The following is a 72089-nucleotide window of genomic DNA, read 5'->3' as shown; positions in this document are numbered from 1 at the left end:
ATTTCTTAAGAATTTCAATGGCATGAGATATTTAAAAGGGGAATGAGAGTTTCATAGATAACAAGACACCTAAGAAATACAGTATTGTATCTTGTTGGGGTGTCATTTCAAGTAAATTATAAGCAATCAATTATGAGATAATCAGAAAATTTGAACAAGTAATGGAGACCTGCTGGGTACTGGATGTTAGTACAGAACTGGTATCACTGTGGGTGTGGTATAGGCCTAGTGGTTGTTTTTTAGTATTATTTATTGGCAATGCATCTTGAAGTATTTACTAGTGGAATAAAATGATGAACCAACGTGTTTAAAGTGTTCCATGTGGTGGGAGAGGAGAGGAGACAGCTGAAGGGGCCGTCCACAGGTCCCGGCTGAGGCTGAGGGCTGGATCCTGGTCCTCGTCGTGCACTAGGCTGCTGGCTCTGAATGCACGCTTCACATTTTCCATCATGAGCACCAAAAGGCTCAGAGCCACGTTCTGACCCTGGGAAATGAAGGGGATCGCAGCTCACTTGGGCCTGCTGGCACCTGGCAGAAGAGCTTGGAGCTAAACAGAAGCTCCCAGAGAGTGAGTGGTCAGAGGAGCCTGAGGACCAAAGTGATAGGAAGCCACCACACCACCACCTCCAGCCTCTGAGTACACCCGCAACAGTCACCGATACTCGGGATTCCCTAATTTATAGTGTATTTTAAATTTTTTGATCAACACAAAACGTTTGTACACATTTATGAGTTGTGACTAATGTACACATTAAGTATTGATACAGAGTAATTAGCATTTGTGTCACATGAAGTTTTGGGGGTTTTTGTTTTTTGTTTTGGGGTTTTTTGTTTGTTTGTTTACTGTTCTTGTTTGTTGTGGTCCCAGAAATGCAACTCAGGGCCTCTCAGAGCCAGACCAGCAGGTCCAACACGGGGCCTTCCCCAGCTCTAACTTACCATTTCTTCATGGTGAGTTCATTGTTTGTGACATGGATGGTGTAAGGTCAGACAATGGCAGCATCCAAAACGGAGGCAGATTTAAAAGGTCACTGAACTAGGCTCTATTGAGCCTCCACTCCCAGGCAGAACTCTGTCAGACCCACAGAGCAGATAAGAAGAGGGTCTGAGTAGAAACCATGTGGGGGCTGCACCAGGCTGGAATTTTGTGGGGCTTAGGGCAGGAAGGGAGGGCTTGGGGCAGGAAAAGGGGTTTTTAGAGTCCCTTGTCCCACTGGAGTTGGTCGGAAGAACTGGCTGAGACCCAGGATTGGCCAGGAGACCCTGCTGATTGACAGGGGGTTTCCTTGGTGCCTGATTGATGTTTCTTTCAGCTGCATGTGCGCTTGGTGCTTTGGTCCTAAGTTACCGCCATGGACCTGACAGATGGACCTGGAGGACATCATGTGAAGTAAAATTAGTCAGACACAGAACCACAAGCACTGCAGGATCTCACTCGCAAGGGAATCTGAAACAACAACAACAACAACAACAACAAAACAGTGGTTTTAAAACAGGAAAACAGAGCCTGTGGGTCTAGGGAGCTGTTTCAACTTCCTCTGTGTGGGAGGGGTGGTTCCTGTCTCCCCCACAGAGTCAGGAACATGACTGGCCCAGAGAGCTCTCCAGGCTTCTCCTTCAAATTCCCCTCCCTCCTGTGCACAGAGCACACCTTGCCTCACACTCATCCAGGCTCTTTCTGAAGCCTCCCAGGCTCCAGGTGCAGACAGGCTGCTGGACCGGGTCCCAGCTGGGAGTCGCGCGGGTGAGAGGTACACTGTGGGCAGGCAGCTCCCCAGAGCACTGGCCAGCCCTGCAGAGCCCCTTGTGCTCCTTGGATGCCCTGTGGTCCACAGCAGGCCTGAGCAGCATCTCACACAGCAGGAGGACCAGCAGGAGCACATGCAGGTTGAAGGAGCTGAGGGTTGATGGGACATAGGACCTGGATTTCAGGTCAGTGGGAAGCAGAGGAAGCACAGGAAATGGCCTTTCTCCAAGGGAAAGTCTGCAGGTCCTGGGGGAGTCCTGGGAGCAGCCATTATCACTGGGCTCTGGGCTCAGAGAGGATCTCTGTGGGCACCTCTTCCAGGGAATTCACTGTGGGCCCCAGGGAATCTTACCTCCTCTCCCTCCCTCTTCAGTAAACAGAGTTGGGACAACTAGATTGCCACATGGCAAAGGACAGTTGAATGTTACCCAACACCACCATAAAGACAACGCTGAATGGACTGAAGTGTCAAATGTGAGGCATTCAGCTCTCTTAACAAACAAGGGGAAGCTCTTTGGCAATGATTGTATAGCAATGACTCTAAAAGCACAGGCCACAAAATCCAAATGAAAGTTAGGAGACTACATCACATGAAAAATTCCTTCTATCAAAGAGAACAACCAAGATTCTGAAAAGACAGCCACAGAGTGGGATAAAGTGTGTGCAGACCGTATAGTGGGCTAACACCAAAGCCGGGAAAGGAGCTGCACTCAACTGCACAGAAAGCAGATAACACCATTTAAAAATGGGCAAAGTTCCTGGTAGATAGCTTTTCAAAGAAGACATGCAGATGACCAAAATAATGTGGAAATGTTCGTTCTTTAAGAGACAGTTTGGAAAATATTTTAGCAAATAATCTTCATAGCAATGTGATGGAAGATGATATAAATGAAAAAAGCATTTAAATTTTTGAGAAATGAAAAGAATCCAATTACCCCCTTAACTGTACAGAGGTTTCGATACCAGCACCTATGTGACCTGTACTCTACCGTCATATGAATATGAAATATCCAACCAATTGGGAAAGCAGGTGGTCCACGGGCACCAGAGAGTCTGTACCTCTCAAGAATTACTGATGGCTTCCTCCCTCTGCCCCTGCCCTCCTGCTCTCCTCCCCGCCCCTCCTCTTCCCCTTCTGCTCTGTGTATTTCCACCTCCCTCTCTTTGCATATTTACAACCTTATTAGATCCATGTTCTAAGTGATGACTTCCACTTAAATGCTAAGACCTGGCTGAAACCAGGAGCCTCCTAAGGAGTCTGTTAAATAGAAGGAGAGAAGTAACTAGATGGGGTACAACGGAGGAGTATCTGGGAAATTTGTGACATTTGAAAAAATCAACACTATAAATGCAAAAAAAAAAAAAAAAACCTCACAGGAAAAAAGAGAAGCCCAACAAGCAAGGTCAATAAAGGCCCATGAGTGAGGGAAGAGGTCAGAGGTGGTGAGGGGCACTGAGGGACGTGGGACCCAGAGATCAGGAGAACCCCAGGGGGGACGTCTGGACTCCCCAGCTAGACAGTGAGGAGGGTGGATTCTCACCAGGTGCTGCTGCCACGGCTTACCTGTGTCACAGGGTACTACACCTGCAGGCCTGAGTGGCTCAGGGGGGTCCTGGTAGGTTGCAGACCAGTCTCTGCAGGGATGAGGAAAGCCCAGCAGAAGGCTGTGCCCAGGTGCTCAGGCAGCCACCTGTGCAAGGGGCACTGCCAGGGTGTCCTGTGTGCCACAGGGGAGTCCTGCCAGGCCTCAGGCCTCCGAGCACCAGAGCCTCTGGTGAGTCCCGCAGCTGCCAGGGTCCCCCTAGGTGTCTGGGAGTCCAGGTCAGGAAGACCCTGGGGTCTGAGCAGAGCAGAGCTCAAGGTCCACCGGGTGCTGCTGGGTCCAGAATGCCCAGGTGGAACGTCAAAGGGAAAAACCCTGCCCCCTGCTCCCACCCTACACGGGCTGAGCGGCTGGATTCTGATTTCTCCCCAAACGCCTTGCTACCACCTCAAGAAACAGCTCCCTATCAAGAGGATGATGCAGGAGGAGGGAGGCAGAGAGCTTTCAGCTCCATTTGTTTCACCAGCAGAAGGACAGTGTGCAGAGGGAGGACCGTGCAGGGGCCTGACTTGAGGATGAGAGGGAATCCTGCAGCCTGCGGAAAGAAGTGCTATTGACACTGAAGAAGAGATGGGAAAGGAGGGGGTCCTAGGCGGAGCAAGGGCTGAGCAGGGGGGGGGAGGCCAGCATCCTTGGAGGAGTAGCAAGGAGTCCAAGTGTCCATGCTGGCACGTAGTGTCCATGTATTGTCCATGTAGTGTCCGCTAAGTGGCTTAGGGATGGTTTTATTGATAAACATTGTCTAGAGTTTTCAAAACAAAGCAGCTGAAAGAACATTATAACACCAAGGACATGTTGTTAACATTTCACTGCACTTTATCATTTGATATATCTTGATTTATATATTTGTAAATATAAATATAAATAGGTGCATATATATATGTGCATATCTTTATCTCTATATGTGTGAATAATATTTATCGCTCTCATCCTTCCTGTCTTGCTTTCTCTGGAGCTTTGAAGATCCACTGCTAGCAGCTTATCCTAAATCTAATTGTCTTGGTGCTCAAATGTCTCAGGTCTTGTCATTGGCAGCACCTGCAAGCTGGATCTGTGTGTCCCAGAGACGTGTCCTGTTGCATCTGTGGTGTTTGCTTATGTTTTGTTTAGCACTTCCTTACCCTGCGGAAGGTACCTAGTGCTTTTCTTCCTCACTGTGGAATCAGCCCGTTTTCCTGAGGAGTGCGGGCCTCATGCTGAGGTCTGTTTTCAGACTGATCTGGGTGTTAGGTACACTCATTGTGCCCAGGCGCCTTTACTACCTGACCATTTAGGCAAACCAATCTCATAGATGTGCCTTCTTTGTACATGTGTACTCAGATCCCTGTGTGCATACACATAGGTGCTCACCTTCACCTGCTCTAGACCAGGGCCTCACCTCCCTGCCTCTGCTTACAACCTGCCCTGCAGTGTCCTCTCTTCTCTCCCCATTGCATGTTTCTCATTTTTCCTTTCCTACTCAGTACCCCAGCTCCTCAAAGTTGAATTGCTTTATACATACCATTATTAAAAAAACTATTTACTGAATAAATTGTAGGTGATTCTCCCATCACTTGCCTTATTTTGACAATATACACCAAAAACTCCTGTTGATAAATTATTTTCTTTCTTATGGATCTTTAAACTTTTCTCTTTGAAAAAAAGTTATCAAGAATAAAAATAATAATAAGTGTTGGTAATTATATGGTTAAAAGGTGACCTCCTACATTGCTGGTGGGACTGCAAATTAATGCAACCACTCTGGAAAGCAGTAGGGAGATCCCTCAAAGAACTAGGAATGAGCCACCATATGTCCCATCTATCTCACTCCTGGGTATTTTGCAAAGAATCTAAAATCATCCTACTCTACCATACAGGCACAGCAATGTTTACAGCAGGCAGTTCACAGGAGCCAGGCTACAGGACAGGTTCGGAAACCTGCCCACAGACCAAGGGTGCACAGGCCCAATGGAGATTTACTCAGCCACGAAGAAGAGTGAGATCATGGCCCTGTGGACAAATGGACGGAACTAGAGAACGTCAGGCAGGCCAAGTGAGATAAGCCAGACCCAGAAAGTCAAGAGCCAAAGGTTTCCTTTCCTATATGGAAGCTAGAGCAGAATTAGGGGAAATAATGGGAGTAGGAAATCCCAGCAAAATAGGAAAGATCAGTGGAGCAGAGCAAGGGGCTGAGGGGGAGAGAGGACAGACAGGGAAGAAACAGAGGAGGAATCTGACCGGCCATTTTATGCACATGTGTGAATACACCACAGTAATCCTCGCCTTGATGACCATCTATAGTGACCAATCCAAGCCAGATCTATGAATAAACAGCAGAGTCCAGAAGAAGGGGAAATAGGGAGGGAGGAGAGAAGGAAAGGGGAACACGGGGGACAGAAGTGGAGAAAACATAGTCCACAATCCCCTGATTCTGGCAGAAGGACCCCAAGGTCCTATGCCACCCCAGCAGCCACAGCCCTCTGTAGCATTTCTCAGGGTTGTAACCAAAGGCCGCTGACTTCTCTGTACTAGTTTTTCGGTGCTGAGTTTGCAGATTTAAGGATTTGCATAGCAGTTGGGTCATTGTAATGGTCCAAACTTATGCTAATTAGAGTTTGAAAGAAGAACTAATGCTATTGGCTCAAGCATATGCTAATCAGGGTGGAAACATAGGAAGGCCATTGGTCTGCTCTCAAGTTCTGAATTCCACTCAGTCTGGCTCACTTCCATCTTCTCTCTGCAGGTCAGGTGCTGGGGGTTGAGAAGGGTGGATTTGGTTACAGTTTGTGCCACAACCTTCTACAGGAGGTTTTCACAATGGGCCCAGGCCTGGCCGAGAGGGGTGACATGTCCCTGCACCTTGGCTCCTAGAACCTCAGGCCCTCCACGATTGGTTGGCAGGATCCATACAGCACTGTTTGGCGTTGTGTGATCCTGGCCACCAGCAATACAAACCGCTCTGCTGCCAGAGCTCCACCTGCAGGTCTGTCCTTCCTCCACCTGCAGGTCCCTCCTTCCTCCACCTGCAGGTCCCTCCTTCCTCCACCTGCAGGTCCCTCCTTCCTCCACCTGCAGGTCTGTATTTCCTCCATCTGCAGGTCCATCCTTCCTCCACCTGCAGGTAGCTCCTTCCTCCACCTGAGAGCTGTCCTAACTCCTCCTGCAGGTCCATACTAGCTCCATGTACATGCCTGTCCTTTCTCTACCTGCAGGTCAAGCTTCCTCCACCTGCAGGTCTGTCCTTTCTCCACCTGAGGTCTATCCTCCCTCCAACTGCAGGTCCGTACTCCCTCCACTTGTGGGTCCTTTCTCCCTCTACCTGCTGTTCGTCCTTCCTCCATCTGCGGGTCTGTCCTCCCTCCACTTGCGGGTCCGTCCTCCCTCCACCTACAGGTCCGCGCTTCCTCCACCTGCAGGTCCGTCCTTCCTCCACCTGAGGTCCATCCTTCCTCCACCTGCAGGTCCGTCCTTCCTCCACCTGAGGTCCGACCTCCCTCCACCTGCAGGTCTGTCCTTCCTCAAGCTTCAGGTCTGTCCTTCCTCCACCTGAAAGTCTGTCCTTCTTCCACCTGCAGGTGTGGCCTCCCTCCACCTGCGGGTCCGTCCTCTCTCCACCTGCGGGTCCATCCTTCCTCCACTTGCAGGTTGGTCCTTCCTCCACCTGCAGGTCCATCCTCACTCCACCTGCAGGTCATTCCTCCCTCCACTTGTGGGCTCATCCTCCCTCCACCTAAGGGTCCGTCCTCCCTTCAACTGCGGTTCCATCCATCCTCCACCTGCAGGTCCATCCATCCTCAACCTGCAGGTCTGTCTTTCCTCCACCTGCAGGTCTGTCCTTCCTCCAACTGAGGTCTGTCCTTCCTCCACCTGCACGTGTGTCTTTCCTCCACCTACAGGTCTGTCCTTCCTCCATCTGAGGTCTGTCCTTTCTCTACCTGAAATTCCGTCCTTCCTCCATCTGCAGGTGTGTCCTTCCTCCACCTTCAGGTCTGTCCTTCCTCCTCCTGCAGGTCTGTCCTTCCTCCAACAGAGGTCTGTCCTTTCTCTACCTGAAATTCCGTCCTTCCTCCACCTGCAGGTGTGTCCTTCCTCCACCTTCAGGTCTGTCTTTCCTCCACCTGAACGTTTGTCCTTCTGCCACCTGCAGGTCTGACCATCCCCCACCTGCAGGTTCATCCTCCCTGCACCTTCGGGTCCACCCTTCCTCCACCTGCGGGTCGGTCCTCCCTCCACCTACGGGTCTGTCCTTCCTCCACCTGCAAGTTTGTCCTTCCTTCACCTGCAGGTCTGCCCTCCCTCCACCTGCAGGTTCTTCCTCCCTCCACCTGGGGGTCCATCCTCCCTCCACCTGCAGGTCCTTCCTCTCTCCACCTGCAAGTTCATCCATCCTCCACCGGCAGGTCCATTCTTCCTCCATCTGCAGGTCTGTCCTTCCTCCAACTGAGGTCTCTCCTTTCTCCACCTGAAACTTTGTCCTTCCTCCACCTGCAGGTGTGTCCTTCTTCCACCTGCAGGTCTGTCTCTCCTCCACCTGAACGTTTGTCCTTCCACCACCTGCAGGTCCTACCTTCCTCCACCTGCAGGTCCTTCCTCCCTGCACCTGCAGGTCTGTCCTTCCTCCACCTGCGGGTCCATACTTCCTCCACCTGCAAGTCTGTCATTCCTCCACCTGCAGGTCCATGCTTCCTCCACCTGCAGGTCTGTCCTTCCTCCACCTGCGGGTCCATACTTCCTCCACCTGCAAGTCTGTCATTCTTCCACCTGCAGGTCCATGCTTCCTCCACCTGCAGGTCTGTGTTCCTCCACCTGCAGGTCTGTGTTCCTCCACCTGCAGGTCCCTCCTCCCTCCAACTGCAGGTCTGTCCTCCCTCCACCTGCAGGTCGATCCTCTCTCCACCTGCAAGTCCGTCATCCCTCCACCTGTGGGTCTGTCCTACCTCCACCTGCAGGTCTGTTTTTCCTTCACCTGAAAGTCTGTCCTCCCTCCACCTTCAGATCCATCCTTCCTCCACCTGCAGGTCCATCCTTCCTCCTCCCGCAGGTTCATCCATCCTCCTCCTGCAAGTCTGTCCTTCCTCCACCTGAAGGTCTGTCCTTACTCCACCTGCAGCTCTGTTTTTCCTCCGGGGATCTGGGGAGCCTGTCACCACACTTAACAGCTTTCAGTTCATTGATGATGGCATTAAACTCTGCAGTCCCTCCATGGCTGTTGTGTTGGTTTTTGTGCATGACTTTCCTAGATACAGGCAGTTTTTGTGTGATAATTTCAGCCATAGTCACAATGGGACAAAAGGGGAAGATATGCAATTATGGAAAATCATGTAGGTTTTTTGATCCATAGTTGCTGACATTCATAAGTTAATATTTATGTGGAGTCCTGTTATGTGCCTAATTGTGAAACTGTTTCCAAAACAGAGGAAATGAATATAGATAGGGAGACATATATAATCACCCAATAATTAAAAAAGGGATTTTTTGACAATTCTCTTAAATATCTGTAGTCAACATACTTTGCCCGGTATTTACTAAAAGTGATTCAGAAATTCCATGCAATCTCTATTAACTGGGAATAACCTTTTTCACTGGGGAAAAAACAAACAGGTCTGAGGTTGTGGCTCAGTGGTAGAGTGCTGAGGGCCATTGCCAAGTAGGAATGACGCATTGAAATTTCCTTGCCAGCGTACCCCATGTTGCTTAGAGGAAGGACTCGTGGAAATGGACTTTCCTTGGACATTCGCTGTGACGTTGCGTGTATGTTTGAGAAAGGTGACCCTGCTCAAGGACCAGGGTGGATCCGGATTTAGGGAGGATCCTACTGGATTTGGGCAGATCCAAGTTTAGGGTATATCCTGCAGGTTTTAGGGAGTATCCCGCTCCTTGGGTTTAGGGCGTTCCTGGTTTAGGACAATCTGGGTTTAGGGCGGTTCCAAATGACCCCGTCCAGAGAGTGGAGAGTCCATGGAACATGGAGATGAAGAATTTTCTGAATGAGATCCTGCACTGGACAAGGTGTGCACTTAGCCTCATCATCACTGGGATTATTGCCCTGGTGACCGCCATCACCAGAACAACCACTGCTGCTTCTTCACTTACTCAGGGCGTCCAGACGGCTCAGACTGTAAATGATTTGTCCACTGCCATGGCAGAAGACTTTGCCATCCAAAATGACTTAAATAATCTGTCCTGAGCTGATATTTTACTCATTTAGCAGGACCTAGACCTCCACCAGGAACAACTCGATATTCCGTATATGTTGCAGAGGCTCACTTTTGACCCTGAATTCCATAGTATTTGTGTCACCCAATATGCTGTATCTGAAAATGTAACCCTTCACTTCTCCAGTTTTTCTCAGTATATTAAGGGCACGTGGGATGCTAACTATGTTAAGACTGTGCATGACCTCACCAAGGCAATTGTCAAGATCAGTGAGATGAAGGTGTCGACCTTGGCAACCTCTTCTTTCTTCCAGGGATTGACTGAACATTGGAAAACCTCATAGCCAAATTAACCAATCCTTATAATGCTATTACCCGACTCATATTGTTTATAATGGTGATAATATTTTCTAGTGTTGTGAGATGCTTATGTAACCATGTAAAGGCCACCAAACAAATACTGCAATGCTGGGTGAAGTCCTTGCAGCACAGTCGGAGGGGGGAGATGTGGGGACAGGTGCATGGAGTACTGCACACATGGCATACATGGCCACTCCCCTTGTGCTAGGCTAGGCGTGTGAGCACCTGTAGGCACACCCTGGGCATGAGGCCACTGTTGCAGTCCCTGTACTTGTTCCATGGCCCACTCCTCCATCTGTCACTGCAAGGATAATTAGCAGAAATTGCACTGGTGGGTGCCTGTAATCTTCTTAGCTATTGCCTGAGTATAAATACGTGGCAACTGCATGTAAAATCAGACCTGCTTCCTGCTTGGTTTCTGGAGGTCTTGATGAGTGACTCCGCAGCCACCCGTACCTCTACCTGTTCCATGGACATCCTCACTGGACCAGAAAAAGCCCCCGCAGACGTGCATCAAGTTGAGTGTATTCTCATGGCAGCCATTATACACTTTGAAAGCTTTTGATGGTTTCTCCCATTAATGAGCTTATTTTCCGTCCTTCTCCTATCAGTTGGATATGTGACCAGTGCTTTTGTGCTCTCTCTGTAGACCCACGGTTCCATCTGTGGAGAAGATCAAAGTAATCTTTGGTTATCTTCAACTTTCATCAGTTTCAGAGAAGATTGAGTGGGTTCAGGGGGTTGGCCATGGACCTTTTAAGCTGCTTTAAATAAGGAAGTACACCCTAGCATCTAATAATATAAGAGGTGGTATAACTAGTGATATGAGTCACATTGATTAATTCTGACAGCTTTCTTTCACAGAGGTCTTTGTTAATTTGACACTAATTTACATATATTTATAGGAACCTTGAGATGTTCTGTGCATATAAACATTTAATAATATTCAAATCAGGAACACACACACACACACCTCAAATGTATATCGTTTTTATGCTGAAAACATGGAAACTTTCTTCCTCCAGATTGCTGAAATATACATTGCCTTGCCATTTTCTATGCTCATGCTGCTGAAGCATAGTCCACCAGACGAGCTTGCTCCTGTCCACCTCTAATCTAATATCATTTTTCCACATTCCCATTCTTTCCTTTCTCTATTCCTCAAATTCTATGAGATCCACAGTTTCTAGTCTCCACTCTACTCTCAAATTCTATGAGATCCACAGTTTCTAGTCTCCACTCTACTCTCAAATTCTATGAGATCCACAGTTTCTAGTCTCCACTCTACTCTCAAATTCTATGAGATGCACAGTTTTCTCGTCCACCTATGAGTGAGATCTTGTGGTACTTGTCTCTGTGCCTGAATTACTTCACTTAATGTGATACCTCCAGCTCAATCCATGGTCCCCCAGTGTCAGGATTTCATCTTACTCTATGGATGGCGCTTTTCCATCATGTATGTGTCACCATGTGTTTTTTATCCATACTTCATTTGGTAGTAACTAAAATTGGCTGTAGCTTTGGCTATTTTTGTTGCAATGTGCAAAGGATTGTGGGTGTCTCTTGGACATGCTGATTTAATGTCCTTTAGATTTAAACTCAAGGTGGGATTATGAGATCATGTGGTAGTTTTATTGTTAATATTTTAAAATCCCCCACAGTTTTCACAATGTCTGTATTTATTTACCTTCCCCACTACAGTGTGTGAGGGTTTCTTTCTCCCCACATCCCTACACTAACCTTTCACTTTTGACTTTTCAACAGTGGCTATTCTAGTGGCATTGATGCTTGGGTTTGCATTACCTTTATATTTACTGAGGTTGAACATTTGTAATTTGTCCTCTGGGAAACGTGTCCATAGGCTGATTTCCCCTATATAATCAGGGTGTCTTGTTGTTGTTGTTGACTTTGTTTGTGTGCTTTGTTATTGATTTTTCTTTTGCATGTTGACTGCATTTTGTGGTATGCAACCCAAGGCATTGTCTGTACTGACAAAGGTCTATCACTAAGCTACACCAACAGATCTTGCTATTGCGTGTTTAAGTTTCTTTGATATATTCTGAATATAAACTCCCTGTGAGACATAGACTTTCCAAATGCATCAACTACCAGGTAGTTAGTCTCTTCCCTCTGGTTTATTCTTTTCTTTTTTGGTGCAGAACTATTTTTAGTTCAACAGAATCTCATTTGATGCTTTTTCTTGTGTTTCCTGTCCTTTTGGTGACTTGTCCCAAAATTCTTTTTTATTATAACACCCTAAGGTTTTCCTCTTATTTTCTTCTACTTTTTTGTTGATTCAGGTCTTACATTTAAGTCTTTAATCCATTTTAATGTATTCTGTAGCTTGGACATCCTTCTTCACATGGATATGCAGTTTTTCCAAGACCACTTCATTGAGAAGACTGTTAGAACAAACAGAGAACACTCATGCACCTTCAGAGCACCTTTGTTGAAAATCAATTTGCTGTAGATGCATGAGCTACTTCTATGCTCTTGAGTCTTTACCATTGGTGCAAATGTATGTTTTTATGCCAATACCATTCTGTTGGGAGCAGTAATTTAATTAGGGCCCTTGAGCTGTCCTTCAACAGAGGCAATACCTTTACTGGGGACTTTCACTGTGAAGGTGAGGATTACAGATGCCCATGGCTATGATGTCACCCTGTTCAATAGGAGGTTCTGTGGCAGCCTCAGAGCTATTTAGTTCTTGACTTTGAGGTTTAGACACCAGCTGCCCAGGGGTAGAAAGTTATCGGTGCACGGTGAAAATCACACTTGGACTGCTCATACCTATGGCCTTGGTTCTGCTTGTTTTGAAGAATTTTCTCACAATAACCCTTTTGATGATTATCCTTATAATGCACAAATGCTGAACTTGTTCTGTGTCGCTATCTGCCTACCAGGGACTTCAGTGAACCATGAACACCAGCTTTCTCTCTATTTGTGGGTTTGTCTTTTCTCCATACCCTCCTCACCAGGTGCAGTTACCTTAAATAATGGCTCTGCAGGTCCCAACACCAGGCTTCTTTATTCCTGCAGCCTTGTAGTACATTTTGCGTTTTGAAGTAGTGTAATGCCTGCGATTTCATTCTTTTTGCTTAAGATTGATTGGGGAGGGCTTTTAATTCTCTGAGCAATATCCATATACTTCCCACAATTTAAAAGGAACAATGATCTCAACCATAGTACACACTGGTCTCCAGGTCACTTTATTATAAGCAAAATTGTTTTTAGCCAGGTCCTTGCTAACACTTGTTATGTCTTCTCACCTAGCTAGGACCCAATCTTAATGGATGTAAAGTTGTGTCTTCTGAATTTGATTCACAGTTTCCTGATGGTTAGTAATGTTGAGCACCTGCTCATATACTTTGTGGACATTTGTGTATCTTCTTTGCAAACGTATTTTTCAAGTCCCTTGCCAATGATAACATGCCTAGTCTTGCGTTTTTGACTATCCACCAATATTAGAAGGAATTTACGTGGTTTCTCATCAATATAGTTTTCTAGGGGACCAAACTCCCTTGTGTGAAATCCACTATTGATTAGGAATCGATAATGACTCTTACTTGACGTATTCTTATGGTTGCTTTCAACAATTTTTTTGCTTTAGTTTACCAATTGCAGGTCTGCATGTAAACATTGCTGTGTAAATTCCAGATACCATGCTCTTCTGAGTTTCTGAAAATGGAGATTTGTTCACAAAATTCAGGGGTATATTTAGTCATCTCTATTATGTAAACTTTGTAAGGCACAACTGTTGAGGGGTTCATATCACTATTTATATTTTACTGCTTTAACACACCCACAGATATTTAGAAATAAAAGAAACTCGATGTGCTACCAGTCATGTCAGAGTGTTCCCGGGCTAGTGTTTCCCATTTCTCTCTCCTCCCTCCCACTCCACATGTTTGGGACAATGTCAGTCATGGGCTTCATTCTTTTCAGTTTTTTTTTCTAATTATGATTTCTGATTGATTTTGCTTTCTCAACTCAATTTTCACATTCTAGAGTGAAACAGAATCACACTTAATTAGGGGAAATAAAATCCAGGCAAACCTTGACAGATTGTTCCCGACAGTCATGAGCCATCTCCTTGTTCATCTAGATATTTGGATGTTGTTAGTGTCAGTCGTCTCTTCCTCATGGTCCCACTTTGACATGTCACTCATTCCTGACTGCACTTCCGGGATCTGAACTCCTGCCCTTTAGTCCTAGGGCAAGGACGTGTTCAGGGTGACTCACTCTGTCTTATTTCTCTATTTGAGGTTTTAGAAAACAGCTGTCACAGGAGAACTGAGGCACTAAGACACTTAGTACATGTTATGACTTCAGGGACACCTTCATTATGTCAAGCACATAAACACCTAATTTTGGAGTATGGCATAATAACATTAATAAATTACTTTACATCTGTGTTAATATGGTTTGAACAAACCACAAACAGGGTCATAAGGAAGATACAGAGGACAACTTGGCTGTGTAGGAAGGGCCTCTAACTCAACACTGATGTCTTGGGGGAAATATGATCAATACATCAATAGCATCATTAATATTTCAAAGTGGTTTAATAAAATATCTATGGCAAGATCTGTGCATTCTATATGAATATATGTTTTGTTTCCAGTTTACAAACAAGGAAATTAAGTTCATTTCACTACAAATCAGAATACGATGTGTATTTCTGAAGACAGGGACAATATCACGCAGTATACAGGCTCTAACTAGTACGCTCTTGAAACAAGCCATGATTGTTACCCACACAACTTCTCATTTATTGGAGAAAAATACATTCAAATTGTAAGTTTGAAAATCAGAAAACATGAAAGGAAAAAAGTAAGTTATTTTTATTATGCCTCCACTTTTCTTCATTATAAATGACACAACTACGCTTTAAGTCTCTTTATTCTTGCAGATTTATTAATGCAGATGACATCCAATAAAGTGTATTATTCTATTCTATGTTTAAATGCTATTACTCTGGAAATATTTTATATTAATTGTAAATAAATATACCTTAGATATCAATAAAGTTTTTGAGGTTCACAAGGAAAAAAACCATCAAAAATATATAGGGCCATAGACAGAGACAGAAGGAGCACCCTTAGCCACATTCCTATGAAGTTGGTCATAGGATTGTCTCCAGCTTTGTGGTATAGAAATGTCCCTCTATATGACTCAGCTACACTTACGTGACTTTCACGACTCATACAGAAACACAAGACTAAGGAGAGTTTTAAACTTACTTACTAGAAGATAAATGTTACACACATGGTCTCAATGTTTGTCTCTCTAGTGACCAGGCCAACACTCAGCCAGGTGTCCATCCCTGTGCATCAGCACAAATGGGCTGAGGACAGCATAGCCAAGGTTCACAAGTTCTAGAACACTTACTTCTATGAAACGCTTCTCTAAGGAGAGAGTTACATATAAAGCCATGAAACAATCTGCCCAATAGAAGAAGAGAAAGCAGAGCATCAGAACGAGGACACTCTTTGCAGCCTTCACTTCAGGGGGGGTTCTGTGGAGGAGCTTGGAGGTCTGAAGGTGGAGCACGTGCTGGTGGTGCTTGTGGAGGAGGAAGACCATGTGGCCACTGGCCCAGCCCATGACACCCTGGAACACAGCATCTCGAAGGACCATGAGAACAATAAAAATCCATCTGATTGTTGAGTTTTGCTGTAGAAAATAACAGCAGTTCTCATTTATTCTAATTTCTGAACTGTTCATGCTGCTGGCTTTTTTAATGTAAAGTGGTAAGTTCATGCTTATCAAGGAATTGAGTATCCACAGGAAGACTAACAAGGGAAGCAGGTGCCATGCAGACCTGGGCTGCAGCCTCCCCCACCTGGAGGCTCTGGGACTGATGGTGATGGCCTGGACCACTGTGAGGAGACTTGTGGTGCAGATGGACAGGCCCCGGCCCACCCTCTCCAGATAAATCGCAGTCTTACAGCCTATGTCACCTAGGAGGTCTCTGAACCCCAAACTGGATATTGTTCTTGGCATTCCTCCTGTAATAAGTGTTATGCTATTTGTAAAAGCCAAATGGATGAGAAGGAGGTGACTAGATTTCCTCTTGACTCCTCTAAACAAGCACATATAGTTCACAAACACATAGATATTCCCCATAATCCCAAGTCCTATTAGAAACATGAACGTTATTCCCTTGAAAAGAGGCAAAACCATTTCTTACTTCATAGGCAGAAAATCTCAGATATAGCAGACACTTTTTGAAGAAGGCAATTGTATGATGATATATATCTGCAAAGAAGTATTTCACAACAGCCTTTCCTGGGGTGTAGGAACAATTAGGATACATGTAACGATGCAGATTTTGTCCAAAGGACTATTTTTCTTAGGGGGTTAAGGATCATTCTACATGCTTTTAAAAGTCATCCTGATGCCATTATTCAAAAATCTAAGTTTTTAACCCTGATTTTTTTCTAAGCTCTATGCAATCAATACCAAGTTTCTTGATCAAATCCCTGATATCCCACCTATATTCAACCTCACCTTGGATACATTAAAGCTACACTCCCCCAGTCAGACTCTTCCCTGTCTTTTTGGTTTCATTCTCTATGTTTTTATCATTGGGATGTAAAAGTCGAGGATCACACTTGGCCTTTCTTCTTTCCAATACCCCATGCACAAGCATCTATAAAATCCAGTTCCCTGAATGTCTTTAACAAATATAAATTCAGCCATAGTTCAGTTTCTCAACATCTTTTGCTGCACCACGTTTGAGGCTGGATTTTGCTTTAGAGTTTTCCTCCTTTGACGACAACAGCTTCCCTTTTGTGTTCTCTGCACACCAGTAGGACTCGGTGGTTTCACGGCTTACTAACACCAGAGTCTCTGTAGTGCTCAGAGTGACATCCAGCTCCAACCTGCACAGAGGGAATCCAACAACTCAGTCAGAGGTATGCAGGAATGAGTTTCTAGCCTGAGAGAATGGGGTTACAGACAGCGTGGAGCCAGCGAGGCTGCCCTGGAAGAGCCAGGAAATGCTGCTGCAGGGTCATCAGCAGAGGGCTGACTTCCCACTGATGCCCTCGGGGGCTCTAAGGAGCCTGGGCCAGTTCTGCATGTGGTGGTGTTTGTCAGAGTGTTAGGATGAGAGGAAAGACCCTGCTAGGAGCTGTCAGGAGATGAAGGCAGTGTGTGAACCAGGAATCCCCAACAAAACCTCCTGTAGAAGAGTAGGCTGGGAGACATTTGGCATGAACCAATTCACCTGAGTGGGGCCATGCAGGCATTTTACACCTTACAGTGCCCTGGTGGGACAGTCACCTAGTCAGCTCTGCAGCCTGCTCTGTCTTTTCCCCACCTAGTCAGCAATTGGGCTGCTATGAGGTTTAAACTGCACGGCTCACTGCCACGCAGGCTTGAACAGGAGTTTACATTTTCCTGCTAGAATTCCAATTTCATGTCTCACCTGAGAACTTATGTAAAATATGGTCAATTTCTCCAGAAAAAATAAACCAGATTGTTAAAAAAAAATACTTATAATTTGAGTGAATCCTATATACATAGAATACAATTTTGCAATTCTTCCCCTCAGCTCCTGCTATTCATTAAAAATTGCTTGAGATTCCTCTGCTAAACGTCCCTGGCATAATAAAATGCAGAAAAACAGTTTGTATCCATCTTTGGCACCATGTAACCCTTGAAAACAGGAAGATTTATATTTCAATGCTGTTTCTTCCACTAACAAATGGGGAGAATAATAAATGCACCAAAGCCTTAAACAGCACAAAATCCTACATATCTACTGTGAAATGCCTAAGATACAAGCTCTAATGACCCAGCACAGCAGTTTCCACTAGTAAGTCACGGGTGAGAAGGAGCACACTCAATGGACATCATGGCCCAGGGGACTTATCAAATGTTTGTTTATTTCTTCTTCATTTTTGAGTTTTTCTCTTATTTTTAGCCCACTCCCATCTTCCCAAATGACACAGCTCTGAATCAAATTACGGAGGCACTTCTGAGACACATAATGCACTTCCCCTTCACTCTGACAGAATAGAGTGCAGACATCATCACAGGTTGATTTTACAACTACAGTCTAAACAGTTCTGAAGGCCCTGCATTCACAGAAAGATATCACCCCCACCTGGAATTAACCCCAACAGCTGGGCAGAACACGCATCGCTCCTGGGGAAAACATTCCAAGATAAATATGAGAGCATGCTCCTTGCTTCATGGAACTGAACTAAAGGCAAAGATATTTTTTGAAATTGTAATATCAAGTAAACAATTGAAAACATACTGGAATTCAACAAGATACACTAGGATTTTAAACGGTCATTGTTTCAGTAGGCACTCTGACAGACATATAAATGCGAATTTGACTCACATGTGGGGTCTAATGCTATGTGTCAGGACAAGCAACTTCAGGGTGGATGCAGAATGAATGCCTTCACATTAAACACAGTGCACTTAGGGACATAGAAACATAATGCAGGGGGGAAATTGTATCTTAGAAACCAAATAATACATCAAACACTAGGTCAAAAACCTAGTGTAAGCTACGATGGTGACAGAACCACTGCAGGACAATGTGGAGGCTGAAGAAACTGAGCTTTTCTAAAGGCAGACAAAGCTTCTAGCCTTCTCTCCCAGGACCCTCCACAGAGCTCTTGGATGACTCCTGATCCTGAACACAGGTCAAGGTGGCTCTGCCGTAGCTGAGGGACACCTGCTGTAAAGGCCCTCATCTTCCTGGCCCAGGTGCACACCTGCAGCTCCCAGCAGAAGGGTGAAGGTCCTGAGGCTGAGACACACTCAGCAGCCCCCTTGCTCAGTCACAGACAGTAAGACCGTGACCGCTGAGGGATGTCCCCTGAGCCCGTGAGCAAATCTGATCCTAGGGACCACTCACCTTGGTGCAGACTGCAGTCAACCTCCGTGTTGGTCCTTTGAACAAGATGCAGCTCTCCAGGTTGTATTTGTACCTTCTGGGTTTGTGGGGCTCTTGTCATTAACTACCACTGGGCTCCATGTCAGTGTTGTCACCTGTCAAAGAGAAGCGCCCTCTGCAGGAGCTCAGTCCCTGAGGTGTGCCTCTCCCTTCCCTCTACAATTACTGCATTTGTTTCCTTCAGACCTTAGCTCAGTCTTAATTGGGGCCTAATTGTTTGAGAAGAAGTTTGGAGATGAGCAAGTGATCAACCAGCCACATTCATGTGACTGTTTTCCATTTATTGGCTTCCCTTCAACTTCACAAAGTTCCACAGCTGAATCATAATGGGGCCACGTTGTGTCACACAGAGGGCCACTTCCCCTCATGTTCAAGGCCTTACCCATGCACAGGGATGTGGCACCTGAGGACCAGCACTGGGGACTCTGCTTTCAGAGCAGGCCCCAGCCAGGCTCCTGGGAAGGACAGGAGTCACCTTTCTCCACCTGTGCACTTGGGCAGTTCAAGGTCATAGCAACAAAAACATGGTGTTTCTAGAACCCCATGGCTAGATGCACCCACGTTCTCCTGTCAAAAGCCCAAACCTGCCATCAAGAAAATGCAAATCAAAATTACAGTGAGATGGCACCTCAGTTAGAATGGCATTCATCAAGAATAAAAATAGGAGTAGATTCTCTCAAAACTCTGAAAAAACAGGTAAATTCTTGCATTTTTGTAGACTAGAAATTAGTACAACCATGTTGGTAATCAATACAGACATTCCTTAAAAATCTACAAATGAACTATCATATGATACAGCTACAACACTCTGTGATTTTTTTTCCAAAAACTACCCCTATAACTAGCATAGTATAGTGACCCAACTGCATCAATATCTATAGCAGCACAATTCGCAACTTCCAAGTTAGGAAACCAGCCCCGGTGATCACCAACAGATGAATGGATTAAGAAAAAGTGTTGTGACAGGCCAGAGCCTAGCCTCTGGTGCAGGACCACCCCTTCTGACTAATGGACTACCATGGAGCCAAGATCCAGCCCAGGGGCTCACACCAGCCCACACAGGATGGGGGATCTCAGTAGGCCTGGTTCACCCCTCCCCCAGCATGGCAGACACAGCCAGAGCCTAGCCTCTGGTGCAGGACCTCCCCTTCCTACCAGCAGACTACTGTGGGAGGTCAAGACCAGTGGCCCTGATCCACCCACCCCAACTTACGCAGAACAGAGACCCAGGATGCAGTAGAATCCACTGAGGGACACCAGCAGGGTCTGGAGGCCCAACATCGAGGTGAGGTACAGACAATCTGCACAGGTCCTACAAGACTAGAGGGAGGAAACTGTACTATCCCAGATCCACACTGCAAGGAAGGAAGACACAGAGAGAACATGAGAACACAAGGGAGGAAAGTGCCCCAAACACACCAGGACCCTATATAACAGAACCCATGGACAGAGAAGTTGATGAAATGTCAGAGGAGGAGGTCAGAAGGTTCATAAGTAAGTGATCTGTGAATTAAAGAAAGACCTAAATGAGCAAATACAGGCAAAAATTGATCACTCCAACAATGAGATAAGAGAGTAAACCCAGGTAGCAAAAGATTACTTCAAGAGACAGAGACCCTGAAATAAAACAAGTCAGAAATCCTTGAAACAAAGGATACAATAAATCAGATAAAAAACTAAATAAAAAGAACAACCAACAGAGTAGATCTCTTGGAAGAAAGAACGTCAGACAATGAAGACAAAGTACAACCTGGAAAATAAAGTTGGTCACACAGTGAAGAAAGTCAGAAACCCTGAACAGAACATCCAAGAGCATCACTACCCTCCACTCTATGTGGACACAGTAAAACTCTTCCATGATTGAGGTCTCAGCATGAAGGTGTTGATACTCCTGAGAACCCACCCTCACCACCTACCTTTGCCTCCAGAACTATAACTAGATGCAAATCTAAGCAGCCCCTAGAGGTGAGGTACTGAGTGTGACCCACAGGGTGGTACTCTACATTTAGAAGGAAGTTCTTGAGTTTTCTCATTTATACAAGCAGAGGCCTGGGAAACAGGTGGGAATGGATTTTAAGGGTGTGGGATAAGAGTGGAAGGAACATAAACTTATATCATGCAGGATTTATTGATACTGGCCCATAAGAAGAGATACTAGATTTAATGTAATAGCTCACAGTGTTAAAAAAGTTTTAGTTGAAGTATGGGCCCAAAGATGGCCCACCACAAATGAGCTGAAATGCTGGACAACCCTTGATTTACTGTTGATGAGGGAATCCAGAGGCTCAGGGAGACTGGAATGCAGGAGTGGATCTGTCAGGTGTGACCTTCTCCTCCATACTGTGGTAGGGGCTCCAGAAGATGTGCACTTCACCAGAACTAGAGGAAACAAATGTGTGAGAGGAGCACCAGCATCCTTGAAGAGCTCTGTGGTTGCTCTCTCTGCATGCCAGACCTTACTGTGGGAGCTGCCATCAATCAACTGCAAGACTTCACTGCAATGGGCATGATTGGATCTCAGGGAGGAAGAGGTCATGTGGCAGCCCTCAATCACCATAGACAGGGAGGTCATAGTTACAGTAATGGACAGCAAAGGGGAAGAAGTGGACACAGTGTTCTGACTCGTGTAGATCTCTGGCATTGGCTAATTAATCATGGTGTTTCTAAAGCCAAATAGATGGGAAACCCACAAAACTCTTACGTGACTTATACAAAGTACAAAAATCTCAGGGCAAATGCACAAAAGTCTGCCTCAGATCATAACAGCAGAGAATCACAGCCCCTCAGCCACTTCCTGGATGTGAGTCAATTACAGATCCAGAATCCCTGAATCAAGGGGAGGCCAGGTCTCCTTGAGGAAGGACCCTGGTACAGCACCAATATCTTACTGTTAATCTTTCTCCCATCCTCCTCCAAAGGGAGCCAAGGCCATTTACAAGATAACTGTGCATTGGGGAAAAGGCAATAATCAATCTCTGGGGGACTGCTAGACACAGACTCTGAATTGACATTGATTCTGGAGACCCCAAAACGTCATTGTGGCCCTCCAGTAAAGCAGGAGCTTATGGAATCAGGTAATCAATGGAGCTTGGACTAAAGCCCAACTCAGTGCATCCAGTGGGTCCCCAAACTCATCCTGTGGTTGTTTCCCCAGCCTGGAATGTGTAACTGGGATAGACATACTTAGCACTTGGCAAAACTCCCACATTGGCTCGCTAACCTGTGGAACGAGGGCTGTTATGGGTGGGAAGTGTACATAATACCCTTTGGCGTTGCCTGGACCTGGGAAAATAGTGAATCAAAGGCAATTCCACATCCCTGGAGGGATTTCAGTGATTAATGCCTCCATCAAGAACACGAAGGGTGCAGGGAGGGTGAATCCCACAGCACCACACCTTGATCTCCTATTTGGCCTGTGCTGAAGACAGCTGGAGAATGACAGTTGATTATCGTAAGCTTAATCAGGTGGTGACTCCAATTGCACCTGCTGGACCAGATGTGGTTTCTTCACTTGAGCAGATCAGTACATCTCCTGGTACCTGGTATGTGGCTATTGATTGGGAAAATGCTTCTGTTTCCATCCCAGTGCAAAAGAACCACCAGAAACAATTTGTCTTCAGCTGGCAAAGCCAGAAATGTACCTTCAGTGTCCTCCTCAGGGAATGTCAACTCTCCAGCACTGTGACACAGCTTAGTTCACAGGGACCTTGATCAACTTTCTCTCCCACGTGATGTCACACTGGCCCTTTATATCAATGACATTATGTGGATTGGGCCAGTGGAGCAGGAAGAGCAACCACTTTGAACTTGCTGTTGGAGCATTTGTGTATCATAGGGTGGAAAATATATCCCACTAAAATTCAAGGGCCTTCAACTTCAGTAAAGTTTCTGGGAGTCCAGTGGTGGGGGGCCTGCGAGATAGCCATTCCTTGTAACCTGAAGGATAAGTTGTTTCATATGGCCCCTCCTACAGGTAGGAAAGAAGCACAGCACTGTGGGCCTATGTGGATTTGGAGAGAGCACATTTCTCACGTGGGTGTGTTCCTCCAGCCCACCGACCTAATGACTAGAAAAGCTTCCTGTTTTAGTGGTTTCCAGAACAGAAGAAGGCAATGTAGCAGGTCCAGGCTGCTGGGCAGGTAGCACTGCCATTCGGGCCATATGACCCGGCAGACCCATGGTCTTTGAAGTGTTAGTGTAGATGGGGACACTGTCCAGAGTCATGGGCAGGCCCCATAGGTAAATCACAGAGGAGGCCATTGGGATTTTGGAGCAAGGCCCTGCCATCACCTGCACACAACTACTGTTTCTTTGAGAAGTAGCTCTTGCCTGCTACTGGGCCTTAGAGGGAACTGAATGCTTGACCATAGGCCACCAGGTTCCTATATGACCTGAGCTGCCCATCATGAATTGGGCATTATAAGACCCCCCCATGCCATAAGTTTGGATATGTGCATCAGCACTGTGTCATTAAGTGGAAGTGGTGGTAACATGATCGGGCATGTGAGGGACACAAAAGCACAAGTTGGCTGCATGAAGAAGTGGCCATATTGCCCATCACTCCTGGTCCTGCTGCAGTACCTTCTGTCCCTCAGTATGAACCTATGACTTCATGGGGTGGACCTTATGATCAATTGACAGAGGAAGAGAAGACTGATGCTGGTTCAAGGATGGCTCTGCACCATGGTACCACCCAGAAATGGAAAGCTGTGGACCTGTTCCCCCTTTCTGGAACACACCTGAAGGTCAGTGGTGAAGGGCAATCTTCACAATGGACAGAACTCTGGAAAGTGCATCTGATTGTGCATTTTGCCTGGAAGGAAATTGGCAGATGTGTGACTATTCAATCCATGCACCACAGCTAATGGGTTGGCTGGATGGTGAGGGAACTTGAAAGAACATAATTGGAGAATTGGCAACAAGGACATTTGGGGAAAAGTTGTATGAAAAAATCTCTCTTAATGGGCAAAGGATATGAAGATATTTCTGTCTCATGTAAATGCCCACCAAAAGGTGACCTCAGCAGGAGAGGATTTAATAATCTGATAGATAGGATGACCCAATCTATGGATAGCAGTTAACCTCTTTCCCCTGCCATGCCTGTCACTGCCCAATGGGCTCATGCACAGAGTGGTCATGGTGGCAGGGATGGTGTTTATGCGTGGACTCAGCAGCATGGACATCCACTCACCAAGGCTGGTTTAGCTACAGCCACTGCTGAGTGTCCAGTTTGCCCACAGCAGTGACCAACACTAAGCCCCTTATGGCATCATTCCCAAGGAGATCAGGCACAGCCTGGTGGAGGTTGATTACCTTGGACCTCTTCCATCATGGAAGGGGCAGCAGTTTGTCCCTAGTGGAATAGACACTTATTCTGGGTATGGATTTGCCTTCCCTGTCTGTAGTGCTTCAGCAAAAACCACCATCTGTGGACTTAGAGAATGCCGTTTCCATCATCATGGTATTCCACACTGCATTGCTTCAGACCACAATACTCACTTCATGGCCACAGAAGTGAGGCACTGGGCTTGTGCTCATGGATTCATTGGTCCTACCTGTTCCCCACCATCCTGAAGCAGCTGGCTTGATGGAACAATGGAACAGCTCTTGAAGATGCAGCTGCAGCACCAGCTAGGGGCAGTACATTGCAGGGCTGGACAAGGCTCTTCAGAAGGTGTCTGTACTCTCTGAATCAGCAGCCACTATAGGGCACTGTCCCTCCTATTGCTGGAATTCATGGTCCAGGAGTCGAGGTGGAGGAAGGAATGCTACCACTCACCATCACCCTAGTAACCCAGTAGGAAGGTTTTGCTTCCTGTCTCTGCAACCTTCTGCTCTGCAGGCCTGGAGCCTTAGTTCCAGGAGGAGGAATGCTTCTGTCTGGAGATGCAACAATGATTTCATTCAACTGCAAGTGAAGACTTCCCCCTGGTTACTTTAGGCTCCTCATGCCTCTGAGTCAACAGGCTAGGAAGGGAGCTATGGTGCTGTCCTGTGAGTGATCCAGATTACCAAGGGGACACTGACTGTTATTCCACATGGAGGTAAGGAGTCACACTCCTGGAGTGCAGGAGATCCCTTAGTATCACCCTGTCCCATTATTACAGTCAACAGAAAACTACAACAACCCAATCCTGGCAAAATGACAAATGTCCCAGACCCTTCGGGAATGAAGGTGTAGGTCACACGTTCAGGTAAGGAGCCCAATCTGCTGAGGGCTTCCTGAAGGTAGAGGGAATCCAGAATGGTAATAGAAGAAGGTAGTCATAAATGCTAACTAGTCTCCTCGTTTCTGTGACCAGTCACAGAAACGAGGAGACTGTAATTGTCATTGATAATTCTTCCCTATTCCATTCAGAATATCTTTGGGCGCCTTACCCATGCTTGAAGAGGAAATGATTGTTACTCTCATGTTACTCATCATGTAACGGAATACTGATTGACTTATCAATAGTAATGTTTTTTGTTTTCTTTCTATTCTGGGGAACAAACTAGTGCATTCAATTGTAGGAATGATACTTCTGTAGGGAGAGTTATGACCTTGTTATGTGTATTTGGAATTTGATTATGATGTAAAGGGTCATATTTGGATATCAAGTGGACAAGGGTGGACTTGTAATGGTTACTTTGAATTGTCAGGCTAATTGGATCTAGAGATGCCATGGATTCAATGTATGATATGTCAAGATGATTGTAATGTTTTGAGCAATTAATAAAAAAATTTTTAAAAAAGAAGATCATGGGTGTGTCAGTGAGGGTGTGCCTAGGAATGACTGACATGGAGACCCTCTCTAGCACCAAGCCATAGGGCAATGGCTTGGATGGAATAAAAATTGGAAGAACAAAGAAGCAGCAGCACATGCAAGCTCAGGTCTGGACAGAATCGTGATGGCTGCCACCTTCATCTGAGGATATTGGACTCTACACTCCTCCAGAGTGAACCCTGGCAGGGATTCTCGAGAACCCTTTGGTCTTGGACTAGGGTGGCAACATTGATCCCTCCTGTTCGGTGGCCTCAGCCTCTTGGACCACACAGCTACTGATTCTTCCAGCTGTGCAGCCTGCAGATGGCCACTGTGGAGTACCCAGCTTCTGGTCACATAAGCCAACCTCACAAGTCCTCCTTGTACAATTAAACTTCCTCCTGATTCTGTTCCTCTAGAGAACCATGACTAATTCACATGGTAGAAATCAAGCAAGTTACATGCATCCTACAGACAAAGGCTCGGAGCGAATGTTTCCATTCCTAACAGGAAGAATTGAGGCATGGAAAGAAGGACCAGCCCCAACAAAAGACCAAAACTCAGAAGGACAAACACCAAATCCTGTAGCCCCAAGTCAGACATCCAGAGCACCTGGTGGTGAGAACAGTTATGCTGTCCAACAAGCAAAAGTGGCACAAAGTAAATGTGGGTCAGAAGGAACTTTCTCTCTTCACTGATCAAAGCAGAGCACAGTGCTTTGGCATCATCAAGATGAGTGCATTTGTATGACAGAAATTATACACTTTGAGACCTGATGATGGTTTTCATATTAAGGTGCTGATTTTCCATCCCTCGTCCTATCAGTAATATATGTGAGCACTGCTCATGAATCTATCTATAGACCCACACGTGACTCAGTGGACCAGATAAAGGGAACCTCTAGTCATCTTCAGCTTTAATCCTTTTCAGATGAGATTGGGCATGTGAAGGGTGCTCTGGCCACAGAACTTTTAATTTGTTTGAAATAAAGAAGTACATACCAGCATCTCATAATACAACAGTTGGTATAACTAGTGATATGACTTACATCCATCACTTCTGACCTCTCTCTTTCACAGGGGTCTTTGCTTATTTAATTGACACTAATTTACTCATATTTGTTGGGTACCATTAGATGTTTCTGTATGTATATGCACTTAATAATACTCAAATCAGGGCAAACATACACACACATACAACCTCTAATGTATAATTTTTTTGATGCTAAAAACAAGGAAACTGATTTTACTTCTTCCACTTTAGAAGTCTTGTTAAGGAAGTTGGATCCTAGGCCAATGAAGAACTGGGCCTATTTTTTCTTCTATTAGACACAGAGTCTCTGTTCTAGTGCCTAAGTCTTGATCCACTTTGAGTTGATTTTTGTGCATGGTTAGAGATAGAGGTTTGATTTTATTTTATACATATGAATTTCCAGTTTATTTAGCACCACTTGTTGAATAGGCTATTTTTGTCTCCAGTGAATATTTTTGGCACTCTTGACTAGTATGAGATAATGGTATTTGTGTGGGTTTGTCTCTGTGTCCTCTATTCTGTGCCATAGGTCTACATGTCTCTTTTGGTGCCAATGTCATGACATTTTTGTTACTCTAGCTCTGTTGTATTGAAAGCTTTTTCTCAGCAAAGGAAACATGAGGAGAGAGTCTACAGATTGGGAGAAAATCTTTACCACATGCATCTCCAATAAAGCATTTATCTCTAGGATATACAAAGAATTCAAAAAACTTAATACCAAAAAAACAAATAACCCAATCAATAAATGGGCTAAGGAACTGAACAGATGCTTCACAGAAGAAGAAATACAATTGATCAACAAATATATGAAAAAGTGTTCAACATCTCTAGCAATTAGAGAAATGGAAATCAATACTACTCTCAGATTTCTTTTTTATTGGTTGTTCAAATCATTACAAAGCTCTTGCCATATCATATTTCATACATTTGATTCAAGTGGGTTATGAACTCCCATTTTTATCCCGTATACAGATTGCAGAATCACATCGGTTACACATCCACGTTTTTACATATTGCCATACTAGTGACTGTTGTATTCTGCTGCCCTTCCTATCCTCTACTATCCCCCCTCCTCTCCCCTCCCCTCCCATCTTCTCTCTCTCCTCCATCTACTGTAATTTATTTCTCCCCCTTGATTTTTTTCCTTTCCCCTCACATCCTCTTATATGTAATTTTGTGTAACAATGAGGGTCTCCTTCCATTTCCATGCAATTTCCATTTTCTCTCCCTTTCCCTCCCACCTCTCGTCCCTGTTTAATGTTAATCTTTTTCTCATGCTCTTCCTCCCTGCTCTGTTCTTAGTTTTTCTCCTTATATCAAAGAAGACATTTGGCATTTGTTTTTTAGGGATTGGCTAGCTTCACTTAGCATAATATGCTCTAATGCCATCCAATTCCCTGCAAATTCCATGATTTTGTCATTTTTAGTGCTGAGTAATACTCCATTGTGTATAAATGCCACATTTTTTAAATCCGTTCATCTATTGAGGGGCATCTAAGTTGGTTCCACAGTCTAGCTATTGTGAATTGTGCTGCTATGAACATCGATGTAGCAGTATCCCTATAGTACGCTCTTTTAAGGTCTTCAGGGAATAGTCCGAGAAGGGCAATAGGTTGGTCAAATGGCGGTTTCATTACTAGATTTTCCAGGAATCTCCATACTGCTTTCGAAATTGGCTGCACCAATTTGCAGTCCCACCAGCAATGTACAAGTGTACTCTTTTCCCCACATCCTTGCCAGCACTTGTTGTTGTTTGACTCCATAATGGCTGCCAATCTTACTGGAGTGAGATGGTATCTTAGGGTGGTTTTGATTTGCATTTCTCTGACTGCTAGAGATGGTGAGCATTTTTTCATGTACTTATTGATGGATTGTATGTCCTCCTCTGAGAAGTGTCCAGGTCCTTGGCCCATTTGTTAATTGGGTTATTTGTTTTCTTATTGCTTAATTTTTTGAGTTCTTTGTATACTCTGAATATTAGGGCTCTATCTGAAGTGTGAGGGGTAAAGATTTGTCCCCAGGATGTAGGCTCCCTATTTACCTCTCTTATTGTTTCTCTTGCTGAGAAAAAACTTTTTAGTTTGAGTAAGTCCCATTTGTTTATTCTTGTTTTTAACTCTTGTGCTATGTGTGTCCTATTAAGGAATTTGGAGCCCGAACCCACAATATGTAGATTGGAGCCAACATTTTCTTCTATCAGACACAGAGTCTCTGTTTTGATATCAAGCTCCTTGATCCATTTTCAGATAATCTTTGTGCATGGTGAGAGAAAGGGAATCAGTTTCATTTTATTGCATATGGATTTCCAGTTTTCCCAGCACCATTTATTGAAGATGCTATTCTTCCTCCATTGCATGCTTTTAGCCCCTTTATCGAATATAAGACAGTTGTAATTTTTTGGATTGGTTTCTGTGTCCTCTATTCTGTACCATTGGTCCACCCGCTGTTTTTGTTACCATTGCTCTGTAATACAGTTTGAAATCTGGTATCGCTATACCTCCTAATTCACACTTCCTGCTTAGAATTGCTTTTGCTATTCTGGGTCTTTTATTTTTCCATATGAATTTCATGATTGCTTTATCTATTTCTACAAGAAATGCCATTGGGATTTTGATTGGCATTGCATTAAACCTATAGAGGTTTTTTGGTAATATCGCCATTTTGATGATGTTAGTTCTGCCTATCCATGAACAGGGTATATTTTTCCATCTTCTAAGATCTTCTTCTATTCCTCTCTTTAGGGTTCTGTAGTTTTCATTGTATAAATCTTTCACCTCTTTTGTTAGATTGATTCCCAAGTATTTTATTTTCTTTGAGAATATTGTGAATGGAGTGGTTTTCTCATTTACAGTTTAGAAGATTTGTCGCTGATATACAGGAATGCCTTTGATTTATGCATGTTAATTTTATATCCTGCCACTTTGGTGAATTCATTTATTAGTTCTAGTAGTTTTTTGCAGACCCTTTTGGGTCTTCTAGGTATAGGAACATATCATCTGCAAATAGTGATAATTTAAGTTCTTCTTTTCCTATCTTAATGCCTTTAATTTCTTTTGTCTGTCTAATTGCTCTGGCCAGTATTTCAAGAACTATATTGAATAGAAGTGGTGAGAGAGGGCCTCCCTGTCTTGTTCCAGATTTTAGCGGGAATGCCTTCAGTTTTTCTCCATTTAGAATGATCCTAGCCTGAGGCTTATTGTAAATAGTTTTTACAATGTCGAGGTAAGTTCCTGTTATCCCTAGTTTTTCTAATGTTTTGAACATAAAGGGATTCTGTACTTTGTCAAATCTGCGTCCATCGAGATGATCATATGGTTCTTATCTTTAAGTCTATTGATGTAGTGAATAACGCTTATTGATTTCCGTATATTGAACCAGTCTTGCATCCCAGGGATGAATTCTACTTGATCATGGTGCATGATCTTTTTGATGTGTTTTTGTATCTGATTTGCCAGAATTTTATTGAGGATTCTTGCATCTAAATTCATTAAGGATATTGGTCTGTAGTTTTCTTTCTTTGAGGTGTCTTTATCTGGTTTGGGAATCAGGGTGATATTGGCCTCATAGAATGAATTTGGAAGTTCTACCTCTTTTTCTGTCTCCTGAAATAGATTGTAGAGTATTGGTATTAGTTCTTCTTTAAAGTTCTTGTAAAACTCTGCCGTATATCCATCCGGTCCTGGGCTTTTCTTGGTTGGTAGTCTTTTGATGGCTTCTTCTATTTCCTCACTTGATATTGGTCTGTTTAGGTTGTTTATATCCTCCTGACTCAATATGGTAGTTCATATGTCTTAAGGAATTTATTGATGCCTTCACTATCTTCTATTTTATTAGAGTATAGTGTTTCAAAATAATTTCTAATTATCTTCTGTATTTCTGAATTGTCTGTTGTGTTGTTGCCTTTTTCATCCCGTAAGCTAGTAATTTGGGTTCTCTCTCTCTTCTTCTCTTTGTTAGCATGGCTAGTGGTCTATCAATCTTATTTCTTTTTTCAAAGAAACAACTTTTAGTTTTGTCAATTTTTTTATTGTTTCTTTTGTTTCGATTTCATTGATTTCAGCTCTGATTTTAATTATGTCTTGCCTTCTACTGTATTTGCTGCTGATTTGTTCTTCTTTTTCTAAGGCTTTGAGGTGTAGTGTGAGGTCATTTATTTGTTGGCTTTTCCTTTTTTAAGGAATAAACTCCATGAAATGAATTTTCCTCTTAGTACTGCTTTCATAGTGTCCCAGAGATTTTGATATGTTGTGTCTGAGTTTTCATTTACCTCTAAAAATTTTTAATTTCCTCTTTGATGTCTTCTGTAACCCTTTGTTCATTCAGTAGCATATTGTTTAATCTCCATGTGATGTAGAATTTTTCCTTTCTCATTTTATTATTGATTTCCAATTTCATTCCATTACGATCAGATAAAATGCAGGTTAGTATCTCTACTCATTTGTAATTGCTAAGATTTGTCCTTTGACATAATATATGGTCTAGTTTTGAGAAGGATCCATGTGCTGAGAGAAGAAAGTGTATCCGCTTGATGTTGGGTGGTATATTCTGTATATATCAATTAAGTCTAAATTATTAATTATATTATTGAGCTCTATGGTTTCTTTATTCAACTTTGTTTGGAAGATCTGTCCAGTGGTGAGAGAGGTGTGTTAAAATCTCCCATGATTATTATGTTGTGGTCTGTTTGACTCTTGAACTTGAGAAGTGTTTGTTTGATGAATGTAGCTTCACCATTGTTTGGGGCATATATATTAATGATCCTCAAGTCTTGTTGGTGTATGGTTCCCTTGAGCAGCATGTAGAATCCTTGTTTAACCCTTTTGATTAACTTTGGCTTGAAGTCTATTTTATTTGATACAAGTATGGACATCCCTGCTTGCTTCTGGGGTCCATATGAGTGGTATGATTTTTTCCAACCTTTCACCTTCAGTCTGTGTATGTATTTTCCTATCAGATGAGTCTCCTGTAGGCAGCATATTGTTGGATCTTTTTTTTAATACATTCTACCAGCCTATGTCTTTTGATTGGTGCATTTAAGCCATTAGCATTTAGGGTTACTATTGAGATATGTATTTCCAGCCATATTTGGTTATGTTTGTTACTAAACATGATTTGTTTTTCCTCTATGCTTAGTTTTTCCTTTACTGTACTACCTCCCACTGTTGGTTTTCATTGTTATTTTTTATTTCCTCTTCCTGTAATGTTTTGCCAAGGATGTTTTGAAGAGCTGGTTTTCTAGATGCAAATTCTTTTAACTTTTGTTTATCATGGAAGATTTTTATTTCATCTTCAATCCCGAAGCTTAATTTCACTGGATACATGATTCTTGGTTGGAACCCTTTTTCTTTCAGCATTTGAAATATGTTGTTCCAGGATCTTCTAGCTTTCAGAGTCTGTGTTGAAAGATCAGCAGTTATCCTGATTGGTTTACCCCTAAATGTAAACTGCTTCCTCTCTCTTGTGGCTTTTAAGATTCTCTCCTTATTCTGTATGTTGGGCATCTTCATTATTATGTGTCTTGGTGTGGATCTCTTATGATTTTGTACATTCAGTGTCCTGTAGGCTTCTAGCATTTGGATTTATTTTTCATTCGTTACGTCTGGGAAGTTTTCTAGTATTATTTCATTGAATAGATTGCTCATTCCCTTGGTTTGGACCTCTACACCTCTTGTATCCCAATAACTCTTAGGTTTGGTTTCTTTATGTTATCCCATAATTCTTGGATGTTCTGCTCTTGATTTCTTAACATTCTCACTGAGCTCTCTATGTTCTTTTCAGGTTGAAAAAGTTTGTCTTCGTTGTCTGAAGTTCTATCTTCTAAGTGTTCTCCTCTGCTGGTAATACTCTCATTTGAGTTTTTAATTTGGTTTATTGTTTCCTGCATTTCCAGGATTTCTGTTTGTTTGTTTTTTATATCCCCTATCTCCCTATAGCTGCTTTCAGATTTCATCTCACTCCTGTCAGAATGGCAATCGTCAAGAATACAGGCAACAATACATATAAGTGAGGATGTGGGGAAACGGTACATTCATACATTGCTGGTGGGACTGCAAATTGGTGCAACTGCTATGGAAAGCAGTGTGGAGATTCCTCAGAAAATCAGGAATGGAACAACCATTTGACCCAGCTAGCACATTCCTTGGTTTATACCCAAAGGACTTAAAATCTGCATACTACAGTGATGCATCCACATCAATGTTTATAGCAGCTCAATTCGCAATAGCTAGACTATGGAACCAACCTAGGTGTCCCTCAATAGATGAATGGCTAAAGAACATGTGGTATATATACTCAATGGAATATTACTCACCTTTAAAGAAGAATAAATTTATGGCATTTTCCAGTAAATGGATGGAGTTGGAGAATATCATACTAAGCAAAATAAGCCAATGCCACAAAACCAAAGTCTAAATGTTTTCTCAAATATGTGGATGCTAATTCACAATAAGGTGGATGCACTAGGGAAGAATAACATTACCTTAGATTAGGTAGAGGGAAGTGATGGGAGGAGAGGGGTGGAGGGGATGTGGGGAAAGGAAGGACAGTAGGATGAAACAACATTATTACTGTATGTATATATGTGACTGCATGACCCTTATGATTCTGCAACATGCAACTCAGAAAATGAGAAATTACATCTCATCTATGTATGATATACCAAAGTCCACAAATGCATTCCACTGTCGTGTATAACTAAGTAAAACAAAAATAAAATAAAATAAAATAAAAAAACAAGGAAACTGTCTCCTCCAGCTTTCAGAAATATACACTGTTACCATTATAAGCTAATGCAGCTGAATCATAGCTCACCAGAACTCCTTGCTCCTATCAACCTGGAAACTTTGTTTATCCACTTTGGCTCCCCTGCCATGCACAGGTGCCTCTGGATGGGTGTCCTGCTGGCGGACAGCACAGCAGGTACCTTGACCACACTGACCCCACCTCCCTAATTCCCCACAACATCTGGTGGGGCTGCTGCTCATCTGTGGAGCCTGGCCTGGTCCACCACTTGGCAAACCTATCAAACACCTGCCTAAGCCAGTGTGGCAGCAGCAGGGCTCTGAGACGAGGTGGCCGAGTGGTTAAGGCATGGACTGCTAATCCATTGTGCTCTGGACTGTGGGTTTGAGTCCCACCCTCTTCGTAAGAGACTCTTATTAACAAGGTGGAATTCAAACCAGTTCTACCCAAAGTTTAGCTGACTCCCTTAAGTTCTCCTGGACCCCCTCCTCCTGGTCAAAGAGGGGTGTTTTCACCTCACCACCGTGGCCACTGGAGCTGGAGAGAAGCCCATTCCAGGCTAATTTTAGAAATTCCTAATATGAGCAGTAAAATTCACCAGAAAGACACAGTCAGCAGACACCAAGGCAGAAATCCAATTAGATTCTCCAGACAAATTGGCATGAAGAAATGTGTGGCACAGAAGAGATGGCCAGGGTCTTCATGGACTGTGCATAAATTCAAAAAGTTTATCCTCGAAGATGCTCAAGGGCCTTGGTAACAACTGTGCAGAGATAAAAATTCACCTGATTTAGGGACTGACTTTCTTTTAATTTTAATAGTTGTATTGTAGCCAAAGGAACTGATGTGCTGTAATCAAGTTTACCACACTCCGGGTTTTTTTTCCTTTTAACAATATTTATTTAATTATGGTATTAAAATATAATCTGATTTTTAAAATTATTTTATTTGTTTTAATTATTTATTTATGACAACATAAAGCATTTTGATTCATTGCATACAATTGCAGCACAACTTGACAATTCTATGTTTGCACACAATGTAGCATCACACCATAGACCTACATGTACCCATGGTAATGATGTCCATCTCATTCCACCATCTCTCCTGCCCCCATGCACCTTCTCAACCCTTCCTCCCCTTTACCCAATCAAAGTTCCTCCATTTCCCCATGCCTCCCCAATCCCTGTTATGGATCAGCATCCACTTATCAGAGAAAACATTTGGCCTTTGGTTTGGGGGATTGGCTTACTTCACTTAGCATGATATTCTCCAACTCCATCCATTTGCCTTAAAATGCCATGATTTTGTTCTCTTTTAATGCTGAGTAATAATCCACTGTATATACCACAGTTTCGGTATCTTATTGATGGGCGTTTTGGTTACTTCCACAGTTCATCTATTAAGAATTGAGCTGTTGTAAACATTGATGTGGCTGCATCACTCTATTATGCTCATTTTAAGTTCTTTGGGTAAAGACCAGGGCATGGGATTGCTGGGTCAAATGGTGGTTCCATTCCAAGCTTTTAAGAAATCTCCATATTCCTTTCCAGAATGGTTGCACCAATTTACAGTGCCACCAGCAATGTATGAGTGTACATATTCCCCACATCCTCAACAGCACCTATTATTGCTCATATTCTTGATAATTGCCATTCTGACTGGAGTGTAGTTTTGATTTGCAATTCTCTAATTGCTGGAGAAGTTGAACATTTTTTCATGCATTTGTTGATCAATGGTATATCTTCTTCTGAGAAGTGTCTGTTCTATTCCTTAGCCTATTTATTGATTGAGTTTTTTGTTTTGGTTTGGTTTTGGCATTAAGTTTTTTAAATTCTTTATATATAATCAGATAAAAAATTCATTAGAAAGTATCATTCACAGATAGATCACTTGGAAGACAGAACCTTACACAATGAAGAGAAATATACAATCTTGAAGATAATGTTGACCACACAGTGAAAATGGTAAGAACCATGAACAGAACCTCCAAGGATTAGGGATAACATCAAAAGACTAAAGCTAAGATCTATCAGAATAGAGGAGGTCACAGAGATTCAAACTAAAAGAATATTATTGCCCCTTTTAAATCAGGGCCTTTTGTTGTGGTGGTTATTGAATTTGTTCATGTGTTTGTTATCAATATTTTTTTGCCTGTACCAACAGTCTCCCTCTGAGCTACACCAACAGCCCTTACTATGAAGTATTTAAGTTTCTTTTATATTTCCTGAATGTAAATTCCCTGTGAGACAAATATTTTCTAAATATGTTCACCTATTAGGAAGTTAGTTCCTTTTCTCCTGTTCATTCTGTTTTGTTTTTCCTCTGCAAAGCATTTTAAGATCATTTGTCAGTTTGTCTTAGGTTTGCTCTCATTTTGTTGACTTGTCTAAGTATCTTTGCCTACTGCAATGTCCTACATCTTTCCCCGTGTTTTTTCCTACTACTTTTGTTGCTTCAGCTCTTACATTTAAGTCTGTGATTTATTTTTAATAGATTTTCTAGGTTGTAAGAGACAAGAGTCCAGTGACATTCTTCCCATGTGGACATGCAATTTTTTCAAGACCACTTCATTGAGAATCTGTTCTTTCTCTAATGAACCTTCAGAGCAGCTTTGTGGACACTCAATCAACTGTAGATGTATGAGCTACTTCTAGGCTCCCAGATATTTTCATTAGTGAAAGTGTCTGTCTTTATGCCAACACCATGCTCTCTATACTCCTACAGATTGGTAGTGTATTTTGAGTTCTGAAGTAGTGTAATGCCTCCTACTTCATCCTTTTTGCTTAAGATGGAAAAGGCTGTGCTATTAATTCTCTGAGGATATACATTTTTTTCTCATAATAGAAAAGGAACATAGTTCTCAACAACAGTGCACACATAATATTCAGAATCACATTGGCATATGCAAAATTGTTTTCTCTCCAGGTCCTGGCTAACTAATTATTTCTTCTCTCATAGATAAAAAACAATCTACCAGGTGTGAGGTATGTTTTCTGAATTTGACTTGCAGTTTTCTGAGAGTTAATGATGTGGAGTGTCTCCTCACATGCTTTTAGGACATTTGCATGTCTTCTTCTGAAAAGTATTTTTCTAGTCCCCTATCCATGTATAACATGCTTAGTCTTGGGATTTTGGCTATGCACATATATGAGAGACTCACATAATTTGGATGGTAAAACCGTACTAGTCACATAGTTTTCAAATGTGGGTCTCCTCCCATTGCTGACTTTTCAATGTGTTGAGTGTCTGCTTTATGTGCACAATGTATTTAGTGTGATATAATCCCACATGGTAATTTCTTCTATTTTTTTCTGTTTTGAAAGTCATATCTAAAAACTCACCGAGGAGACAAAGTTGAGGAGTGCTTTTTTATTTTGTATTTAAGGAGTTCTAAAATTTCACTTATATATTTAAATCTTTGCTCAACTTTGATTAGAGTTTTGTGTATGTTTTAACATTAAGGCCCAATATCATACTTTGCATGTGGGCATCTAGTTTTAGCAACACCATTTGCTGAAGAAATTCATGAGAATAGCTCAGCATCTTAGATGGATTCTGTTGGTTCTTTGCCATGAATCTAACATCAAAATGGGAAGTACTAGCATTGAACTAGGAGAGTTAAACACAAAGGGGACCATCAGATTCCAAGGTCACACGTGCCATATGATGGCATTGAATCACTAAGGGGCAATGGTCATGTTTACTACCATGGAAACAATCAGAATTGGGAGACCTAGAGATCTTTGGCATTGATCAACTGATCATGGGGTCTGTAGGAAGGAAACATGGGAGTTCTGCCCAGTTGCTTCTGGGTCTGTAGAAGGAGTGAAACCCCAACTTCTGTGAGTGGACACCTGACTCAAATCTCTAGAACAGGTTTCATGGCTCCTCCATTAACTCCCACCCTGGAGCCAGTCTGCAGACACAGAGCTGCTGTGTGGAGGGGGAGGGAGCTGCCCATGAGGGACCTTGCTGCCCTGCCAGAGCTCGCTGACCCCTTCCTCCTACTCTTCTCCAGTGACACGGACGTTCACCTAATAGAATGACTGGTCACGGCAAGGAGGGAACCATCAGACATTTCAGTGATTAACTGACACTGGGTATGAACTGACAATAATCACTAAAGGCTCAAAATGTTCATGCATCCACCAATAAGAGGAGGATTTTGAAGTTTGTCATCAATGCAGTTTTCTGGGGCCCAAGATCCTGTGTATGAAATCCACTATCAATTAGGAATATTTGATGGCTTTTACCTGATGTTTTCATTGTTGCTTTCAAGATATTTCTTTGTTTTTATTTTTAGCAACTTCAGGTCTATGTATAAACATCAATGTTTCAATTCCATATAACAAGATCTTCAGGGTTTCTGAATGTGGAGGTCTGACTCACAAAATTGGGGAAATATTCTGTAATCTGTACAATAAACATCATGTTAGCTTTCTAAGGCACAACTGATGCAGAGTTCATCTCACTGTTTATATTTTACTGCTTTAAAAACCTACAGACATTTGAGAAATCAAAGAGATTGCTGTCCTGCCAGTCACGTCAGAGGGCTCCAGGCCAGTGTTTCCCATCCTCTCTCCTCTCTCCACTCCACATGTTGAAACACTCTTAATCACATGCACCATTCTTTTCAATTATTTACCAATTATGATTTCAGATGTACTTTTATTTTCTCAACTCAATCCCCACATTTTAGAGTAAAAAATAAGCATACTTATGTGGGGAAACTAAAATCCAGGCAACCCTTGACAACTTGTTTCCAACTGTCATGGGCCATCTTCCAGGTGTCTGTCTGTTGCAATGCTCAGCCGTCTAACCCCCTGACTCCACTTTACCTGTCACTCATTCCTAGCTGCACTTATGGGATTTGCACTCCTTGCCCTTGAGCCCATAAGTGACCACATGTTCAGGGGTGGCTCACTTTGTCTCGTTCTCTTGCTAGATTTCAGGACACAGCTGTCACAGGAGAAATGTGGGCTAAGACACTATGACACACTTTAACTTCAAGGACACCACCACTTTATCAAGCAGATGAACTCCTAATTTTTGAGAATGACATGATAACAGTAAAAAATTACTTTAAATATGTTAACATATTATCAATGGAAAGGCCTTCACCATTTCTTCCTAGAGAATTAAAACATCCAAAAATAAACAGGGTCATAAGAAAAACGTAGAGGACATCTTGAAATGAAGGGGAAGGACCTCTATGTCAAATCTGATATCTTTAAGATATAATCAATAAGTTGACAGTATCAATAATATTTCAAAATGTTTAATCAAACACATTCATGCCAGATCTGTGCTCTCTACACAAATATATGTTTTGTCCATTTAAGAAAAAGGAAAAGTAAGTTCATTTCACTATGAATCAGAATATGATGTGTATTTCTAAAAATAGGGAGAGAACATCAAGCAGTGTAAAGACTTTATCAAACACTCTGGAAAAAAGTCATGATTTGTGATCAATACCAACTTATCATTTATTGGAGATAAAATGCATTCAAATAGGGATTTACCAATCAGAAAACATGAAAAGAAAAACTAAGCTATTTTCATTGTGCCTCCATTGACATTTCTATCAAACAAGACAACTACACTTTCAATCTCTTTAGTCTTGCAGATTTTATACTATAGATGACATCCAGTGAAGTATGTTATTCTATTTTATATGTAAATATTATAATTATGAAGATATGTTTTACTAATTATAGATACACCTTACATATCAATATACATATCAACAGAGTCTGAGATTTATAAAAGAAGTAAAACAAGCAAACATTCAGGGTCCTAGGAGAGATAGAGGATCATCCATAACCAGATTCAGATGACGTCTCTCACAGGACTCCACAGAGAGATAGAAGAAACACACTGTGCCACCTGCCTATGACAGATGTCATGGACTGTCACCAGATCTGGGTACGGAAATGAGCCTCTCTGTGGTTCAGCTACCCTTACTTGATTTTCCCATTACATACAGCAACACAAAACTAAGAATGGTTTCAAACTTACTTATTGAAAAATCATTGAAACAGACATGTGCTGACATTCAGCCAACTGTCCATCCCTGTGCATCAGCACAAGTGGACTGAGGACTGCATACCCCAGGTCCACAAGTTCTACAGCACTTCCTTCTATGAAATTATTCTCTACGGAGAAAGTGACATTTAAAGACATAAAGTAATCTGCCCAATAGAAGAAGAGAAAGCAGAGCATCAGAAGGAGCACCCTCTTTGCAGCCTTCAACTCAGGGGGGGTTCTGTGGAGGAGCTTGGAGGTCTGAAGGTGGAGCACGTGCTGGTGGTGCTTGTGGAGGAGGAAGACCATGTAGCCACTGGCCCAGCCCATGACACCCTGGAACATGGCATCTAGAAGGACCATGAGAACAATATAAATCCATCTGATTATTCCAGTTTTGTGATTGAAAATAACAGAAATTATCACTTCTAGTAACTTCTGATGTGTTCACACTCCTGATATGTTTGATATAAAACGGTAAGTTCATGCTTATCACGGAATTGAGAAACCAAAAGAAGAGCAACAAGGGAAGCAGGTGCCATGCAGACCTGGGCTGCAGCCTCCCCCACCTGGAGGCTCTGGGACTGATGGTGATGGCCTGGACCACTGTGAGGAGACTGGTGGTGCAGATGGACAGGCCCCGGGCCACCCTACTGAGGTAAACCACCACCTCACAGGCTACGTCACCTATGAGGCTTCTCAACCCCAAACTGGACACTGTCCTTGGCCTGCCTCTAGTAAGAAGTGTTACCATGTTTGTAAAAGCCAAGTGGATGAGAATGAGGTGGATAGATTTCATGGTGCTTCTAAACAAGCCCATATTGTTCACAAGAACAAGGATGTTCCCCACAACTCCAAGTCCTACTAGAAACACAAAGATAGTCCCCTTGACAACATTCAACACCAATTTCTTAATTACAGGCAGATATGCTTGGACGTAGGAACACCTTTTGAAGAAAGAAACATTAATGATAATACGTATCTGCAAAGAAATATTTCACAGCTGAAATCCCCAGAGTGTAAAAACAATCAGTTTCAATGTCATGGTGCAGATTTTGTTCAAAACAATATTTCATTTTCTGTAATAGTTTGAGGAACATTCTACATCATTTAAAACACCATCTTGAGGACTATTATTCAAAACAATAAATTGTTAACCCTGAATTTTTATAAGATCCATATCATCAATACCAAGCTTGCTTGTATCCTTGGATTCCCATCTATGTTCAACCTCAGAATGTATACATTAAACCTGTACTCCCCCAATCAGAGTTCTCCCTGTTCTGTATAAATTTCATTCTACATATTCTTATATGGCAATGCAAAAGTTGTAGAACATGCTTGGTCTTTCATCCCCCCAAAATCCCATGCACAAGAAGATTTAAAGTCCAGTTGCTTCAACGTCTTTAACAAATGGAAACATGGCCACATTTCAATTTCTGCACAGTCTGCTGCTTTGTTCAACGTCCCCTTCTGTCTCTCATTTGGGTCAGCACCACAACTCTAGGATTGCTTTTGCATCACGGTTTTCCATCTTTGATGAGGAGAGCTTCCCTCTGTGCTCTCCTACACACAACAGGACTCTGTGGTTTCCCTGCTTACTCATCCTCAGAGAGTCTCTGTAGGTCTCTGTTGAAACCAAACTCCAAAACCTTTACAGAAGGAATCAACAGCTAAAGTCGAACCTGTCAAAGACATGAAGGAATGAAATCAGATCATGGACGGCATGCAGCTAGCAAGGGAGCTCAGCTGAGCCATGGGTTACTGCCCTGCCAGGCTCTGCAGCCAAGGGCTGAGTTCCTCTGATGACCTCAAGGACCTCTAAGACAGCCTGGGTCTGTTCTGCATGTGACGGTGTTTATCAGAGGGTCAGCTGTGGGACCACCTGCTGCACACTGCCAGGAGATGAGTCAGTGTCTGAGTCAGGAATCCCCAGGAAAGCCTCCTGGTGGAGACACTGGGCACACATCACTAAAGCGGTGTCCTGAGGGCATTTTCCAGCCCCTGCAGAACCTTGCTGGGAGCAAGACTTCAGTCAGTTCTGCAGCCTGCTCTAGCTGGGCTAGGTTTTGGTCTTGGTTTTGGTTTGGTTTGTTTTGTTTCTGTTTATTGGTTTTTTTCCCCAACTAGTCAACAATTGGGCTGCTGGATTTCCGGGCAATCCTAGACAGGATGTTACATTTTCCTGTTAGATTTCCAATCTCAAGTCTCACGTAAGAACTTATGTTAAATATGGCCAATTTCTCCAGAAATAAAGAACCCAGGAAACTAAAAGATACCTAGGATCTGCATGTGTTGTGTGTGCATGGAATGCAGTTCTAAATCCTTTCCCCAGCTCCTGCTGTTCATTAAAAGATTGCTTTAGATTCCTCTGCTGAGCCTCCCTGGCAGCTTCAAGGGCAGGAATACTGGTTGTGCCCTTGAATTCAGAGAGATTCAAGATTCCCTTTCCAACTCTGTTTCCTACACTAACAAATGGGGAGAATAAAGCCTGCACCAATGCCTTAGTGTAAACAGCACAGAATCCTGAATAGGTGCTGTGCAATGCCTTATGACACAAGCTTTAATGATCCAGGAAAAGCAGCTTCAAGTAGTAAGCCAAGGATGAAAATAAGTGTGCTCAGTGCACATCATGGCCCAGAGGACATATTAAATGTTTTCATATTGCTTGTACATTTCTAATTTTTCTCATATTTTCAGCTCACTCCCATCTTTCCAAACCACACAGCCCTGCATCAAACTTGGGAGGCACTTCTGAGACATACAACTCCCTTCTCTTCACTGTGACAAAATGAAATGAAAAATGTCAGAGGAGAGCTTTGCATTATTCCAGACTGACTGCACAGGTACAGAATAAATGGTTCTAAAAGATAGGTCATGCATTCAGAGAAATATATCATCTCCACCTGGCAGCAACACCCGGCGAGCTAGGTAGGTACATCCATCCTCCCTAGGGGTAACTTGCCAAGATGAATATGTGATTGGTGGTCCTCGGTACATGATATGAACTAAACTTGAAGAAATAGTTCTGGAATTTTAATATCAAACAACCTAATGAAAACACACTGAAATTCATTAATAGACACCGCGATTTTAAGTACTAATTGTGTTTAGTAGACACTCTAACAGACATCTAAAGCATAAATATGACTCACATGTATGATCTAATGTTATGTTTGAGGACAGTTTCAGGTTGGATGTCTCCAAAATGCCTTCACATTAAACACAATGCACTTACAGACACAGAAACATGATACAAGAGAAACAAGTGAATAGTACACCGTCATCTAGTTGCAGTAATCCCGTGTAAGTTAAGAATGTTTTCAGAATCTTCACAGGTCGACATCAAGGCTAAAGACACAGCTTTTCTAAAGGCAGACAGAGAGTCTAACTTCTGTCTTCAGGACCCACCACGGGGCTCTCTGATGAATCCAGATCTCCAACACAGGTCCAAGCTACTCCCGTGTAGCGGAGGGACATCTGATATAAAGGCCCTTGGTGTTTCTGCCCAGGTGTGGACCTTCAGATACCAGATGAAGAGGGAAGGCCCTAGGATCACAGGCTCTCAGCACCCCCTTGCTCAGTCTCAGAGAGTAAGGTCTGTGCTGCTGAGGAGACGTCACAGGTGCCTGGGAGCATGTCAGACCCTGGGCCCACTCACCTTGGTGGCTGTGCTGCTGACCACTCTGTGTGGGCCCTTCTGACAGGGTGCAGCTTCCCAGGCTGTACTTGTGCCTCTGGGATCTGTGGGGCTCTTACATACCACAAGCCACCACCAGGACCCCAGCTGTCACAGTCGACAGCTCTCAGGGAGAGGCAAACCCTCTGCAGAACCTCAGTCCCCGAAGGACGGCTTTCCCTCCCCTCCACAATTACTCTGTATGTTGGGCTCAGAAGTTGTCTCAGTCTTAATTGGGGCTTAATTACCTTAATGAAAGTTTGAAAGTCAACCACCAGCCAAGTTACCACCTCTGAGGTCCCATTTATCCTTCCCTTCCCCTTCCCAAAAGTGCACAGATGCATCCAATGGGTCCATCTCTCAGACCCAGAGGATCAAGGCTCCTCATTCTCAAGGCCTTGTCCATGCTCAGGGAGGTGGTTCCTAATGTCAGGTTTTAGGGACTCTGAAAACACAAGGTGAACCCAGTGGTTAGACACACCCACAGTCTTCCTCTCAAAAAACCAACCTGTCATCACAGAAATGCAGATCAAAATCACAGGGAGATTTCACCCCACCCCAGGAAAAATGGCATTTTTCAAGAATACAAATCATAGCAGATTCTTTCAAATATGTGAAAAAACAGGCAAATTAATATGTTTTTTATAGGTGTAAAAATTAGTATGACCATGTGGGTAAGCAGTATGAAGATATCTTAAATATATAAAAATGAACCACCATATGATCCAGCTACAATACTCATTGGTATTTATTCAAAAAACTAAAATTGAACTAGGATAGTGATACAAGTGCATCAATATTCACAGCAGCACAATGCACATGACCATGTGAAGGAAACACCCATGTGATCACGAGCAGATGAATGCACCAAGACCATGAGGTGTGCAGACACAATGGAGTGCTACTCAGCCATGAAGAGGAGTGAAACCAGGCTCAGTCTAGGAGATGGACAGAACTACAGAACGCCAGGCTACGTGACATAAGCCAGGCTCAGAAAGGCAGGGGGTGAACACTGCACTTATATGTGGAAACTGGAGCAAAATCAGGGGGATGGGCTGGGGAGACCCATGAAAATAGAAAACATGTCTGTGGAGCAGAGGACGGGACTGGGGGAAGAGGGATGGGTGGGGAAGGGCAGGCGCCAAGGGATGAGCTGGCGTGACCATGCCCTGTGCTCCTGTGGATGTGCAGAGAGTTTCATGTTGTGAGTCTCTGTGGGGCACCAGGTGGTAGGACATGAATAAGAAGGAGGAAGTGAGCAGAGGACAGAGAGGGGAAGAGGGGGTGGGAGGAGGGAGCAGGAGGCCACGTGGGGAAAGGCACCCAGGCAGGTGGCTGGGTAGGGGCCCTGTGAGGGTGACCATGACGAACTAATAAAATGCTTTCAAACTCCACGTCTGCACTGGTCCTGGGGGCATTTGTGTGATCCATCTACACCAGGAAGCTTCCCCATGTCACTGAGGCTCCCAATGCCTGGGGGCTTTTCAGTCCCTGTAGCAAGGGATCAAAATAAGGGTGCCCAAGGGCTGAGGGGAGGTGAGGGCAGCTTCCTTTCTGCAGAGGAGAAAGCAGCTGGGGCTGGTCAGGGCCGCAGGCTCCTGGCCACTGGGCCTCCTCTGTGCCCTGAGGGACTCATGACCTGGGGATACGCCCTGCACACATTAGGGACTAGAACCCTGGGCCACACCTGGAAGCCACCTGAGTGATGGTCCCTGGTGTGGAAGGGAGACCCAGGCCTGCGTGGTGGAGTGGCCACTCAGGGCACTTGTGAGCTCAGACACAGAGTGAAACAGAGCCATGAGCAGTGTTCCCTGGTACAACAGCAGCACTGAACCCTGTGACATTTGATAGGGGATTTTGTGTGTGAACTTGCAATTTTGGCCTGATTTTAAGATGTACATAAATTATTGTAAAAGCCGTGACGTGATCTCAGAAGTTTGGAATCCAGCCCTATTTCTATAAAGGTGGGTGTCAGAGGAACATTCACAACACTGTGATCAACCTCAAAAAAAAAATAAAATAAAATAGAAAAATATCAAATAAATTAACATTACATCTTGTGGTGAGCCGTTCCTGCGGACTGTGGTCGCCATTACATGATGGCGCTGGCTCCACTGTGGTCTGTGAAGGACAACTCCATATCAGAGAGAGTTGGCGTGTTGTCAACTCCTTATCAGAGAGAGTTGGCGTGTTGTCAACTCCTTATCAGAGAGAGTTGGCGTGTTGTTTTCTAGCACCCTGTGAGAAGGGTCCCCGTGGCAGCTTCGCATTGGGGTTCGCGGTGCTTTATTAAGGCTGGGAGGGGCATCCGAGGATTATTAGAAGAATTATTAGAAAATATCAAGAGCCTGAATAAACTGCTGAAAGAAGATTCCTGAGTCGCGTCTTCCTTGCGGGCAAGGGGGTCGTGACAACATCTCATACCACAATCAGAAGAAAACAGAAAATAATTAATATCAGAGCCAAAAATTAGTGAAATTGGGAATTAAAAACAATGCAACAGGGCCTGGGGCTGGGGTTCAGTGGTGGAGCACTTGCCTGGCATGTGTGAGGCACTGGGTTCGATTCTCAGCACCACATGTAAACAAATAAATAAATAAAGCTCCTTCAACAAATAACAAAAACATTTAAAGAAGACAATGCAACAGATGAATTAAACAGGATTTCTGAAATGATAAACAAGATTGATAAAACCTTCACCTAACTAGCCAAAAAAAGGGGGGGACTCAAATTAACAAAATCCAAGATGAAAAAGAAAACAAAGACACTACTGAAATCCAGGGGACCATCAGAACTTATCTTGGAAATTTATACTGCAAAAAAGAAAATCTTGGAGATATTGACAAATTTCTAGAAATGTCTGACCTCCCCAAGCTGAACAATGAGGATACCAAACATTTAAACAGACCAACACCAAGTAAGGAAACTGAAGCAGCTATCAAAAGCCTCCAACAAAGGAAACCCCAGGACTGGATGGACTCTCAGCCCAATTGTGCCAGACCTTTAGTGAAGAACTAACACCAACCCTCCTCAAATTATTCCATGAAACAGAAACAAAAGAAACTTCTAAACTCATTCTGTGAAGTGCACATCACAATACCAAAACCACGCAAAGACACATCAACGAAACAAAACTTCAGTCCATCACCCTTGATGAACTTAAATGCAAATATTCTTGATAAAATACTGGAAAATCACATACAAAAACACATTAACCAGCAGCACACTCTTTTCAAGTGGGTTTCGTCGCACAGATGCAAGGCTGCTTCAACCTATTGAGTGTAATGCAGCACAAACATGGACTTCCAGACAAGACTCGCAGGATCATCTCAATGGGTGCAGAAAAAGCCCTTGACAAAGTACAGCACCCATTCATGTTTAAAACACTATGGAAACTAGGGAGGAAACAACTTCCCTCACCATTGTCAAGGCTGTGTATAAAAACCCAAGGCCAACCTTATACTGAATGAGAAAAGCTGAAAATACTTCCTCTGAAAACAGGACAAGACAAGGATGGGCACTTTCCCCACTCCTGTGAAATTTAGACCTTGAAACTCCAGCAATCAATCAAGAGAAAGAAATTAAAGAGATACAATAGAAAAAGAAGATCTCAATTTATCTATTTGCTGACTTTTGCATGGCCCTTCATTTGGAAGACCCAGGGAAACTGCCCCAGGAGACTTCAGAACTCAGGAACAAATGTCATAAGTAGCAGGAGACAAAATCAACAAACATAGATTAACAACTTTTCTAAACTCCAATATGAAATCTGCCAAGTAAGAAATGAGGAGATATACTCCATTCAGATATCTCCAAAAAAATATCTGGGAATTAATCTAATGAAGGGTGTGAAGGACGTCTACAATGGGATTGCAGAAGAGTGAAGAAAGCTGAGGAAGAACTCAGACGATGGAGAGACTCGTGTTGGACAGGCAGAGTTGATATCCTCAGAATGGCCATGAGTCAGTGCATTACAGAGACTCGTGCATCCTCATGAAACACCAACGCCATTATCCACAGGATGAGAAACACTTCTGAAGTTCATTGGGAAGAATGGGAGACCCAGAAGAGAGAAAGCAACCCTGAGCAACAGGAGCAACCTTGCAGGCCTCACAGTCCTGACCTCCACTTGTACCTGAGAGCCCCAGGGAGGCAGCCTGGTGACAGCCCGACTCTGTCATGAGGGCCAAGGGGGTAGAATGGAGGACACAGGGATAAGCCTTTATGAATGCAGCTATCTGATCCTAGACAAAGGGGACAAACACATGAGCTGGAGATAAGTCAGCCTTCCTGACAGTGGTGCTGGGAAACCCAAACCACAGGCAAAGAATGGAGCCTTGACCCCTGGACCCCACCTTGACCCCTGGACCTCACCTTGACCCCTGGACCTTACCTTGACCCCTGGACCCCACCTTTACCCCTGGACCCCATCTTGACCCCTGGACCTTACCTTGACCCCTGGACCTTACCTTGACCCCTGGACCCCACCTTTACCCCTGGACCCCACCTTGACCCCTGGAACTCACCTTGACCCCTGGACCCCACCTTGACCCCTGGACCTCACCTTGACCCCTGGACCTCACCTTGAACCCTGGACCCCACCTTGACCCCTGTACCCCTCCTTGATCCCTGGACCTCACCTTGACCCCTGGACCCCACCTTGACCCCTGGACCTCACCTTGACCCCTGGACCCCACCTTGACCCCTGGATCTCACCTTGACCCTTGGACCTCACCTTGATCCCTAGACCTCACCTTGGCCCCTGTACTTCTCCTTGACCCCTGGAACTCACTTTGTCCCCTGGAACTCACCTTGACCCTGTACCACACCTTGACCCCTGTTCCCCACCTTGATGCCGCAGTCCGGCTGCAGCAGAATAACCAGGGGGTGACGAATAACTTCTGTAGATTGATACAGCAGGAATGGAAGCCGTTTATTGTAGGACAACAGAGCTATTTATACACTTTGCACAGCTTATCTTAATTAGCATAAACTAGATACATCAGTCAACCAATAAGGAATCTCCACACTTCATGGCTTGCTTTTGTTACTTCTCAAACCACTCCCTCTGGCATTTTGCCAGGCACCATCCAGACTTGTTTATGAACTCTAACATTCCCCTGGCAAAATACCACGTGTTATTTTTGACTTGTTTACAGACCTTAACAATTCCCCCTTTTGTTTAATTTAAATAAAGACCATAGTGGTTTTTACATAAACACCATAAATAACCTGCTACAAACAGAAAGTGAGGATACAAAATGCTACAATACCAAGCCAATTGATGGCTCCATGCAAGAAGCCCTTGAAAAAATTATACCAGCAATGACACCATTAGCAAAGATATCAAGTTACAATTTGTTGTACATTACAGTTTGTTGTCTCAGTCCAAGTAAAGCAGTGTCTCAATAGAATAACTCACAGTCCAGGTCAATCACAGTCCAGGTCTGCAGGCAGCTAGCTTAAATCACAGTCCAGGTAAGTTCTGCAGGCAGCTAGCTTGATCCGAAGTCTCGTTCGTTTCTCAGCCAAAGTCTCCTCCGGTTTTCAGGTTTTCAGCAACACTGGAAATTCTTCCACTTTCATTTTCACTGGCACTGGGATGAAGGCAGGAACTCTGCAACGCTGGCTAAAGAAAATCCTGTAGCATTCCACTAAGAAAACAACCTTCTGAACAATTTAGTACATTATCTCAAGGTTTTGTTACATTTGAAATAAGCCTTAATAGTGCTCATTACTCATTAGCTTCCAGGTGTGGGAGAACCATTGTAGTTTAGTTATTGGCATTGAAAATGACCAAACATCAGGGACGCTGGTAGCGTCTTCTGCCGGTTGTAGCATCCTGGGAGCCCCAGATGGCCCCGGGGAGAGTCCAGGGAGTGTCCGAACTCAAACTGCTACTAGGCACAGGGAGCAAGAGCCTTCGAGACTGTACCTCCAGGTCAGGTCTAGATTTGGGCTCTTGCAATGGCGTCCCGCTCCCCGGGGAAGAGCCAGCTGCCCCTGCTTGGAAACTCCTTACTACACCATGATTCGATCCTGCACATGGCAGCCGCTGCACCAATTCACGCACCCTCCGGTAACGAAAAGTATTCAGCAATAGCCTTTTGCTGCAACTTTTTTCCTGATAATCCTTCTTCTTCTGAACTTTCTTTTTCTTTTTCTTTCTGACTAGAGTTCCTGGGCTTTTACCAACACATACCCTAACTGCTCTTGGTTCCATTGGGGTGCCTCTTTCCCTTATCAATTTACTTCTCACCCCTTCCATGTTTTCATCATAAAGACAAAACAATACACTGAGTCAAAACAAGACACAAACATACTGCATCAATCTTCTCCATTTTCTTGAAATGGCCATTTTTCCTCTCGCCCTATCTGTCTAGGGACAAGCAGATTGTTCCCGTCCTATCTATGGACGGGCAGCTTTTTTTTGTCACTTACCCCCGAGGGTCCCGGGGCTCCCCGTACGGGCCACCATCTGCCGGAGTCCGGCTGCAGCAGAATAACTGGGGGGTGACGAATAACTTCTGTAGATTGATACAGCAGGAATGGAAGCCGTTTATTGTAGGACAACAGAGCTATTTATACACTTTGCACAGCTTATCTTAATTAGCATAAACTAGTTACATCAGTCAACCAATAAGGAATCTCCACACTTAATGGCTCGCTTTTGTTACTTCTCAAACCACTCCCTCTGACATTTTGCCAAGCACCATCCAGACTTGTTTACGAACTCTAACATTCCCCTGGCAAAATACCACGTGTTATTTTTGACTTGTTTACAGACCTTAACACCTTGACCCCTGGACCTCACCACAGTGAAGCTCTCCACCAGGTAAACCCAGAAGAAACTGACTCTTGTCATTCGCTTTCTTTTTATCATAGTGCCATACAGAATAACTGTGACCCACATCTTTCTTTATTTTTGTACTATGACAATGCTCACTAGAGGGATAATAATGCCACATTCTTAGTCAACTCAACATGATTTTATCAACTTTGTTCTCCCTTCCTTTCCTTTCCCTTTCTCCTCCTGCTAATCTCCTGGCTCTTCCCTTTTGGTCTCCCTTCTATTTTTATTATTTCAAAATCATAAATATATGTACATTGACATATATATTCATGTGATTTAGTGTGGGATTCTCATAAGGGACGTAGCAAAATTTGGTTGAACTTTGATCTCTCCCTCTCCCAAGCACATTCCTCTCTTCTACGTGTTACTCTCCTAGTTTCATGAGATCACTTTTATATTCCTTCACATCTCCTCTCTCCACCCCCACCCCACCCCACATATGAGAGAAAATGTTTGAACCTTGACTTTCTGAGTGGGGCTTATTTCACTTAGCCTGATATTTTCAATTCCATCCTTTTATTGACAAACAACAAAATTATCGCAGAGTAATGCTCCATTGTTATATAGACCACTTTTTCTTGCTCCATTCCTCTATTGGTGGCTACCTGGGCTCATTCAATAATTTCCCAATTATGGATTGCAGTTCAAAAGACATTGAATTGCCTGTATCACTGTAATAAGTTGATTTTAGTTCTTTTGAATAATTTCAAGGAGTGAGGCAGGTACATCATGTGGTGCTTTCATTCCTAGTCTTTGAGGAATCTCCAAACTGCTTTCCAAAGTGGTTGTATTAATTTGCAGTCCCACCAACAATATATAAGTGTACTTCGCCCACATCTTTACCAACAATTAGTATGATCTGTGTCCTTAATGTTGTGTGCTCTTGAGTGAGATAAAAGTACAGTGTAGTTGATTTTCACTTCCTCAATGGTTAAGAATGTTGAAGAGTTTTACATACATTTGTTAAATATTTGTATTTCTACTTTTGAGAAATGTTTGTTCAGATATTTTGTCCATTTATTGAGTGGGTTATTTGTTTTGTGTTTGTTGGATCTTTCAATTTGTTCAATTGTAGTTCTTTTGGAGGGATTTGGATTTTTTGTCCAGTTCTATACATTATGGCTATTAATTCTCCATAGCAAGTGTAGATGGCAAAGGTTTTCTCCCATACCACAAGCTCCCTTTCAAATCTCTTGTTTCCTGTGCTATGCAGAAATTTCTCATTTGATGCCACAACACTTATTGGTTCTTAGTTTTCTTACTTTATTTTAGTTATTTATTTATTTGTGGTACCAGGAATTGCCCCAGGGGAACTCAACCACTGAGCCACATTGCCAGCCCTTTTCATTTTATCTTTTGAGACTCAGTCTCACTAAGTTGCTTATGGCCTCACCAAATGGCTGATGCAGGCTTTGAACTTGAGATCCTCCTGCCTCAGCCTCCCAGCCGCTGGGATTGCAGGTGTGGGCCACCATGCCTGGCTTGCTTTTTAATTGTTGTTGTTTTACTTTCTTTTTCTTGAGCTTTAGGAGACTTACTAAGGAGGCTGGTGCCTGGGTCAGTATGTTGAGTGTATCTGCTGTGTCTCAGACAGTGGCTGCAGTACTCAGGTGCATTCCTAGGTCTCTAGTACCTTTTGAGTTGATGTTTGTGGGTGAGAAACAGGCATCTGGCTTCCTTCTTCTGCATATGGATACCCAGGATGCCCAGCACCTTTTGCTTAAAAAGCCGTCTGTCCTCCAACATATATTTTTGGCACCTTTACCAAGGTCAGATGTCTGTACCTTGTGGCTTTGTCCCTGTGTCCTCTAGTCCATTCTGTACCATGCTGTTTTGTTACTGTAGCTCTGCAGTACAATATGAGATGTGGCATTAGATTCCTCCAGCATTGCTCTTGTTGCTCAGGATCGCTTTGGCTATTCCAGGTCTTGTCCTCATCCATATGAATTTTGGACTATTGTCCCTAGTTCTGTGAAAAATGTCATTGTCATTTGATAGACATGGTATTGAACCTGTAGATCACTTTGGGTCCTATTGACCAAAGCACCTTCATTATAGGAGTTTAGGCATATTGTCAAACTTATCATTTCATAAATATTCGTTGACTCTGTACCTCTCACATCTGTGTTTCCCTCCTACCTTTGTGGAAAACAGACTCACAACTAATGACAAGAGAAGGTTCCACATAAATATTAGCATGTGAATGTGGCTGCTCTGGAATGGAAAGTCTGCCTGACTCATTGTGGTGTTCTCACAAATGTGATGGGAGCGAGGTCACATTCACCCACTGTCTTTCCCTGTCCCATCTCTCCCCCTCCTTTCCTTCCCCTTTGTCTACTCCACTGATCAGCAGGGCCACCAAGAGACACAAAGGGCCTCCATCACCAGGAGCGCCTCTGTGTCTCCTCCCTCTGATCCTACTTCAGTGAACATGTGGAGTGAGCACAATGCATCCCAGGTCGTGCAGAGGGGCCTGGCGAGACCCTCATAGTCAGAAGTGTGCATTCCAAACTCATGGGCTCTGGGTTCCAATTTAGGACAAGGGCAAAGCAATTTTTCCCCTAATTAAAACCAGAACAGTTTGTATGTCATTAAAACTAGGGAAGGTCAAAAGCATGAGCAATGGAAAGGCCATAAAAAGCAATGACTTTATAGAAGCCACAGATTATTTTCAATTTTATTTATACACTTACTTTAAAATACATTTAAAGGTTTAGAAAATATGAAAAGAGAAAAATGATTCTTGGTGCACCTCCATAAGGCTTCTTTCTCCCAAATGAGGAACTACTCTTCCGGGTTCTTTTATGTTTTGCAGCTGCTCAAATGCAGACACAATCCAGTTAAATGCTTGGTATTCCTTTCTAAAGTACTATTAGTCTCCACTGATTTTTATTTGTAATATTCCCTACATCCTAGTAGATATCAACCCACTTTTAATCCACCCTTGTTTTAACAAGTTCAATAAAATTCAACTTTGTAGGATGAGAATTTATAAATACTTGAAATAACAACAATGGCCCAGTTATTGAATACTCAAGTTTGTTTATTAATTAAAACTGTAATATAAAATATTTTTATTCTGTGTATCTTATGTAAGCAAGCACATCTGGAAGACCAGGCCCTAGAACTGGACTTCTTGGGTCTGGAGATGGATACATAAGTAATCTTGTTGAGATTTTCTGAATTTTTCTTTGGCTTCTCACTAGCAGAAGTGGTGGTATGAAAGAGCCACCTATCATGGAGGAGAACACCAGATTCTTCCTGAAGGGTGGCAGGAAGAACAAAGAGGAGATAGCTGGGTCCCTCCAGCTCCCAGTGACCTCTGTGCATTCAAGACTGTCACTGACATTGAGCCGTGAGAATGCACCTGTGTGACTTCCCTCCTCTTAATGTCTTGCATCACATACAGCAACACAAAATTAACAGGATTTCAAACATACTAAAAGGATCACTGAAATGGATTATTTCTCAAAGTTTTTCTTTCTTAGTGAGCACGGCAACTTTCAACCAGATATCCATCTCTGTGAATCAGCAGAAATGGGCTAACAATCGCATAACCAATGATGAGAAATTCATGAGCACTTACAGATACATAATCCTTCAGTAAGGAGAAAACTGAACATAATGAAACACAACAATCTGCCCAATAGAAGAAGAGAAAGCAGAGCATCAGAAGGAAAACACTCTTTGCAGCCTTCACCTCGGCGGGGGTTCTGTGGAGGAGCTTGGAGGTCTGAAGGTGGAGCACGTGCTGGTGGTGCTTGTGGAGGAGGAAGACCATGTGGCCACTGGCCAAGCCCATGACACCCTGGAACACAGCATCTCGAAGGACCATGAGAGCAATAAAAATCGATCTGATTATCCAGTTTTCTGGTATAAAATAGCAGTAGTTGTCACTTTCACTAAATTCTGATGTGTTCACGCTGTTGGTATTTTTGATGAAAAATGGTAAGTTCATGCCTATCAAGGAATTGAGAATCCAACAGAAGAGCAACAAGGGAAGCAGGTGCCATGCAGACCTGGGCTCCAGCCTCCTCCACCTGGAGCCTCTGGGACTGATGGTGATGGCCTGGACCACTGTGAGGAGACTGGTGGTGCAGATGGACAGGCCCCGGGCCACCCTCTCCAGATAAACCACAATCTTACAGCCTACGTCACCTAGGAGGTTTCTCAAACCAAAGCTGGCTATTGTCCTTGGTGTACCTTTGGTAAAAAGCATTAGGATATTTGTTAAAGCCAACTGGATGAGAATGAGGTGGATAGGTTTCTTCTCACTGCCTCTGAAAACATAAATGTAACTCACAAGAACAAAGGTGTTCCCAGCAATGCCCATTCCTGTTAGGAACATGAAGGTTGTTCCCTTCGCAAAGTTCAGAGCCATTTCTTACTTCTTAGGCATAAGCATGTGGATGCTTCAGACATGTTTTAGGGAAAAAATATCAGAAATGACTCTATTTATCTTCAGAAAGCCTTTCATACATCAGTTCTCTAAAGTGTAATGGCAGTCAGTACACACATCACAGTGCTAGTTTTATCGAAAGAACTATTCTACTCATTTTTTTTTGCTCCTCTTTTCCTCATCTGTAACCAAAAGACTTGACAAGAACAATTTTAGAGGAGGAAAGCCTCATTTGTGGGCACGTGATTTTAGGGATCCAAGTCTACAGGAGGCCAACTCCATCTTCGAGGGCCAGAGGTGTGACAGAGCATCGTGGCAGATGACTGTGGTGCAGAAAATCAGCTGAGAACATGGCACTAGGAAGCAAGAGAGAGACCCCCACACAGGACAAACTGCCCACCCAAGACCCACCCCCAGTTGCCCACTGCCTACAGTCACCCCTGGTTAACCCCAGCAGGGACTAAGGCACTGACTAGGCCAAGGCTCTCGTGACCCATCACTTCCTCTCTGACTCCCTGCATTGCTCCACACAGGAGCTTGGTGTGACCCTCATTTCTAAACCACAACGGCATTCTCTGTGTGTCTTTTTAATTAATAAAAATATGGGGGAAAATACTATCCTGGGGGCTAGTACTCAAAGTTCTAAGTTTACAATTCAGCTTTTGTTTAAAGTCCACACAAGCAAAACCAGTTCTGCTTCCACATCCCTAATCCCACCCTGTGCTCAACCTCATCGAGGCTGCCTTCAACCCACTGTTGGCCAAACCTGAACTACTGCCATGTTTCTGTTATCATTCTGTCTGTCCTCATCATCAGTTCTAAAATCCTGGGCTCAGACGTGTCCTTCCAGCCCTCCGCACGCACCACACACACACCTTAGAAAACCCCAATGCTCAGGTCTTTCCCTTCTGTGACCATCACACCACCCACACTGCCTCTCCTTCTGCTCAGTATTCCTTTCTGGGTCACATTTTTGGGAGTATAATGGTTTCTGAGTTTGCCTTTTGCTTACAAATGTCTCATTTTTGAGAACTGAATTTAGTGATTCTAAACTGTAAGCCCCAACCGACTCTGGGACCTCCTGCTTACAAGTGATCCTCAAGGTCACGTCACTCTGCACGACCTTTCCAGACAGGATTCTGAGGTTCACTGAATCAGACAAAGACATCAGCATCGAGTGTCCTGTCTGACAAGATCAGATCCTCAGCATGTGCAGCCATGGCTGGTGCCAGAGGAGCCAGGGTGACCCTCTAGGAGGGTCTTGGCAGAGGTCTGAGCTCCCCGTGAGTGACCTCAAGGACCCCTGGGGGAGCCAGCATCCCTTCTGGATGTGTGGATGCTTATGGAGCTGGGTGAGGAGGAGGGGTTCATTAGGGTTGGTGCAGTGGTGAGGTGAGGCACTTCATGGACTAGGCTCCATTAAGGGCCACACTTGGCACAGCAGGAGGGGATCATTACATTGGGAAGAACTCACTCACACAGGGTCACGGTGGCACAGTGCAGCTGCTGCAGATCGGCAGGGGAATGGTTTCTGTGAGATTTGCAGCCTGCTCTGTGTGGCTCCCTGCAAGCCTGGTTAACAACGGGCTGCTTTGGTCTTCACCAGGCCAAGCCGATTTTCAGACTCAGGCATGGATAAAAGGTTGCTCCTTACACCTCTGTTCTCAATCCCTTTTCTCACCAAGGGATTTCTTTCAAACTGTGGGCAACTTCTCCAGAATGAAGGAAACAGGATGTTTGGTCCAATGCATGGGAATTGCATGTTGTTTATACTAACGACACTTTTCTGCAAGCCCTAGTGTGTAGCAGGGAGCCTCTTGATGGGTGAAAAATTACTACTGTGGTCGGTATGTCCCAATGTCCTCGCAGATTTATCAGAACTTCTCCTGTGTATTTTTCATTTGTTTGTCTAGGAGTTCACATGTTTTCTAGCTCTCTCTGCCTTTTCCCAATTTCAAAGCTCTGACTCATGTTTGGGGGCAGATTCAGAGACTTATAATATATGACTTCTCTTTCTTACTGTCCAAAGTGAAGATATCAGACACCTGCCTTCTCTCCCAGGTTGCCTTGGGGAGTGGTGAACTATTTTACAAGGCAGGCCTCACATTCAGACTGACATAAGCCCCACCAGGACCAACAGTCAACCGTTCATGCAGATGAGTGCATGCATCAGACAGGGTTTTCAAAATGAATTAAAAAAATGACTGATTATTGCTGGAAAATAACAGGATAAAAGTAAAGTGAGATATTTCATGTTATAATAACCCCCAGCCTGGCAGAGTTGTAGTGGGTACTCTTTAAAAAGCAAGCATAGTGTTTAATATTAATAGTTTTTGTTTTTGTTTTAAATAATTATTTTTTAGTTATAGTTGAACACAATACCTTTGTTTCATTTATTTATTTTATGTGGTGCTGAGGATAGAACCCAGGACGACACACATGTAGGCAAGTGCTCTACCACTGGGCCATAACCCAGCACATAATCTTAATAGTTTCTAATAATTTCTCCATCAAACATGTGTGTAAGTAGTGGAATTGACTTCCAAGTATGTCATGATATATATTGTAATAGGGATGATTCAAGGATGAATTGAAACAACTCTTTAAAATTACCCAGAAACTGGCTTAAGGAATTATTAACATAAAGAAAAAGACCACAAGGCTCCATCCTGGAAAAAGAGAAATGCATCTAAAAGGAAATGTCAAATTTTAAGAAGGCTAATGCAGTCACAATTCAGGTGAAATTCCAGGCTGAAGGTAAAAAACTTTTCATAGAATCTTGAAAAGATCTGTACCATTCTGATTTGTTAAATAAAGAAAGATGGTAACCTTCTGCAAATATGCACCCAGAGCTCTCTCGTGGTACCAATCCTGAACATAAGGACAGAGATGCCTAAGAGTCTCTGGGGGGACATCTGTGTCCTCTGTCTTCAGGTCCTTCCTACAAACAGGCACAGTGAGGCCCTAAGGCTCATGACCCGCTCAGCAACCCCCTTGCTCAGCCACAGAGAGTCAGCTCCGTGCTGCTGAGGAAAGGTCACTTGTGCCTGTGAGGAAACCAGAACCCTCAGGCCACTCACCTGGTGGCTGTGCTGCAGAAAAGCTCTGCATTGGTCCTTCTGACATGGGCAGCTCCCCAGGTCCTGTTGTACCTCTGGGTCTGTGGGGCTCTTGCCATATAAACCACCTCCAGGACTCCAGTTGTCACAGGTGACACCTGTCAGAGAGAATCAACCACTCTGAGACCTCAGTCCCTGGAGTAGGGCTTTCTCTCCCTCCACAATTACTGCTTTTATTGGCTCAGAAGTAATCCCAGGCTTAATTGGACATAATTATTTTATTAAAAGTTTGTGCAGTGAGAAAGTGAACAACCAGCCAAGTTTCTGTGTCTGAGGTTCCATTTCTTGGCCTTCCCTTCCCCTTCCCAAAGGCCCACGACTGAATCAGAATGGGGCCAGGGTCTGAGACACAGAGGGTCACCTCCACTCATATTTAAGGCCTTCTCCACCCACAGGGATGTGGCACCTGATGATCAGCACTGGGGACTCTGCTCTCAGAGAAAGCCCCATCCAGGACCTGGGCAGGACCAAAGTCACCGTCCTACATCTGTGTTCACGGAGCCCACACTGCTGCCCTGACGGGCTGCTTTATTCCTCATACGTGAAACAGGAAGTGAGCCTGGACACTCAGAAGGATCCTCCCACCCCTCCTTTAGAAATCAGTCCTAGTGTGAAGCTCAAGGACACCTCCACGGTCATCTACAGACCAGAATGACCCTTGCACATGTTCACTCTGCTGCCGTCCTGGTCCCTGGTGCAAAGGACACCAACATGTTGATCTCAGGGCAAAGCTGAGGTGACAGGATGTGGCTTCTCCACCAGGGAGCACAGCACAGGGCTGGGTGGGAGCCAGGGCCCTGGTCACTGTCCCTTCACTCCTGTGTGACCCTGGTCCCTTACCCAGGGTGCACTCGGCACAGAGCAGACCCCAAACACTTGTGCATTTTGTGGAAGATTAGCTCTTTGAGGAGAGCACTATTTGGGCTCATTTGGATGAGAAGATGTCTCAGGTATGAAAGCAGGAAAATAAATGGTTTACTCCATTCACCTCTGTCCAGGTTTGGGTTCTGAATACCATTTTCTGATACAAAGGAAGAAGAGCGTTTAACACAGAGAAGGTTTCAGGGCTAATTCAGAGAAAGGTAAGATGAGACTGAGCTTCTATTATGTCACAAGGTAAAGAAGGGATCCAAGAGGGACAGGCATGCCAACTAGGGGGCCAGCTTGCAGGGCTCTGCTGGCCAAAGTGAGAAAATCTGAGTCAAACTGAGTAATGACATAAGATGACATCACCTTCCCATGAACCAAGATCACAAAGGTGCACAATGAACATAAGTGAACCAAGGAAAGGGAAATCTCTAACTTGCATGGAAAACACAAAAGATAAATGCAAAAGGAGAGCAGTGAAATTAGAAAATCGCCCTTTGCAACATCCTAACAACAATTTCTCCAGGAAGAGACCATGAGTGCATGCTCAGACCAGTGGGTGAGGGTTTAGGTGTCACGGGAATCAACATGGCCTGGATGTGTCTCCCCCATGACTTACTCATGCCAAAGAATGAAGAGTCACGTGGCGCTGCACACCAGACAGACACCTGTGGACACAGAGGGTAGCAGCGCAGTTCAGAGAGGACCCTCCAGCAGCACGCAGCCCGGAAAGTTGTGGTCAGTGCTCAGTGCCCTTCTCTACTGCACCTGCCCAGGGCTCTCCTGAGTCTAAGCTCCAGGAAAAGTGGGAGAAGTCCATTGAAAGGAGACTGTAAAAATGTCATCTCTGTGCATTTTCAAGATGTTCTTCAAACACAGGACACGATCCCTGATGGCCAGCACTGGGGCCTGTGCCTTCAGAGCACTTTCTGAACATAGAAAGAAAGAAAGGTGGGCAGTAAAATGAAGGAAAGGAGGGAGGGAAGACAGCAATCCACATGGACTGATGTAGAGCAGCCCTTTTGTTCAGAAGCTGAAGACAACAGACCTGGGTGACTTGGCACTAGGCTAGCTGAGGACAGGGTTATGCACAAGCTCAAATGCCACCACTGCCCTGTGGGAGTGAAGACATGACCCCTCCCTGGGGCCCCAGCCTCTTGCTATCCCAGACTTAACTGGGGATTCCTACTCCAAGAGCCACTCTCACCTCCACAATGCACAACTCAAGTGGCCCCCCTTTCTCCACAGAAAAGTCTTAACTGGGCTCCTCCAGAAATCTTCACCATGGCTCCTTTTAGGACTGTCAGCAAAGGAGTCTCTGCAAAAGAGTTCAATGTAGATAAACTTCCTATTTTCATGTTGCCCTGTTTATTTGGCCACTGGCCAGGAATTTTCCAGCAATCCAGGGGCTGGACACCCATTACTAGTTTTTCACAAACATACTCAGTACAGTAGTTTGTAGAAATGTGAAAACAAGCCTCTGGCCCTGAGCTGGGCTTCACAGAGATGTGTACATTTTTAGGATGAGTTACCAACTGGGCTCCATGGTAACAGCTGGCAGGTGGTGGAAAGAGAGGGGAGAAGAAGCTCTCCCCTTCTCAGGGGCTGTCCTTCAAGGGTTAACTTGCCCACAACAGTGAAAGGAAAAGCTGATTTTATGTGAACTTCTGAGGCCCTTCCCTGACATGCTGGGTATAAAACTGTGAAACTCCCTGAATTCAGGGTTCAGGGATTGATTAATTACAGCAAAAGCTGTGCCCTCTGAGCCTGGCTGCTGTCTTTGGTGCCTCTTCTGTCCCTAGAACACAGCACCACATACCTAGTGAGTGCTCCTCCCTGAGCCCTCTTGATAAGCCTGACTGGGCCCAGGCTTTACTGAGAGGTCCCTGTGTTCACTCAGGGGGGACTCAGACCTGTCCTGGGGTCGCTCCTAGGTAGCATCCCCTGGTTCCTGGTTTACTGCTTTTGTCAGAAAGAAGTAAACATAGTACGGAGTGGAGGGATAGTATGTACAAGTTAATTAAATCTTTCTAAAATTTCTCAGTTTCTAGACACGTGATTGCATGATTTTGAAACTTACAAATGAATTCAGTTAGAAGATAATTTATAACTCGTTTCTGTCTCTTCTCAGTGTCCTTCTGCTCAGCACAAAGCTATCACATGCTCTATTGGTAGAGCTGAAACATAATCTGGTTCTGCATTAATTTAAATAAAGAAATTCACTTTTATTCTTATCTATTGAAACAAAAATACATATTTGAGTGAAAATATATTTCTGGCAATAAGAAACCTGGCTCAGATCTAAAGGTTAATTGAAGAATCATGATTATCTGGTCTAGTGATTCAAGTCAGAATGTAATGCACAGTTCTGGCTTTAAGATATTTGATAAAGCCCCTCTGAAACTTTTTGATGCAATTTTACTAATTGGAAATAATCATGGTACTAAACATCAGAATCAATGTGCTTTACTTCTCTAGCCTGTACACATTGGGTGCTTTACTTCTCTAGTCTGTACACACTGGGTGCTTTACTTCTCTACCCTGTACACATTGGGTGCTTTACTTCTCTAGTCTGTACACACTGTGTGCTTCACTTCTCTAGCCTGTACACATTGGGTGCTTTACTTCTCTAGTCTGTACACACTGGGTGCTTTACTTCTCTAGCCTGTACACATTGGGTGCTTTACTTCTCTAGTCTGTACACACTGTGTGCTTCACTTCTCTAGCAGGTACACATTGGGTGCTTCACTTCTCTAGACTGTACACACTGGGTGTTTTATTTCTCTAGTAAACAATGGTGAAGGTCCTTCCCTTTGGTTTGGTTCGACCATGTCACACAGATTTTAAGTAACTCTTTATTATTGTGATGTCATATCTAAAATGGCTAGGAGCTCGTCATCTGAACTATGGCTCCCTGAGGATCAGGAGTGCTCCACCTACCCCAGTATCTAGAGGTCTACTCCCCTGAGACAGCCTCCTCATAACATCTGCACAGAGAACAAGACATGGGGGAGTCCCTATGCAGGTCCTTGGTTTGCCCTCAAAGAAGGAGAGCAGGACCTGGAGTGGCAGTGGTGACAAGATCTACAAGGTGGATCATGAAGACCAGATGCCTGAGCATTAAAGGTAGAGAAAGTATCTCAGTAAAAACCAGGTGCTTTGTGATGGCTGGCAAGAGTCAGTGGAGGTTCATGTTGATCTCAGTTTTCCTTAATGTGTGTGACTGTTTCTGAGAAGCAGGTCAGAACTCAGTCCACCACATCTACACTCCTCTGGAGTGGTAAGAAGAAAGCGATTAAGCATGGTGAGCGCTGTCTCATGTGGGATGGAGCTGGAGACAGAGACAGAACCTGGCAGCACTGGTCATCCAAGCCCACAGGCAGGCTGGGCACCCTGAGCTGATCCCACCTGTCCTGTCTTGTTTTCCTTCACCCTCCCAAGAGAAGGAGTCAGGTGGACAATGCAGCAGTTTTCCCTTTAAAAACTTCTAGAATATTTAAAAGAAAGATGGTCCAGACTTCCCAAATGGGGTGGAGTAGATAAACCTCCTAATTGAGGAACCCAAAAAGCCCTGTATGAGATCCAGCCAGCAATGCTCAATTCCAGACCCCTGAGAATCCATTTGTTGGGAAAAAATAGAGAAAATCTTGAAAATAGTCAGAAGAACACGTTGGTTATTAGTGTCCCATGGTTTCTTCTTGGTAGTGGATTCCACATAGTATCAATAAAAGTAATTCCATATAGCTCTGGAGAAGCAGAGCATTCCACAGGACTCGATGCAGTCCCTGGATGTGCTCTGAGGGGCTGGGCGTGCAGGGAGCAAGCACTTGTATAGGCAGAGGGTACAGAGTGTGGAGGGCACATTCCCAGGAGCCTACAGTGGGCGCAGGCAAGGGGACGTGGCTGCACCATGCACTGTGCCTAGTTCAGGTGGCACATACCTGCAGGTGTGGGGGGTTATGGATATTATTATAGTCAGAATATATAATGTTCCCTGTATTCAGAAGATATAATGCTCCCTCATCTATTGGACAGAAGATGATTTTGTGACTGGAAGCCTATCCCAGGCACATTAGGGCTCACAGTTCTCCAGAAACTGAGGACAAGGCCTGGTTTTCTTTCATGATTATACCCCTAAAGAGGGACCCAGGGCCTTGGGGAGAACCATCCTGGGTTATCAAACTAGCAAGAACATGGGGTAGCTTTTACTCAGATTTTCATGCATCTAAACTGGCAGAAAAAGAACTTACAGCTTTTTAAACAAAATATTCTTAAAAGTTGATGGAGGGAAGGGCTCTTATTGCAACCAGGATAATTAATCATTGCTGCTGATCACTTTGCATCTGACCTTAGATTTATTGTGTGCAACGTGCTGAGGTGGTGGGGCCTGGGTTCCCACAAATCAGGGAAGCACACTCAGGTGGCTCTTCTACTTGTGGCAGAACAGATTTGTTAGGGCAGGTGCCACTCTGGGCAATAGGAAGGAAGCCCAGTGGTCAGGAGCTGCCTCACGGGGCTGCCCATGCTTCCCTCCCCTCTGGTCTCACCAGGTGCCACATGTATTTTCATTCTCTTAAACCAAAAACTAGAGGGGTCCTCCTTGGCTTCAGAGTGGGCAATGGGCAGAAGGACAACTGTTGGGTATAGAAAAGTCACACCAGTGTCTTTGAGGCTTTAAATGGCAGGGCTGGGTTATTGAAAGTGGGTGTGGCTGGTGGACCATTCAGAGACTGAGACTAGTTAGTGGTTCAATATACAGAAAATAAAGCCACCACTCATAGCAGGGACCTTCATCTTCCAATGTGTATATGTAAAGCAAGGTGGCAATGTCCTGTCCTGCCCACGGTTGGGACTCTCAGGAAGCAGAGTTCCACTGCTGGTCATCACTTACTCTTTGTTTTAATTTTTTTGATGCTGGGAATTGGACCGGGGCCTTGTGCAGGCTAGGAGACCACCCCACCCTGAGCTACCCCCCAGCCCCTTGTTACTTTATTCCTGAGTGTAAAGAAGGACTGAGGAATAGTGAAGTGCCACATTCTGCTCCTCAGAATCTGTCCCTTCTGGCTCACAGCATGGAACTTTGGGAAGAGGAACAGAGGGACAGGATATGGAAACTGCAGGTAAAGGAACATTGCTACTTGTCGACTTTCACTGCACAAACTTCTCTCAAATAAGTAAGCCCTAATTATACCTGGGCTAACTCCTGAGCCACACAAACACAGTAATTGCAGAGGGAGAGGGAAAGTCATACTTCGGGGACTGAGGTCTGCAGGGTTTGTTCTCCCTGAGAGGTGACAGCTGTGAAAACCGGGTTCTTGGTGGTAGGTAGGGAGCAGAGAGCTCCCCAAATCCAGAAGGCACAGGCACACCCTGGGAAGCCACCTCTGGCCAGAAGCACTGCCCAGGTCTTCCTGCAGCACAGCCACCAAGGTGAGTGGAACTGAGGGTCGGATCTGCTCCCAGGCCAGGGACGTTTCCTCACAGCCCAGATCTTCCTCTGCCTGAGCCTGAGCAAGGGGGCTGCGGGGAGGGTCTGTAACTTAGCCTTCCCTCTTCTTCTGGTATCTACAGGCTGTGTTATCTGCAGGAATGCACCCGGGTCAGGAACACAAAGGGTCATTCCCAGCAGAGGTTCCTCAGCTGTGCAGGAGCAACTGTGACCCTGGGCACAGAGTGATTCACCAGAGAGCTCTGTGGTGGTCCAGAAACTAAAAAGCCAAACAGGCTCTGATTCTAAGGAGAGCTGTTGTCCTCAGCCCTCACATTGTCCTGCTCTAACTATCAGCTTTCTTCACCTTCCTAAGATTTCTTCCCTTAGTGTTTGGCTACTCAAGTGTCTACAAGGGGGCATTTCAACCCTTGCATTATATTACTGGGCCCATGAGCGTGTTGTCTTTAGGCTGAGGTGTTCTTCTGCAACAGCCTTAAACTCTGTGACCTCACACAGACTGAGCCACTCACGTAAGTCGGCTCCATTCATTACGTGCCTGTGTCAGAGGACCCATTAATAACAACTGCTATTTGAAATCATAATTTATGAGAATTCTGGCTATACTTTCATCAGTCTGTTTGTTACTATAATTTGAAGTAACACACTTTAAACTTAGCCCAGTATTATGCAGCAATGAGCATGACTTTAATATTTTTCTAGAGAAATTTGGACAGTAAGTGGATGTAGTCACCTGCCTCCTGTTTGGTGTGAGATCCTGGGGCATTGCACATCTATGTGAATGCAAAATCTGTCTTTACCATAGTGGAGTGGACTGCTGCCTAAGCAACTTGCCGTAATATAGTACTCTTCCTCCACGTGTTCTTCATTTCACTTCCTCCAGGTGAAAGAGTGTTGACCTACTGTGCATCCTGGAGGTGGGTCCCATTTCTGGCCAAGAGCCCCAGAGCGTGGGGAGGCTGGAGAGTGCTGGATAGATGGGAATCACTGGGAGGACACGGCAGATGGAAGAGCTCTGAGGAGTCCATCAGGACTCTGAGGCCCCTTGATGCAGTCGTTTTTATCATGCCCCCCTCTAAACAGTCACTCCAGGTTTGTCCTTGACACATTCCTTAAACTGCTGTGCCTCCATGAAACCTTGCACCATGAAACACTATGTGCTCCACACTGAGGCCAAGTGCTGCTTTCCTTAACCAACAGTTGCCATATTCAGTCTCCCTGTTCGCCAGGATATTAGACAAAGTTTAAAAACCAGTGTCTGACATTTCTAAAGACAGGGCTACCTGATACCGAACCTGGCAACAGCCTGTGGTTCTTTTTTTCTGTATAGAAACTGATATGACATTTTACTCCCATCACAATTTTCACATATAATCCAAGTCAAAATAAAGTGCTTTTTTTCTGTTTAGACAGATTTAAAATCATAGAAGGTTCCATTTCTATACTGAAATTAATGACCCAATGAAAGGATAATTAGTAGAGAAATACATGGCAACTTCTCGAAGAAGAGCAAAAATAAAGTGAAAGACATAAATCCTTTCAATTTTTCAGCTTTGGCCAATGGAAGGTACTCCCAAGGTAACAAGTACTGCTGGTTGGCGTCACACTGGTCCAGGTAATTTTCCCATCTTGTTTCAGAAGAACAGAACAATGCAGAATTTATAATGTTGATCACCCAGTGAGGCCTTGGTCCAACAGTGAAGAAACTCTGTATAAAAGCTGCATGGGGGCAAGGGGGTGCAGCTCAGTGGTAGAGAGCTTGCCTGGGGGGTGAAAAAAGAGGATGTGACACCAGTTGTTATTCAATATCACATGAGCATATAAAATACACAAGAAGGGTCTGCAGAGAAAAACATTAACCATAAGAAATAATGACTCCTTTCATCAGCTTAAGAGTTGGAAGAACTTGTGGGGTGTGGTGGTGCACACCTGTCATACCAGTGCCTTAGGAGGCTAAGGCAGGAGGATTATAAGTTTAAGGCCAGCCTCAGCAACTTCATGACACCCTGTCTCAAAATTTAAAATAAAATAAGTAGGAGACATAGCCTATTGGTAAAGTGCCCAAGTTCAATCCCCAGTACTTTCCCACTCCACAAAAGAAAGAACTTATTTAAACCCTGTGTAAAATAAATCATGTCAGATTTACTTTACAAATAGCCATATTATCACAGGGCTTTTGGGGGGGCAGTGGGGGTGTTGCTGTGGATTGAACCAGGGGCTTGTGCAGGCTAAACACATGTCCTACTACTGAGCTACATCCCCAGCTATTGGAGGGATCAAATATCATGTAGAAAAACTGTTGGCCATGGGATAATTGAACTGTACCTTCCATCCTAGGAAAAACCAAGAAGTTCAATTATTTAACAATGTACAAAACATACATTCTTCTCAGTTAGCAAAGTACTTCTACAAAGTACCTTTCAAATGACCCATAAGCCCCATCTACTAAACAGCCACACAGGTGAGAACCAAGTTCAAGTTTCCAACACACGCTACACAATGTTTTTCAGCAAGGGCTGTGGTTCCCTAGGGCAGCAGGACAGGCCGTCCTTCAGTCTGAGGGTGCTCTGAACTCTTCAGCCATGATCACACCTGTAGCCTCTCACGTCCTACTGGGCTGAGAGGCTAGGTCTGAGCAAGTGAGTGCCAACAGCCGCTGATTCAACAGGGCATTTTGTCGCTTCAAGTACACTATTGTGTCTCCTTGCTTTTCAACTATTTCTTCTAGACTTGAAATAGTCCTTAATCAAGTTTCTGAGGTAATGCTGCTGTGGAAAGCATAGATTTTTTTCTTCTTCAAGTACATCAGGCGGTGGTTTGGCTCTATTAAATTCTCTAATTTCACTGCATAAATGACCAGACAGGTCAGGGAGAAGAGCAGTTCCAGGGCCAGGATGGCCAGATGAGGACCAGGTGCAACCTGCTGGGCTCAGGAGAAGCATGCTGCATGCACAGTGTGAGGAGAAGCATCGTGTTCAGGTGGAGAGTGTCACCAGGGCGAGGCTCTTCAGATGCCTTGTGGTGTGGTAGATCTGGTTATAGCCACGGTTTCTCACTTTGCTGTGGTGATACTGAATGTAGCGATCCAGAAGTAAGTGCAGAATCCACAAAATGACTTTTCCTAGGATTATGACTGTCTGGACTTTCAGTGGGTTCGTGTAGTTTCCAGGGCACTTGTCCTCGTTTGGGTCGGGGTAAGAACAAAGCACACCTGTCAAGAACGTAAAATAACAAACACAACATGGGTAAACAGAAGATTTGCTATGGTGACTGTAGGGAGAGGGTGGAATCTGGGTCTAAATGAGCTCGTGAGGAGTGATGTGGGAGAAGCTGGGCATCCAGAGTGGGTCCTCTTCAATACTTTGTTTAATGTCCAGGGGACCATCCTCTATTGTGACCCCCGCCACCATTTTTCTACACCGGAGGCCGCAGCCCCCTGTAGCCTGACCTCTCCCCTGTGCCAAGGTGCACAGGCCCAGGAAAGTCACCACCTTCTGGGACCTGCGGCCCCACCCCGGACACCAAGCCTGTGGTTCTGCACCTCATGATGCCAGAGACGTTCAGAGCTGAGACCTACAAAGCAACCCTTTGAGGACTTGCAGTAAGTGGAGGAGGAAGCATTTTTAGGTTTGTTTTAAGTACAGAGAACATGTGCAATTTGGGGGTTTATTTCAAGCATCATGGTTTCTTTCACTTGGGAGAAACCAACCATACTTTCCTACAAGTTCCTAGGTTAGACTTGAGATCAGAGCACTTACATGTGAAAAGGTAGCATCCTGTCCATTTTTGCATGAGATCCGTGGGAATGCATAAAGATTCTTTAGCCCTAAAAGGTTGAAAATAGAGGCACAGGTAGCACAGGCTGCAGAGTTGAATGAAGTCAGTTCCCCCAGGGTTCGCAGCAGGTGTAAAATGCCCTCAGGTCCCCTACTCTAGGGATTTCTTTTCATGACAAAGGTCTCCCAACCTACTTTGTTATGAGCAGGTTTTACAAGGGGCTCCTCATCAGTAACTGCACTCCTGTCCAGACAGCACATAACCCATAGTTTATCCTCCTGGGTAATCTCATTGTCATCAGCACACCCAGAGCAGACCTAGACTTCCCTTAGAGCCCCTGAGGCCTGGGTGGGAATGGACATCTCCTGAGACTGTCACAGGCAGCCTCCATGGTCCTCTAGGGCACCCTCCCTGGCTGCAGCCTGTGGATTACGGGACCTTCTCAGGCTGGAGCCTGGTCCCTGGAGGTCACTGTTGATCAGCTTTGACCACTGGATCCTACATGGAAAGGTCATGCAGTCTGCCTACTTGAGGACTCTAAAAAGTGCTGGAAATCTAAGGCAGTAAGACCACAGGTCATTTTGGTATGTAGAGGTACAGAAATGTTAAGGGACTGTCATCAAAGACATAAAACTTGAAATCCTAAAAGCAAAACTGGAATTTCTTACATTCACAAAAGTGAGAGACAGAAAGGTCCATTCAACAAAATAAAAGGTGACACGGATTTTGAAACTGGCTGAATTTACAAGATGTTACATCATTTTATAAGTTCCTGGTGGGTGGTGGTGTGGGGAAGATAGTCAGGTCAAACATTAGTCCCTGGATTTAGAGAGAATAATTGAGAATATGCTAGCTTAAGTTTTAAAAAATGGAGAAATTCTGGTTGGTGAAATTTGGGTTAAATTCAACCTATAGGTCGAACATAGGAGGAATATTAAGGATTTGAACAAGTAGATTCGTTTTCCCAATATGGAGTTATAAAAAATGAATTGATGATGTAGAATTTTGGATATTCATTGTCAAGATGGCATCGGACACCATATAGAATGACCCATGAAGAATGACACAGAAAGTAAAGGCTTCTGGGACAAAGATTTGCAACAGTTTTCCATGTCCCAACAGCCTTTTCACTTTAAAAATTGTTGACTTGAATTCTTTTACAGATAACATTGAAATATTGCTGTGGCTTTCTTTGAACTGGTGTTTGCAGCATCCATTTTATTGTGCCTATGAGGATGACATGGTTGTGACCCTCGTCAAGGGGATAGTCATCGTCTTCCCAACAAGGCTTGGCTTTGGAGAACATCTTTGTTCTTGTGCATTACATTTGCATTTTAAAAGGCAGTGAGAAGAAACCTATACACCTTATTCTCATCCATTAGGCCTTCACCAATATTATAACCCTTTTCTCCAGGGGAATGCCAAAGATAGTAGCATTTTTTGCTTTGATGAATTTTCTGTATGATGTTGGCTGTAAGATACTGGGTTACCTGGAAAGAGTGGCCCGGGGCCTGTCCATCTGCACCACCAGTCTCCTCACAGTGGTCCAGGCCATCACCATCAGTCCCAGAGCCCCCAGGGAGAAGACTAAAACCCAGGTCTGCATGGCACATCCTTCCCCTCTTCCTCTTCTTTTGGTTACTCAGTTCCTTGATAAGCATGAACTTACTATTTTACATCAAAAACTTCAACAGCATGAACACATCAGAATTTATTAGAAGTGACAACTCCTGTTACTTTCAACCTCACAACTGGATAATCAGACGGATTTTTATTGTTCTCATGGTCCTTTGAGATGCTGTGTTCCAGGGTGTCATGAGCGGGGCCAGTGGCCACATGGTCTTCCTCCTCCACAAGCACCACCAGCACGTGCTCCACCTTCAGACCTCCAAGCTCCTCCACAGAACCCCCCTGAGGTGAAAGCCTCTCAATGTGTTCTTCTCTTAATGCTCTGCTTTCTCTTCCTTTATTGGACAGATTGCTTTCTGACTTTACTTCTAAATTTCTCCTTACACAAGGATTCCATAACAGAAATTACTCAAGAAACTCTGACTCTTGGTTACGCAACTGTCAGTCCCTTTGTGCTAATTTACAGAGATGGACATATGGTTGAATACAGGCGTCCTTCCTAAGGAAGACTTTGGGAAAATGTCAGATTTACAGATCCTTTCAAGTGTGTCTGCTTGAATCATCCTCAGTTTGTATTGCTGTATGTGACACAAAATCAAGCAAAGGCAGCCAGGTCATACAGTGGTGCATTCTCATGCCACAAAGCTGGTGACAGTCCCCATCTGTCACAGAGGTCACAGGAAGCTGGAGGACCCAGCTGTCTTTTCATTCTCCTTGTGCCATCCTTCAGGTAGTGGCTGATGTGAGATAGCTCTGGTACTACCACCACTTCTTCTTGTAAGATGAAAGCAAATTTGGAAACTTATATGAGAGTAACAAATATTTCTTACATATTCACCTTTTACCTCAGAATTTCACTTCTAGGATGCAGTCTTCCAGCTATACTTGCTCACATAAAACATAAACCATGGAAATATTGTACTACACTGTGTTATTTTTAAAACCAGTGGCAATATCCAGTAAAACAGCCATATCTATTTTACTAGTTCACAATATATCATAGATATTCATCCACCCAGTGTGATTTTGTTAGAGTTGTGGAAGAGTGAACAAGTTGAAAGTGTGTTCGTATGCATTGATACCTCAGATTCAAAAAGTGATGCAGCATAATAGCATTTGAAGTGGAATATAACAATACACATAATTTGATGATGTTTATTGAACTTGTGAAAGAACCAGCCTTTCCACACCATGTTGATGTGCAATCATGTCTAACATGCAGGTATGACTAATGAGAAATCTTTGTGGAGCAATAATATTTAAAATTGAATAGAATAATATGAATCATTGCACCTGTCTACTTTGCAGATTTTCTCAAGAACATAAAACTTCAAAGAGTAGATGTGTGTTTTGAGAGAAACCAGGTAAATGGAGGCACATTTTTCTCTCTACATTTTCTGACCTACTAATTATTAAATGCATTTTTAACAGATAAATAAGAAGTAAATGTTGAGCACAATTCATGATATTTTAAATACGCTGCTTGTTAAAGCCTCTTCTCTGCCTGGGCTGTGGTCCTGACGTCAGTGGTCCACAATAGGTTCTGATTGTTAATTAAGTGAAGAAATCTCTTTGTATTTTTCTTAGATTTCAACCCCAAAAGATGGCATTGTTTTGCCATTATGATATTTGAGTAAGCCCTTAAAAATTGTGATTTTATTTTACTTATTTCACTTACCCACACTTCAAAACACTAGAAATGACATCGAGCCTCATGCTTCATTGCCAAATGCGCGTCTTCTTCAACTCCCCTCTGACCTGAGATGCTTGGGGTCTTATTCTCTATAAACAATGGTGAAGGGCTCTTCTTTGTGGCTTCATGGTAACATGTCCACACAGAGGGTACTAATTAGTGTTATTCTGTCACACTCTATAATGACGGGAGCTCATCTTCCTCAGACGACCATGGCTTGATGGAACACAGGGAGTGGACTCTCCATCCACAGCCATCTCCCAATAGCTGGCATCGAGAGCAGGACCCACTGAGCCATCCCTGAGTAAGTCCTTGGCTATGGACACAAAGGGCAGCAGTGCAAATCCTGGACGTCAGGTGGGAATCCCAAACATCAATTCCCATGGCCATATTGGAAAACGCATGGGAATTCCACAAAGAATTAAAAGGTAGACAGAAATTTCCCAAGCAAACAGAGCAAAGCAGAACACAGTGTTACTGTTATAGAATTCAAAGTGGCCTGCAAAGCTCCAGTAATCAGAGCAGCATGGCATTAGCCTAACAAAGATGCTGACACTGGTGGACAGAGAAGAGGGTGTGGGGTCAATGCATGGATCTGCAGCCAGCTGGCCTTCAACAGAGATGCTAAGGAGAGGCAGGAGAGAAACAGCCTTTTCAATATGGTGGTGGCAAAATTGCTTATTCACTGGAGAAGAAAGAACGTTAGCAGAAGAAAACAGAAGGGAGAGACCTAGGGCCTTGGAATAGTTAGGAATTTCCCAAGCAGACATGGAGAACAGGAAAGACAAGCAAAAATAAATAGATTTACATCAAATTAACTCACTTCTGAAAAGCAAAACACTCAGCGAGTTGCATAAACAACCCATAGAAGGGCTGAAAATGTCTGTAATGAACACCTCACACAGGTTAATAATTCTCTCTCTCTCTCTCTCTCTCTCTCTCTCTCTCTCTCTCTCTCTCTCTCTCTCGATATTCAAGGTCAAGGTGTATGTGTAGCTCACCAGTAGAGTGCTCACCTGCCATGGGAAAGACCCTGGGTTCTTACTGCAAATAGGACAAACTAACTGACAGTCCAGTAAAAGAAGCCTCAGTATCTGACGTGTGCCCTGATTTCCACACTATACGGTGTCCACATGCACAGATGCATCACTTTGTATCCCACAAGTAGGGTACTTCCATGTGTGAATACAATGAAGAAATAGATACAAGGAAAAGCTATGAGTTCCTGGGGATTGAACCCAGGGACACTTAACTATTGAGTGGCATCCCAGCCCTTTTTCCTTTTTATTTTGATAGGGGTCTCACTGAGTTGC

At 43.9% G+C, this 72089-nt stretch overlaps 2 protein-coding genes and 3 pseudogenes across 2 annotated transcripts; 1 reads left to right on the top strand and 4 right to left on the bottom strand.

Annotated features, from left to right (window-relative positions):
* Positions 1 to 15134: 15134 nt before the first annotated feature.
* LOC144365832 (vomeronasal type-1 receptor 4-like) lies at positions 15135 to 16031 on the bottom strand. Its single transcript, XM_078018568.1, has one exon. It carries the CDS (start codon positions 16029 to 16031, stop codon positions 15135 to 15137), a length of 897 nt encoding a protein of 298 aa, XP_077874694.1.
* A 511-nt stretch (positions 16032 to 16542) lies between these two features.
* LOC101962621 (vomeronasal type-1 receptor 4-like) lies at positions 16543 to 47421 on the bottom strand (annotated as a pseudogene).
* Positions 47422 to 53327: 5906 nt separating this feature from the next.
* LOC101966942 (putative vomeronasal receptor-like protein 4) lies at positions 53328 to 54248 on the bottom strand. Its single transcript, XM_013363669.2, has one exon. It carries the CDS (start codon positions 54222 to 54224, stop codon positions 53328 to 53330), a length of 897 nt encoding a protein of 298 aa, XP_013219123.2. The 5' UTR covers positions 54225 to 54248.
* A 12031-nt stretch (positions 54249 to 66279) lies between these two features.
* Positions 66280 to 67087, bottom strand: LOC144365925 (transmembrane protein 192 pseudogene; annotated as a pseudogene).
* Positions 67088 to 68694: 1607 nt separating this feature from the next.
* Positions 68695 to 69586, top strand: LOC144365830 (putative vomeronasal receptor-like protein 4; annotated as a pseudogene).
* The last annotated feature ends 2503 nt before the right edge of the window (positions 69587 to 72089 follow it).

The sequence above is a fragment of the Ictidomys tridecemlineatus genome, chromosome 8 (genome assembly GCF_052094955.1).
Source record: "Ictidomys tridecemlineatus isolate mIctTri1 chromosome 8, mIctTri1.hap1, whole genome shotgun sequence".
Taxonomy (NCBI): domain Eukaryota; kingdom Metazoa; phylum Chordata; class Mammalia; order Rodentia; family Sciuridae; genus Ictidomys; species Ictidomys tridecemlineatus.
This window is presented reverse-complemented; position numbering and strand designations above follow the sequence as displayed.

Excerpts from the sequence above, each read along its gene's own strand:
- LOC144365832 (XM_078018568.1), bottom strand. The coding sequence starts at position 16,031 with ATGGTTTTGCCTCTTTTCAAGGGAATAACGTTCATGTTTCTAATAGGA.
- LOC101966942 (XM_013363669.2), bottom strand. The coding sequence starts at position 54,224 with ATGGCTCTGAACTTTGCGAAGGGAACAACCTTCATGTTCCTAACAGGA.